The sequence below is a fragment of the Nicotiana attenuata genome, unplaced genomic scaffold, assembly GCF_001879085.1.
Source record: "Nicotiana attenuata strain UT unplaced genomic scaffold, NIATTr2, whole genome shotgun sequence".
Classification (NCBI taxonomy): Eukaryota; Viridiplantae; Streptophyta; class Magnoliopsida; order Solanales; family Solanaceae; genus Nicotiana; species Nicotiana attenuata.
Window position 1 is genome coordinate 509,167 of NW_017670338.1, and position 68,449 is coordinate 577,615.

The window sequence follows — 68,449 nt, forward strand, 5'->3', positions numbered from 1 at the left end:
TTATTTACTCCAGTCTTGACCGTTCCCTTCTGTGATATAGAAGACATGTTATTTTATCATGATCTACGAGTACCCCTAACCCCCCCCCCCCCCAAAATGAAATCCAACATTTCCAATAGCTTTAATTTTACCAGAGCCAATGGGAAAAAAAAAAATTACCAGAGCCATCATTCTGTCAATCTCTGCATTTGAATATATTTGGATATTAAATGTGTTTTTTTATGTGGATATTACGTGTTATAATGTATTAAAAAGTTAAATGCCAAAAACTAGATCTAGAAAGTTATCACTTCAAGTGCTCTCATGTCTTAAAAAATGCCTATATAGCCTTGTGAGGACTGAAGCAGTGTGGCCTACTTATGCACTCCTGATTGAAAGCCACAATGGTTAAGGACAACTTTTATCCCTCATTTAATTTTATCGCTATTATTATTTCCCTTCCACTTAATGATCGAAAGTCCACAAGCTCAACTGGTGTTAAATTCCTCGACAAATAATTCACAATAACCAATCAGTATCGGACAGAAAGGGACACTGTTTGCTACAGCAAGTCCATGCTCTTTCCAAAGCCGAAACAGCATACCTGGTGTCTGGGTTCATTGAAAGGAAAATATCCAGAAAATCTAGTCACCAAAGGGCTCAAAAGAAATGCTTAAAAACAATAAAAATGACATACTTGGAGTCTGGGTTCATTGAAAGGAAAACATCCAGAAACTCTACAGCCTCCAAAGAGCTCAAATGAAATGCCTAAAAACAAGAAAATGAGAAGGATCATATATCCTTTCAGTTATCATGTTAGTCCACATTTTGAAGAAGGAAATTGCTGTAAAGGAACAAAAATCTGCATACAATTAGGTTGTAATATGCTTCAAATATCTTAATAAGCCACTGCATAATTTTGTCACTCAGTACAAGTTTTGGACTGCTTCTTCAGAGAAATGGTAGTTCATTCATGGGAAGAATACCTTTTTTCCTTTGTGTTAATTCAATAATAGAGTACATAATTACACAATTTTATTGTATTTGCAAGCATGGTTGTATGAAATCGAGAAAGGCTAACCAATTATTTCTTGAGTCAGATCTTTTTACCAATTACTACAGGTAATATTAGATTGACGACAACAAATGTCTGGGATACTATGATGTTCTCTGTTTTATATGCACACAAAAGTCAACTCTATCTCCAAAGTTCTCTCTACATCACTCCAATCCCTTGTTCTACCGTTCCCCAACATCAATCTGTATCAACAATCACCATTACATCACACCACAGCGAAGATGCAATTATCCTCAAGAAATAAAGAAAATATCAATACAAGTATCTCTTACATAGAGAAACCAAAGAACTTCATAATGGGCAAATGCTAAAATAGCAGGTCCAAATGTCGTAAACCTAAATACAAAAACTAGATCCGCTCAGACCCAAAGCAATAGCATTTTGTTTAGTAAATGTTCTCATTGGCAGCAAAAAGGGGAAAATCCCAGTATAGAAAATGGATACAATAGTATTGTTCTCCATAAAAGTCATCCAATACCTATATCAATCGCAATCCTCTCTGTACTCTAAGAGTATATAAAAAAACAGCAGAGTATTCTCCACTTGAGCTACTGCTCACTGAACTTCCCCGTAGTATCCGAAGCAACTATAGAAAAGTACCAACAGAGTCTACTTTAAACTTATGGGGTAAAAGTAAAAGTTATATTTGAGCACTAAAACAAATATAAGGGGCAATGAGGCTAAAAGTTTTGCATTTTAGAAAATGACAATGGTACTTGTCCATGCCAAGTTTTGCCTCACAATTAACTGATAAACACATCATGTCTCAAAATTGTCATACTCTAAGCAAACAGCTAAGAAAGATGAATTTGCTTTTCTCAGGAGAAGTAAAGAAAGTCAACTCACCGCTTCAACCGCTGCCATCTCAACCAAATAGAGCGAGGGATTTTCCTGGAGACCGATAAAAAGACATTACTCCAGAGTCCACAGTGATACATTCAACAGAAATCCTTGTACAACAACAACATCAACATATCCAGTGTAATCCCACAAGTGGGACCTGGGGAGGGTAGAGTGTACAAGAAAACTAGAAATCAAATTTGACTAACAAGTACAAAGTATTCATCATTTATTCAGCAAGAAAACTGATTAAAACATATAAAAAACTCCAACGGATTGCACCTATGCTGAATGATTCAACATTGAACACCAGCATGAGAAAGAAGCAGCCTTTTTTAGACTGAACTTAAACTTTTTCTCCACCGTCAAATATGAAATTCCTTGTTAAAATGGGATCGAAATTAAGGCAGTCCACAAGAATTTCCAAATGCGGGGAAAATTGGCACGCTTCCAGGCCATAAGTCCCGTAGTGCTGACAGTAACCCAGAAAATAAAAATATTATTATGCAACTAAGACCAGATATTTAGCAGATTGGCAACATGTGGAGTACTATAAGCGGCGCTGCATGCATCATTGTCTATTTGCTGACAGTGTAATAGCATATGAGGTTTATATTAGTCTCAGACAAGCTATATGTGCTCTTTAGGAAGAAAAGTTTTCGAAAATATTGCTAAGAATAAGGCAGACACCCCCAACCCCCCCCCCAACCCACAAGAGAAGAAAATATTTTTTTTTTTGAGGAGGAAGAAAATAAAATTGATACATCAATATAAGCAACTTGAATGTGATTTAGTTAGCAAATCTCGAAAAGAACCATAAACCTGATTGCACTCCAATGCCTTAGCAAGAAGCAGTACGTCGCCATAAGAATGAGATGTTTGTACAACGTTAAGGGCAGTTGAAACAGCATGGCCAGTCTGTATTGATTAAAAAAATTAGGGATCAAGCTTCCGTAAATAGGATGTATGAAGGATGATAGCTGACAAGCTCACACATTTAGTAACATTTAATTACACATGTTATCAACAAAATGACATTCAACTGCACAAGCACACAAAACTAGTTCTTTTGTTTGTGTGCATGTGTCAAGTCACTACAAGAGTCTCAAATACAACAAACATAATTTATTCATCACTAAAATCTCAACCACACTACAGAAGCTGCAAGGAGAAAATTTAGATGAATTTGGCCTTGTAACTGTAAAAATAAGTCACCCAACTTCAACAAGCATTGTCTCTTGTCCCATGTCACCCCCCAACACCATAAGAACGATGCCGTTGTGTTCTTTTTTTTTTCGACAGTGTGGAAGGAAAGAAAAAGAAGACTACTCCAAACTAGTGAGAGGGACATGAACAGCTTGTAAAGAGATATTGTATATCATTTTTTTTTTGTGTAATGAGAACAGTCCTACTTGTATATATGATTGGTACAACTTGTGAGCTACATGTGGTTAGGCCACTCCTTATTCATTGTACATATTTTTGCCACCCATCTTGGTGTAGCATTTATTGACTTTGAAAGGCTAACGAAGGATCCGTGTAACATAACAAAAAGCACAAATCTATGTCATATCATGAATTCTGCAGCAACTTACCGGGTAGGATTTCTATAATGGAAAGCACAAGCACTTGAAATAAAGCTGGAAAAAAAATCAGAATACTCCATATTTTTGCATTCAAGAAGTTTTTATATGCAACAACACATACAACACGTGAAAAATAAAATCTTGTCCAGTCAGCAGAAGAATAAGTTCTGTTGTTAGAATCGACTCACCCTTTGAGCAAACCGTACAGCATTTTCTTTCTGATTCTCATGAGGTGAAACAACAGGAAGGTACTCAACCTGCACATTACTAAACAAAGTGAGATAATTGTTTCAACAGTAATATCCACACTAGTAAAAGAAAATGGCAAGTATTTCCAGCAACAGCAACAACAGACCCAACAGCGTAATCCCACAAGTGGGGTCTGGTGAAGGTAGTATGTACGCAGACAGCGTAATCCCACAAGTGGGGTCTAGTGAAGGTAGTATGTACGCAGACCTTACCCCTACCTTCAAGAAGGCAAAATCACATATGTCACCATATCCCTTCCCCAGCCCAATAATGACCAATACACAGGAAGCAAAAAAGATGGAGAGGATAATTAAAAGGTTAATGAGAAAAGCCATGGCCAAATTTTGTGTGCAAATTAATTTCATTAATAGATTATGTAATTATGCTTTAGAGAAAAGAGAATAAAACATGAAATTATCCACGGTTGCCAAAATATACTAAGCATATGAAGCCAGAATAGTACTTGAAGCAAAACTCCAAAAGTTTTAGGGGAGTGGAAGTTTTATGGAATCCCAAAGTTTTAGAAGTTAAGACTTCCAGAGTTCCCTGGTAGAACATATTTTGTGAATATATTTATTATTTTAAAGAAGAAAGAATACATTAGCACAGTTCAAATAAGAGAAAGTATGAAACAAGCACACTATTGAAAGCACATAATAACATGATCCCCAGTAAAAAATTAACAACTAATGAATCTAAAACAAACAAGAACACAATGTAAAATATTTAAAGCTAATGAACTCAAGCAGATAGGCCTACAACACAACTGTAGAAAAGCGGCAGGTTTCTCAATTAAGCATAATGAAGATAAAAATTTTCTATCAGACATAGATCTGTATAAAGATAAAACCACATCTAAGACAATATAAAAATATCAGTATACCAAAGTTAAGCAACATTCAACAGATTACTCCACAAAATTTCAAAAGGCCTAAAGAATAGCCACAGTTTCCATGAACAGCTAAATATTGGCAGTCATATACCATCATATTGATAAATCAATCTGCTAACAAACTGAGCCCAAAAGGAACACATATACATGTAAAAGAGCACAGATTTTCAGATGGGAAAGGAGCTGAGTTCTAGACATATGACTCATAGCAGAATAGCAGATAATAGATTTGAAACTTGACATTGGAGGGGCAGTCACACGTCGAAGAGTGCATACACGTCCATGAACACTTAGTCACTTCTTTTCTTACTGCAAGGCATACATACCTCCATGAAATTGTGGAACTGTGTGAACATTCTAAACATCAGCATTCCCAGGGAAACATTCCCCCTGCACGAAAATGAAATCCCACATGAGGGCGATAATAAAAAAAACAAACGTATCATCCCCAAAGAACCTGCTGAGAAGGAAGAGTATACCATGATTGATCAAAGTGAACGTGGGGATAGCGCACAATAACAGGCTGGATAGGATAGCCTGGGATAAATGCACCAAGTTGGAAGGAAATAATAGCTCTTCCATTTGTTGTAGTCCCTTCAGGAAATAAAAGCACTCGGGGAAATTGATTGCAAGAAGCCTTTCTCTGTTTTCAGATCCTTGAAAGCATATTTCTGTATCAAATAGCTATATTGCTAAACACTTTATATTTACACATTCAGGAAAGAGTGTAATCTACTTACTAATTGTGGACCGAGCTGTTCATTATTTCTAATTCTCTTTTGTATAAATTCTGCATATACATGTGGGCACCAAATACTACCCATGAAGGGAGTGTAATAGATGGTGGAAAAATACTTCTTCAGACCTTATTTAACTGATTAAGAGAGTACATGAACTTCATAAAATTTCGGAGATATAAATTTTGCTAACATCTCTTTTCCTTTAGTAGTACCTTCTCATGAGCCAGCTGTACTCTAAATAAATATTTCCTTCATATCAAATGAATAATAGTAAAATAAGTCATTACCCCGATGGCAATCAGGAGACAGAAGAGAAATGGGTAGATTATTATATGCTAATAGGAAGTTTAAGGCTTTAGAAATAGCAAAATGCTTGTTGATGAAAAGGATCAAGAGTCTCTTATGGACCACACACATTAATTTCCCGATCTTCTATAATTCTTTGCACTTGTTGGCAAGCAGTTGAACAAGCAAAATTTGCTTGAAACCCCAGACTTCAACTGAACTGCATCTATATGGAGTATAGAGCTCAACCTAGATCCCCAGACATGAAATTGAAAGAGCAAGCTTTGCCTGGGATGGTGCAAAACATTTCATGTGCTCCAGGGCAAACTTCAACAACATATCTTGAAAAAATATATATAACTATGAATAAGTGATCACGGGCCTACATGTAAGAAGTAGATTTAAATAACCTCAGAATGATATGCACTAACATAATAGCCAAAAAATGTTTATCATCCAAGTACCAATAGAAAAAACAAGAGACCAAAGACAGATACTATTTACCTTTATTTCACTAACAGCATGCTTCCTTGAAGTGGGAGAGAATCTATTAACATATATCACCTGCAAAAAGGGAGAAGGCATAAGCAAGTTTAATGTCTTAATTACAGATATATATATATATACCAGGCATTCTGAGGCAGAATAAACTGGATTCCAGAATTCGAAGCTAGAAGCAAATGAAGTCTGCCAACAAATGACAAAACATAAATTATACGTACTAGCACCAATATGCTAGCAAGTACACATAAAATTTGAGACAATGTTGTTGTGCGCCCATTACCTGCATAGCTCTGATAATAGTTCCGACGAAAGGCATGGAATCATGGGACTCGGAAGCAACAATGGTAGGAAATAACTCATAGAAATAGAAGATAGGGTCTATGTACGAGACATGATTAGATACAACAACCGGAGCTATCTCCCTTGGCGCAGGTTTTCCTTTTCGTCTTATCCATTGGTACCTGGAACAGTAAATAAGAAAGGAGAAAAGGAACAAAAAAAAAGATATTTTGTCAGACACAGTGGTTGGGAAGCAAATCTAATAAAACAAATTCCTTGAACTCTGACAGCAGCTTACATGCTAATATGACTACGACATGACCTCTTTTAACATGGAATGACCTATTTTGTTTTGACAGCACAAAATGCCTGACTTTTCAATTTGCAAGTTACTGTCCACATCGAATTCACAATTAATGGCATGCTCTAAACCCCTCTTATACAAGATGAAACCATTAATCTTGTAAATCCATGTCCACTAAAATATTGCTACAAGATACAAAGGAAAAATAGAAAAACTTCAATACTTGGGAAAGGAATAATAGTAGGATTTGTAAGGGTAGAGTTAACAGCTAAAAAGAAAATACTTGTACCGGTAAAGCTTATATAATAGCGTGAACTAAGCTTATATAATAGCGTGAACTAGGCCAGAGGTCTTCCTTAATAACGTAATTAAGCCACTCAATTTCCCAAGAGCTCCAACACCCCAAGCTACTTTTATCCTCTCCGTCACCCCATCCACCTCTTCGATAGAGAAAAGAGAGAAAAGAACTCTACTGGAAAGAAGGAAAACAAAAAGAGTCTCAAGCTTACTGTGACTGTTGCTTCATTTAATCACTCTCCTGCTAGATGAATTAGTTTCCAATACAGGTGTGTGTAAGTATCCAATGCAAGTACATCTAGCTCTTTGAAACAAATGAAAGTTCAATGCAATATATGTACTACTAACATGAAACAAAAAAGAGAGATGAAGTATAGCACCTCTCATTGAGAAAAAAAAGACGTATAAATTATTATTTTTCGCCTTTAAACACAAGTAACAAAAAAATAAAAATCTCCTTCACTCTTTCACAAGAAACCAACAAGATCACTGTCTATCTTGCTAAAGAAGCAATCTGTATCAACACAAACTCAAGAAATCCTACTCCTTTAATTAAACCAAAGAACTACTAATATTCTTTGACTGGCCAAATTTGCAAGCAAATAGTTGAAAGCCAAAAAAGGTCGTTGTTTAAATACCCGAAAGAGAAGAGGATGGTTCTGGCACTAAACCGGGTAACACACATCAATCTGGACCTCCATTTAGGCATAGGATTGTGCTTATCTTTCCACCCGTACAAAGCAAGACGTGTCGCCACGTAACCGACCATCAAAGACAACCCAAAAAGCAACAACCTCACCAAAGCAAGAGGCAAACACACGACAATCTTGAACCATTCATAGACCCCTTCGATTCTAGGTGTATTGTTCCTGAACGGGTCAACGGTGGTGGATCCAGGCATGTCGAACCGTTTCGCTCCAAGAAACGCATATGGGTTATCATCCACCTCCGAAATATGAGTAACCAATTGATGATCATCGCCGTTGGGTAGCTGGTGGACCCCATCGTCGTCGTCAACAGTAACGATCACGTGCGGCTCAGGGGCCTGATCGTGATCGGAGTCTGAGAGGTGGGTGGAGGTAGGTAAAAGAGGAGCGGATACAGTGTGGTCCGACATTGCCGGGAAACGATTGCCGGTGGCCGGAAGCGGAGCGTACAGAGAGAGAAAGAGAAGAGAAATGGAGAGTGAAAAGGCGAGAGGGGAAAACACTCTCTCCGACAAAATAACGATTTTCTGTGGCTATAAATCTTTCTTTTTTAACCTATCAGACAAAAATTACGCGACAAAGTCGGACAGATGGGTAACTTCATTTGTTCATTTGGATTTTACGGTGGATAAACTAAAAATATATATTTACTTTTACCATTTACTCATTATACAATCAAAAAATAATTTTTTTTTCTATTTTATCCTTATCATTAGTTACTTATTCCCTAAATCATTATCCAAGACTTTTGAAAATATTATCATTATTTTGAGTAAAATTATAAAATATATATTTCATTATTATTTTTTAAAGAAGTCTCTTTGCTTATAGTCTTTTGCCTCCCTCTTCCTTCTTTCCGTCCTCTTTCCTCTCCTTCTTCTCCCCTATTCTTCCTTTCCATCTTTTCTTGAGCCGTCTATCGGAAATAGCCTAAGGTCTGCGTACACACTATTTTCCCCAGACCCCACCCATAGGATTATACAGGATATGTTGTTGTTGTTGTTGTTTTTTTTTTTTTTTAAGAGGCGTGAAAAGTTTAAAGTGGACAGCTAAAAGTGAACGGAGAGAGTATATATCTATCAGAGTCTTGGGTCATAGAGTTGCGTGCTTTTACCTTCAAAATGTGATTTTTTTCTACACGAATTTAAATTTAATCAAATGTCAAAATAGATAACGAAGACGGGGTGAAAAGGAAAAACTAGATAGGGCCATCAAATGGCATGGTTTGTTCTATATTTTAATTTAGAAACTTACTTAATATATGTTTTTTGATATGTAATTATAAAAATGGTTTTCCAAGGCAAATCCAATTCTTTTGGCCACAAATTCTTCTCATAAGAACAAGTATACCTTGTGAATTAGACTAATACGAAATTGCTCAACCCAATTCGATAAAAGAGTGATGATACATAGAATAGGCAAGTATATTGTTATGTGCTTGTGTGTAAGTTTCTTCTAAAAGTAACAAAAAATTACGGAATGTAGGTTTCTTCTAAGACTTAATTAAGAATTATTAGAATATGAAAATTTGTACAGCTTCATATGAAGTTTCCTTTTAATTTCTGATACTATGTTAGTAGATCACCTATTTGGTTCCTTCCTAATAGCTATGTACTATGAAAAAGTTGCATATAGCACCCAGCAGCGGAAGCAGGATTTTCGATAAGGGGTTCAAAAATTTCCTATAAGAGGCTTCAACAAAAAAAGTTAAAAATTAGAAGAGATTGTGGCTAGGGGTAATTGAACTAGTGATATTACAAAGCTTTTGAACCCTCTTGACTACTACTAAGCTATGCTTTTTAGTTGTGTCAAGGGGATTCAAAATATAATATATAAAGGTACATAACAGATTTTGCCCTACATTATTACATATACAGTGTAATTTTGGCGAAAGGGGTTCGGGTGAACCCCTTCCGCCCCCTAAATCCGCCCCTGATAGCACCATAAACTTCATTTTTAGCACCATAAACTTCATTTTTCTTAAAGTGTTTTTTAAAATTTTATCTTCTAGATCATCAACCTTTGTATAATGATTTCTTTCTCCATTTTTTAAAACATATGTTAGATACTAACCTATAGAAATTAGAACAAATCAATATTATGTTGAATAAAAAATAAAGTTTGAGGGTAATCAAGCATATAAGTTCACCGCACAAAACTCTATTATGTAAATAAGAAAGAACGAGAACATTTAAATGTATATTCATTGCACGTAATACCAACAAATACTAATAGTATGAAAAGTAGTGTAGATATCATAATAAAATTCTAAAATAATTCACTATGTATACTTTAAATGAACTTTAGATCACAATTTAAACAATATTTTTCAATAACAATCAAAACTCGAAAATTTATAATAAAAAAGATGGCAAATTTATATACATGTTATTAAAGTAACAGTTTTAACAAATAGTTGCAACTTTAATCACACATTCATGAAATCGACTACTCTAAGTGGGCGTTTGGACATAAGAATTGTAAAATTCTAAAATAGGGGGAAAAATTTTTGTAAGTGAAAATAGTATTTGAATATAATTTCGGTTGTTTTTGAAGTTTTGTGAGTGATTTGAGTGAAAACTCCGTAAAACAGGTTTTTGGAGTTTTTCAAAATTCGAAAATTTTCAAAATGCATCTTCAAGTGAAAATTGAAAAATTTATGAACAAACGCAGATTTCGGAAAAAAGTAAAAAAAATTTGGAAAAAAAGAAAAAAATTCTTATGTCCAAATGGGCTCTAAGTATACTTCAGAAAATACACATATATAGACACATTCTAGGTTACATGGTTCCTCTGTGTGTGTATGATTAGTGTTTTCTCAATTTAATATCAAACTGAATCGGCCTAAAGCACATTTTTGAGAGCTTAGTAATGGCTAAAATTAATAATAATGAGCTTTGGCCTTGATTGTCAAGAATCTTATGCAAGATCTTGAACCTTAAAAAATTAATATATCATGTTGGATCCAATCTGGTGGATATTCAGCACACGCTTTTCAATTAGACGAAAGTGTACCAAAAGCCGTCCTATTTTTAAAACATAACCACATGCGCAGTGACGTGTTTGTAGAGAAAATTTTAAAGGGACTTATAGTGATTGTTTGGACATAAGAATTGTAAAATTCCGGAAAAAAAGTGGGGGAAAAAATCAAGTAAAAATGATATTTGAAAAGTAGAGTTGTGTTTGGACATGAATATAATTTTTCGTTATTTTTAAATTGAGTGATCTGAGTGTTCTTCTGAAGTTTTTCAAATTTTCAAAAAATTTCAAAATTCATCTTCAAGTGAAAAGCGAAAATTTTATGGCCAAACATTGATTTTATTAAAAAAAAAAAAAAAAGAGAAAAAATTTCATTGCCAATCGGCCTCATATTGTACCTGCTTCATCGGCTGTAATTAAATTGATACTATTGTTATAACGTTTGAAGATCCTTTTATATAATAACACTAATAATTAAACTACACGGACCAAGAAAATGTATCGTACCAAAACAAATATCTTGTTAGTTAAAATAAAACACTCTCCAAGAGTAATTATTATCATAGAAAAATTAAATGCGTTAGAAAAACATGATCAGCATACAATCAACTCTGTAATAATTTACATATGAAAGTTGATAGTTTCGGAAAACTAATACAAGTTCATCTGATAAGTCTAGTTCCAAGTGCCAAACTTGATAATTTGAATGCATAATAATTTGACAAATGTTGATTTAAAAAAAGTATAAATATTAAAATGCTTCTATTGTTTGAAATGCCACGGATATCTTTGGTTGTTTTCAATATTTGATCACTGTATGGTATTACATTAACATTAAATTTTACACATATATCTTTTAAAAAGATCATAATATTGAACCTATTCTATATAAATTAAAAAATCCGTTTACGGGAGCTTCTGCAAGTCGGTATCTAGTAGTCTATGATAAAAGGTTGAAATGACACAACAGTGTCCAAAAATAAGGTCGTCGTGCTAGATAAAGGTTAATTATCGTGTTCAACTAAATTTCATTTATGGTAGAGCGGATATATTGAAATAACTAAATGAAAGATACAATATTTGTACGTGTGGCACCCTCAAACGTTAATCAGAAGTTCATAGTGCTATTCCTATCAACATGTCAACGTTAACCAGCTCAGGTAATCTGTTGACCCCTTGGGCGTTACCGTTTTTTGCGTGGCAATTTTTTTAGCAAAGAGAAACCCCACACGTTAAGCAATTGATTTACTTGAATTATTCAAAAACCACACAAATTTATTTGTAAAAGGAAACCTTTTTTCGTTTTTGAAAAAAGACAGTATTCCCATCTCGCAACGAACAAAACAGTTCTTCGGCAATTTTCTTTTCAATATTTTAACTACAAAAAGATGGCCTCTGACACTTGAAAATCAAGTTTTAAATACACCAACCAAGTTATGGCAGAAGCAAGGAAATTTTTCACTTGACTATAGTTGATCCACTATATTCTCACATTCTTTAATCACATTAAGATAATAAGTCAATATAGTTTGATGTAAACATTAGATCCAATCAACATTATTCCTGAAACATGTGGGGAACATCGGGATGCGTGCAAATAAGATAGTGATTTTAGGATCTGATTGCATTGAGATCCACCAAGAACATTTGTCAGGTTAGTATAATACTGCAGGAAAAACTTCCACCTAAGTTGGCAGGAATTGGGATTTAAATAATCACCATAAAGTAGCAAGCAAGTGTGACATTATCAACTCCTGGCAAAACCATGTGCCAGTCAATATATCTACACCTATGCCATGTTGCCAGTCCCTACCTTTTGAGGGATGCAGGGGCTGGTAATTTTCCAAGTTTTAGAAGAGCCAACACTTAAGATGTGTTGCCACACATGAGATTCTCGCCTAACAAAAATACAGGTTATCTATATACAATGAATGACAGCGCAGTGCATTTCTTTTAATCATGCATATCTTGATTCTTCCCTATGCTCTTCAAGTGTTCTCTGTAAATAATACCAAAACGTATAGTCAGATACATCTTTAGACAAGAATATAAAGATGGGCATATATCTAACCATTCCTTATTAAAAAAAGAACATATTAACCATTACCTTGCATTTGGTCGTTGTATTGTATATTGTTACTTCCTTCGGCTTGACTTGCAGTAAATATAACTGCTTGAAGCCAACAACATTTAGCTAATTTATAGATAGAAGATCTAATCACTCTCGCCAGAATCATAATCACTGTCACCAGGAATTCCTTTTCTGCTTTCGTTTTCTTCCTCATGATTATCGGAATCATTATTGGAGTCATCAAAAGGTTCTCTTTCTGTAAGGAAGAACCCATTCTCAGAAGGTTTGTAGTTTTTACCCCTCCATACCACGATTTGCTCTTTATCGAACGTTACGAGTATACAAGGGACCAAATCCTGCCATGACATAAGGTAATCCACTCAAACATAGTCTTAGTAGCAAGCCTATCACTATATCTTCCACATGGATATCAGAACATTCTTTGAACATCAATTAAAATTTGGTCTTAGAAGCATGCCAATCACTATACTTTCCAAATGGATTTCACAGCATTCTTCCAAATATCTGGCCCTTCTAAGTTGAGGTCTTCATTTCAAGTAGCAAAGCAAGTAAACTGAAGGAAGTAGACAACCAAACTAATATGCAATTAACTGCAGTTCCAGGAATATTAACACACCATTACATGTCATGAAGGCAAAGAGCTCTAAAAGTAAACAAGTAGAAGATGAGTGATGACCATGATTGTTTCTTCCGTCTTTCTGATTTGGTAAATTCACCCCTCTAAATCCCTATCCCCAGGGGCCAAGAGTGGTTTACACCACTTTCTTCCTTGGTGATTCAGACTCCTAAAGAACTCTCACCACTAGAGCAACCACCACTGGTCAACGATGAAGATGACAAAATAAGGGCAAAGATCAATTGTTCGATGAGGGAGAAAAATGAAAAGAAACAGAAGAGACATTAATAGCGACATAGCACAGGTACAAAATGAGTATTGTTACCAGCTTGAGTCCGCCAGCAAAATATGGAACTTCTTTTTTTACCAGCATGCAATAAATGTGACTATTCTATAGTTGAAATAAAGTGAATATTTCTTATTAATTCTTGATTTATTTATTTCATTATTGGAAAAGAATTTATCAACCAATTTATTTGTTGATTCAAGAAAATATGGCTGTGGTTCCTGGACTCAAGACTGGATTAGCTAGGTGGACATTCGGTCCACGGATCAAGAACCTGTCTCCATAGCAAGTTCTCAATTTGACCAGACCCCTCATGCTTTGGACATAGCCACTGCAATTGTTCGGTCCCAAAAACTTGAGTACTAAAATGCATACATCTCTTTCTGACAAGCAAAAAAAATTCACAAATAACACAAGTCAGTGTTAAAAGTATAAAGGCATTATATAAACATTCTTTATAATTTTTCATTATGCATTTAAAATCTAAAGAATATTATAAGCAGCATTAATAACTATTGAAAGTAAAGTAAGAAGTAAGAACACACATTTCATCGTCTAAAAATTTCAACTTTATAACTATGGATTGAAGTTATCCGACATCATTCTTATAAATTACCAGATATTATCTGAAAGCATCAGCCAGGAACATACATACATCTTCAAATACAAATAATTAGGTTTTATCAGTTACAAAAGAGACCCAATATCGTCCCTCAGAGAATTCACTGGCCCCAAACATATCAAATTTGGCTCAAAGTACCTGATTTTTGGGTAATTCCGTAATTGTCTCAAAATAAGGATATTTGTACCCTGAAAATTAAAAAGATTTCTGATACCATACCGCTGACCAGGCATATTTTCCGTGTATCGTACTGAATACTTGGTAGGTATTCATAGTCCAAAATAGTTTATGATTGCCGCTTTTCAGCCCATCTTATTATTATGAGATTAAAAGAGGAGTTTTTTCCTTGACAGGCTTTTTCTCAAGAAAAATCCCAAAATAGTCCCTTACGTTTGGGTTCGATCAAAATGATCCATAATATACAAGATAACCACTGATAGTCCTCCAAGTTCTTAAAAGTACTGAAAATTTAGTCCATCCCAAAGGAACCCATATCCTTCCAAGGAAAAATGCCAAAGGTAATCCCTTAAGTTTGGAGCTTCACTCAAAATAGGCTTTAATATAGAAGGTCTACCAAGTCCAGACAACTGTATCTCGAGATGTTTAGTTAGGAGTTTCCCTATAACAGCCCCACCCTCTTTAGATGAAATTGGAAAATCACCATAGAATTGGACAGAAAACAACAACACTTGGATCAGACTCGGTGGTGTTCCTCTTCATATCTGGTCCAGAAATTTCTTGGGGGGACTCACAGCCATTGACCACTGCAAACAGTGACTGAAGCTTTGTTACATGGGCCAGGATCCAAGTTGAATCTCCCCTCATAAAATCCTCAAATTTGTCGATATCGAAATCGGGGGTCCTCTTCATATCTGGTCCAGAAATTTCTTGAGGGGACTCACAGCCATTGACCACTGCAAACAGTGACTGAAGCTTTGTTGCATGTGCCAGGATCCAAGTTGAATCTCCCCTCGTAAAATCCTCAAATTTGTTGATATCGAAATCGGGGGATCTATATGGGCCATCCCTGTTTGGGTGCGGTTTCATGCCCCATATGCTCACATATTCCTTCTAGGTCAGCTTTGCCTATTGCAGCAGCCAGCAATGTCACTGGAAAAGATACAATAAAGCAAATACCTCTGGTTAACCCAAGAAGCACGGGGAAGGCCTCTTTTCATGACTTGCCAATGAAAGAGACCCACATGTTCAGACTATCTCTGGGTGGAGATTTAAAAGTCAAATCTCAGCAGTCGAACCCCAATGGATACTAACCCGGGTTTTCTCTTACTGCAATGATAAATAAGCCCCATACCCCGCCACATAAAACCCAAACCTCAGGCCATCCTCTATTAAACAATTGGGTCAATAAGGTTTGGAGCACCTTTTTGGCAAACCAGGGAGTCTAGATTTCAACAAATAAATTATCATTGAAAATAACTTTTTGTATTTATAAGAATAACAGAAACTGCACCTCTTCTCGTAAATCATAGTACTCCACAAGAAAGATACAAGAAAAACTATAGCATGAGCAAGTAGAAGTCCAACACAAAATAGAAGGGGAAAATTCTTACCCTCAGTTTGCAGCCTATTTTCCTGTAATCGCTCTTTGGGAGGCCTTTACAATCTATCCGAACCAGCTCCTCAGTGAGAAAAGCATCGCGTACCATCGGTACAAGACTGCCATAGTAACCATTTTTGGCTGCATAGTAGCATACATTTCACATACCAAATCCAGATGGCCTCATCAAACACAGTTGACAAGAAAGCATACCAAGTTTTGTTAATGCCGGAACAGCTAATCCTCTTTTTCTCATTTCCTTGGTTTCCTCGATACTCAAGCCATCAATAGTAGTTTTTACAAGCCTAGGATATACAGGCTCATGAGGTTTCCATAGCATTAAGGGGATAACAGGCCTCTTCTTGGGATGATAATTCCTTCCTCTATAGAGCACAAGTAAACCACCATGTCTGTGGATGATTTTACCAAATGTCTTATCCTAGAAGGCATACAAGAATCCACATTACTAATCAAAGACACAGTACAACATAAAAAGAAGATTCTAAGTTGAGAGAACCATAATTTTAGAGAATAAACCCCATAAACAAAGTAAACAGATACCTGTTCAAGCAACATAATTCCGACAAAGAACAATAACATGAAGGATTAAGAAGCAAAGAAAGTGGAAGTCATTGAATTTGAAGGATGGAGATACCTCCAACTGAGTGCAAACATTCTTCATATCAACTGTAGGCACGCCCATACATTTTATTCTTACAGCTTCAGCATGTTTCCAGTTGTTATGAATATCATTCAACATGTTATGTGTTAAGCCATCTCTCCCTGCAGAACAAAGATGGAAAATCAGCAAACAGGTATTCCAATCATGTGCTATCATAATCCCACTATAGAAACTTACGTCCAGTGATATTCAACTTCATTTCACAATAAAGCAGAGAAGGAAAGAAGTGTTTGATGTCATTGCCATTACAAGGTAAGATCCTAATGCCAAATGGAGCACATCACATCACTAAATTTCCCAGTCTATGACAGAAAATATAAATGCAAATAGCAGAAGTCAAGCGTGGTTTGCATTATAAAAGAACACCAAGATGTTATGTGTAGCAAGCAGTTTTTACAAGAGCTTACGACAACTGAGTTACTGATAAGAATATGCATAGTACCTTAATTACTAAATTGTTTCACCAAATTCCCTCTCCAAATATTAGGCAATGCACCACTTTTTCAGAGCCTCAGTGAGTTTTCCCTAAAAGCCATTACTCACAAAATACTTTAGTGATTATTATTTAAAAATCTCCAACCATATAGGATTAAAATTTAGCCCTAATAACACATTTGATTCATCCTATTCTCAAATCTCAACTCCCTTTCTTCAAGATACACGGTGAGTTGATTTCTATGTAAAGCATTTATATGTGCATCTAGATGGCAGCAATACCAAAGCCATCAGAATATCAACATTGATTTCTTTGAATAATCTAATCATGTATGCTTGGCAAACAAGTTTAATGCAGTTTAAATTGTCAAACTTCCCAACAACATTACGAAATGATACTAAGTTTCAAGTCGTACACGTGCAACCATGCCACTGCAATAAAAAGTTAATACCAAACCCAGCTGAGTACCACCTTTAAGTCAGCAAACCACCCCAATCTGTGTGCAGAATTTCACCACTTCCATTTAATGCAATTAGAATATGCAATGATGTAAACCAATACCATAATGGTCTTTGGCATCTATCCCGTGGCATAGCAAGTAAGTGCCAAGGTAAAGTACCTATATTTACCTTCTCAAATCCACTTAAATAATTTTGCAAATAATCAGATATTCCACAATAACAGTAAAAGAAAATAAAACAAAACTCACCTCATCCAACATAGTATCTTATCTTTTGAGTCTAATCACAAAAGAAATGATCAACCCAATCAATATTTTGCTTCAATACCAAATTTGTTCTAGTCAGCTATATGAATTCTCTATAGCCATTCAACTACGTTAGACCCATTTCATTCCAATGCAGGTATTATATAATTTGTCTAATAAAAAAAATGAATTTATAAAAAAGAGTGTACCCAAATTGACTTGGCGCTTGGATTTATGCCTCTGGCATGTTTCCGCAAGAGCTTTTCTCTCAGCATTCGTCAAAGGCTCTCCTTGAATTCTCTCTCTCATAACCCTCCTCTTCTCCTCCACAGTTTTCTCATCTTCAGCAGACCCCACTTTTGGGTCAACCACAGGCGCACAAACTCCAGTCCACACCCTATCCAACTTTCCAGGCCCAAAAGGCGAGTACTTAGGCTCGCGAAGCCCAATCGGCCGCACCTCCGTACTGCTCTCTGTGTAACTGAAACGGAAGTCGAATGGCAAACTGGATTGAACCGGTTTCTCCCCGGTCCGGTCCAGTGATGACGGCGGACGGTACCGGGGTTTGGGCTGCTTTTTGGGTGGTGATTGAGAGTGGGGTTGAGTGGAATTAGGGTTTTGGGGTTTAAGGGAAGGTGGAGGTACGAAGGAGTATTTTGAATAGAGATTTGAAGAAGCGGTGATGGTTGTCGGGACGGCGGCGGCGGTGGAGAAGAGGTGGCGCGTGACGGAGAGTGAGAGAATTTGCTTTTCCTGGCGGGAGAAGAAACGGAGCATTGTGCCGGGGCAGATGCATTCGGGTCAATTCCTCTGCTAATATAGTTCTGGAGATTTGAGCGGTAAAAATGAAAACGGTCCCTTAATTATGTGTAAGATCAAGTTCAATTTTGGTCCCTTATACATTATTGCTAACACAAAAGTCCTTTATGTTTGTAAAGTTTGACGCTTTTGATCCAAGTCAAGACAAAGACGGGATAAGATGGAGGGTCTCCAATGGGACTAGAGTAAATGTGTGGAAAGATTCGGAGTCCAAAACTTAAATAATGTCTTTTTGGGCAAAAAAATACCTTTGTACTGTTAAAAAAAAAAAAAATTACATAACGCATTATAATACTGCGAATTACTTTAACGGAAAGTTAGCCGTTAAAGTGATTCGCAGTATTATACTGCGAATTATTAAAAAAATAATTTTTTTTGATAAAACTGAGTACTATACTGCGATCAACACAATTCGCAGTATAGATTTGGGCCCACCAATAAGTGCTCTGCGGATAACCGACATAACAATAATTCAAATTGATAAAACTCAGTATTGTACTGCGATTTATATTTAAAAATTTTGCATACCAAGCTCGGACTTGCCTTATTTAAAGGCGTTTGAATTTTATGAAAATTCATTCAAAACTCTCCTTCAAACTTCCGTTCATACTTCTCTCTTCTTCTTATCAATCATTTTTTTATAATGTCTGAAGAGCCAAAAATAAGGGTTTCATTATATTAGGTGTGGGGGGGGAGGGGGGGGGTGAAGTTGTGCTGGAGAATAACTTTGTGAGGTATAGCTCACCTCCACAGTGTCATGTTAAATTGCCGGTTACAATGGAGTACGATAAATTGGTATCGTTGTTATGTAAAAAAATGAGTGTGAGGAAACGTTCGGTGAACCTTAAAGTAACCGGTAGATTTCCGTATTCAGTGACTCCGCGGGGGTTTGCTTATTATTCTGAGTTTAACATCGAAGATGATGAAACTCTTATCATTATCGTAAAGAAGCCCGTAGCCTGTAGGCGCGCGACTACGCGGGCATGGAACTGATGCTGCCTCAAGAACTCCCACAAATCGTCAGGTCTCCTGGGGCGGAGAGGCTGATCCGATAGTTGTCCCTCCCATACAAAGGAGGACCTATGGTCGCCCTGCAGCACTAATAGCTGATCATCGGCTGGTCCAAGATGCGCAGGCGGCAAGTCCATGCCGTCTACTATAATTTAAACAAAATTATTTGTCTATGTTAGTTTAATGAATTAAATAATTATTTTTATAATTGGACCGAGTAATTATCTATGGGTTCCATGCTCGATATTTGAGGTCCGGTAGCACCAAGTTATCCTTAATTATTATGTGTGTCAATTTCAACATTTTTAGAATTTTGTTAGTTTAATAAATTAATAATTAGTTTCCCGAGTCTGGACTGAGTAATTATCTATGGGTTTCAGCCTCGATATTTCAGGCCCGATAGCACCAAGTTATCCTTAATTATTATGTGTGTCAATTTCAACATTTTTAGAATTTTGTTAGTTTAATAAATTAAATAATTGTTTCCCCAGCTGGACTGAGTAATTATCTATGGGTTCCAGCCTTGATATTTCAGGCCCGATAGCACCAAGTTATCCTTAATTATTATGTGTGTCAATTTCAATATTTTTAGAATTTTGTTAGTTTAATGAATTAAATAATAATTTTTACAATTGGACTGAGTAATTATCTATGGGTTCCAGGCTCGATATTTGAGGCTCGGTAGCACCAAGTTATCCTTAATTATTATGTGTGTCAATTTCAACATTTTTAGAATTTTGTTACTTTAATGAATTAAATAATTTTTTTATAATTGGACTTGTGAGTACGTGATTTTTGCCCTATATGAATTACTCCCAGAAATTCAAATAAAATGATTTCTTTCATTATTTTACAATTTTATGGATTTTGTGGTAATTGTTTGCCTTTTGTTTGTGCATTTTAATTAGTGAAAAATACAAAAATACTTGGCATTTGCATTTAAGGGTTAATTTCACATTTGTAGGATTAATTAGCAACTAAGTTACTTTAAAGAGAAGAAAATAACAAAAATAATTCATTTTGCATTTTTAACTATTAATTTTTTGAATTTGTCTTAGTTTGCATTTAAATTAGGAATTAGTGTATTTGGAAATTAAGTAGTATAAGTTTAGAGTCAATTTGGGTCTTTATTTTTAATTTTGCATTTAACAAAAATTAGAAAAATCATAAAATAAAGAAGAAAAAAACATAAAATAAAATAAAAGAAAAAGAAGAGAAAATTAAACAAAAACAATTTGCTTTCATAAATTACCCAAGTTTGGGCCAGGTATGTTTCAGCCCAAAATGCCTCAAAACCGGACCAATTCACACCCCCAGTCCGGCCCAAACGTCTCCACCCGGTCCAGTCCCCAGGTTATCAAAACGACGCCGTTTTGGCGTCAAGGAATCTAGACCATCCATCTCCTCAATCTAACGGCCCAGGTTCCATCTCGTTTATTAAATAAAAATGTCCAAATTATTCAGTAAACCTAGAGACCAAACTCGTCTTCATCGTACCCTGTTCCTCCGTCGCCCTTCTCCGCCTTACGCCGCCGCCGGAAATCGCCTCACGGCGGCGGCCGGTCTCCATTCCCGTCCAAAATAACACCCTAGAATCGCCTCGTTCTCCTCTTTCCAAATCCCCAAACCGCTTCCCTCGACTCCCACCCAAACTCGTCAAATCTTGGATCAAAGGATTCCGGCCAAAACCCTAGGTGACCCAATCCCGTCCAAATTAACACCATAGAACCGTCTTGCTCTCCTCTCTCAAACCCCCCAAACCCCATCCCTCGAATCTAAACGGAACTTCTCGAATTTTAAATTGAAGTTTCCGGCCAATACCCTAAGTTCTCCAAACCCCACCAAATTGACACCACGTGACCTCCTCACTTCCCTCATGAGGAATTCGTCATCATTAGCATTCAAATCTCACCGGAGATAGTCGAATTTTGAATCTGAACAGCTATGCGACTTTAGCAGTTATACAGATGAGTTCTCTTCTTTTTTGTGTTTTATTTCTGTGCTTATAAGATTAGGTTAGTTTATAATTAGTGTGTTAGGTTTTGGATTAGGTTTGTATTTACTGGTTCTGAAATCGGATAATTGTTTTGTCTAATTCTCCCCATGTTAATTGTATAGTTTAGTTTTCCTCACCTGATTAGTGTTCCCATGTCAAATGTTATTTTTCGTTTTAATCCTTTATCTGGTTTAATTCTGTTTTGTGATCTCCATTTTGATTGACTGTCAGTTCGACCCTGTGTTTGTTTTGATTAGGGAATGCATGTTTACGACTTAGTTTAATTTCGTTTGAGTCACTTGACATGTTCAGTCGAATTAGTGTAGTTTGAATTGATAAGTCTTGAGTTCTATTCTCCTGTTTAATTACCTGGGTTAATTAGTTAATTTGTAGAATCTGTTTAGTCTTAGTTGAATTTCAGTCCCATTGAGTGATTAACTATGGTTATTCACTGAGTTGAAGGGTTGGGGGTTTGTTTAGTATCAGCTTAGTAATTTCATGGGTAATACAGGGACAATAAGGGTAATTCACTTGAGGAATCTGATAGTAACTGAATTTAGAAGCCACTAGAAGCACCTAGAAGGGGTTGTAATTGATATTTCAAAGTCATAGTATTGTGACTTGAGACACAAGTCAATAACTAAGGGACTATTTGGGTAAAACTGAAATTTAAAAGAGGGACTAATTTGTAAAGTCTGAAATCTGATAGAGCCCTCATTTGTGCCTATAAAAAGGCATGCCATGGCCTTCACTCAGAAGTTTTCAGCTCCAAAAATTCCCCCCAAAAGGTGCTCTCTAGTTTTTAGATCTGATTTTGAAGTTCAACATTTAAAAACCCAAAAACAATAGAAAACCTCTAGAAAAAAACAAAAAAAATCAGAAATACTGTTCCATTGAAAATTTCTAGTTAATTTTGAACTTTAGCTTCTGAATTGCGTCATTTAGTCTATAGTCTGCTTGCTGATACATTCTGGTGGTGCTTGGGTTGATTTCGAGTGAGTTTGGGTTCGTATAAGCTGATTTTGGTTAAGTGTTGGTTTATTGATGCATTTTCGAGTCAGTGTGGTGTTATTCAAGTCATTTGGGTCAACTTCCAGTTTAATTTGGTGTCCTATCATCTGGTGATTTCATTTGAGAATTGCTTCTGGATTGGAATTGGTTGTGACTGTCAATTGCTACTGCTGATCTACTCCTTTCTCATTGTATTGCAATTTCCAGGTACACGTCTCACAGTGTTTCAATGTAGCTATCAAAATTGGAAATGAAATAAAGCATGGCTCACCTTCCCTGTTTCGTGATTGGCACTCATGAATACTGTATATCAATTGTTAGATATTGTTAGCTAATATGTGTTTGTTTGATATAGTTTAGACTCGATTTGTAATAAGATGAACTCTGAACTGTACTAGATCGCTGAGGTTAGATTTGAGTTTGTTCATCCTAGAATAATAGCCTTAGTGTAGAATAATTTGCAAATATCAGTGCGTAAGTTTCTCTTCATGATAGCCTGGGCTTACTAAACGTGCTTCAATAGTTTGATTCAGAAGTCAAATTAGGCGTTTTAACTTGGAGTCTCAACATAATTGTTAGTATTAGTTCATAGCTTAACAACTTCTCATGAGTAAGTGTTTGCAACTTATTATTATGTGAACTCGAAATGTGTTTTCCTCTGTTTTTCAAGTTAATATTAGCGCTTGAGTAAAAATCAGTAAACAAAAATGTTCAAAGCTGTTAAGTCTGGTCAGTGAGTTGGATAATTCAATTTAGATAGCAAGTAAATCCAATTGAAAGTGTTATCACCAATTATTGAACACGTTTAGAATAACTTGAAATAAACCCAACATATCTTTGTCTTTGATTAAGATTAAGTGTTATTTGGTTTAAACGACTGGGCTATCAATAGCCTAGTCTCCGAGTTTGGGCCTTAAGGGACTTGGCGCACAGCTCAGGCCAGTGCTGGCTCCCTTCTTGTTTGGGCCTAGGCCAAAGCCTACGTCTGTCCCGTTTTGGTTGTACATTAAAGTTGCGATTCTTGTACTATGGGTTTATCCTTGAACCCAATGGCATGTTTAATTCAAAACTATCACTTGGCTTGTATTAGGCAATTTTAATTAATTAGGACTCTTTCTTTTATTGTTAGAGAAAATAAAAATAGAAAATCATAGTTGCTTTAGGATTGGCCTTTAAATAATAAATGAGACGAGCCTCGCTAAACAAAACACATAAATTGCGGGGCCCTCTTTAAATGTATATACTAAAATACTTAGATTTCGGGACGGGCCGTTTAGCGAATTTCACGGTCTTCCCCAAAAATAACAACGTGTTAGTCTCTTTAGGCGCGCTTTTAATAAAATTACTTTCATAAACTCGGGTGCACATTTATGTGACCCAAATCCAAATCCCAACGAAGTTAAAATATGTCAAAGACCCCGGTGCATTTATGTGACGTGGTTCGAGACGTGCTTTCACGACGTTGCAATTCTCCTTACAAAATAATAATAAAGTGCGGTTCAAAGTTAAAAAGCACAAAAGTTGAAGCATGTTCTAAAATCAGATATTTAGCCAAATATGACAGTTGAGCGACCGTGCTAGAACCACGGAGCCCGGGAATGCCTAACACCTTCTCCCGGGTTAACAGAATTCCTTACACAGATTTCTGGATCGCGGACTGTTAACAGAGTCATAATTTCCTCGGTTCGGAATTCAACCGGTGACTTGGGACACCATTAATCTCCCAAGTGGCGACTCTGAATTTTAAAAATAAATCCCGTTCCGATTGTCCTTTAAGTGGAAAAACTCCTTTATATCCTTTACGGGGTGTAGTGAAAAAGGAGGTGTGACAGCTCTGGCGACTCTGCTGGGGATAAGAACCTAGAACTTTGGTTCAGGGTTCAGAATTCGAGCTTAGAATAATTGTTATGTTTGGCTTTATCTGATTTTCCTACATGTTTCCTGCTAAATGTGCTAAATGCTTTACCGCTTTGATATTATCTGAACTGTATATAAACTGTGCCGAGACCCTTCTCTTCTCACCTCCGGGGATGTGCTCATTTGTGGAGACTCCCTATTCTGTTAGTGTCATACCTTAAAATAAGAAAGAGGCCGGACAAGTTACTAAGCCGGATGGCCTTTTGGTTCCCGGTACGTAGCCCCCTCCTCGACTCGAGTTGTCCGCTCGGGTGCACAGTCTAGAACATATACCTAGGTTTACCTAGAATAACTTGACCTCATGCCGGATCCCTAGTAGGAACGCTTATTTGCATCACGTGCATATGACTTAGGGGACTCAACACAGGGGTTGGGTCCGTCTAGGACATGTGTACCCGGAATAATGGACCATCCTGATGCATCCTACTTGTGCATTTATCTGTTTTGGACTCGCATGCTGACCGGCTTTGAATATCTGGGAAAAATTGAAAAAAACAAAAAAAGAAAAAGAGAAAATAGCAGTGTGGAGAGTTAATTACTTATATTAGAAAAACCAATGTCCAAGTAGTGCCGAAATTCTGCCGGATTTTTGAGAAAAATGAAAGAAAAAAAAGAAAAGTATTTTTTTTAGTTTGTTTAAAAACAAAAAGAATTTTATTTTCAAATTAGTTTGTTTTATTTGCCACTGAAAAAGAAAATATAAAGAAAAAGTCTTGCTTTCAGAAATAATGTACTTGCCAACAAAAAACAAAGGGAAAAAATCTAGTTTTCGAAATTAGTTAGTTTTATTTGACCGAACTACGCAGGTTTGATTCTCACCGGATGTGAGATACGTAGGCAACCCTCATCGGGTCCAACCTCCCCTTTGCAAAAATAGCCAAAAAATGCCAAAATTTTTAATTTCGTCATGAATAAGTCGGGTGACGCCATTCTTGTCAAAAATAAGCCAAATGTCCCCAAAAAGGCGCCAGAAGGCTGCTTTTGCAAGAACAGCCACCCTGAGTCATTTTAAAACGGTTTGCGAACCTTAAAATTTCCCTTTCGGAAGTGCTGAAAGGTCGTATTTGCAAAACCGGGTCTTTGTTTTCTCAAAATAAATATTGTTGAAAAAATAGCCACTCTTCTTTAAAGTCAAAATAAGTCATTACATGGCTAGCTTTCTTTAAATAGCCTACAGTTGACATTGGAACCTTCTCAGTCTTGCGCAGGCCCGTGGCGATGCCGAGTGATGCCCCGCGGGCCCTAGGGTTTGAAGCTTTGATGTATTCCTAGTTAATCGAGTTGGTATTTTGTTTTTGAGTCTGTTTTTGTAACTCCCCTTTTTGAGAAAAAGAAAAACAAATAGTCTGGTAGTTTTTGTAATTGCAGTTGTTGTTAATGAAACATTGAGAAAAATTCCCCAAAAATTGTTTCCTTACTTTTCGCATTTGTTTGCAAGAAGTACGCTCGGTCTGATTCACGCGGGGTCGTGATACGTAGGCAATCTCCATAGGATTCGACCGTAACTAAATGAAAAAAAAGGAAAAACAAGAAAAGAATGAAAGGAAAGAGGTGAAAAACAAGAAAGGAAAGAAAAACAAAAAAGGGAAAAAGAAAAACAAAAAGAAAATAAGAAACCAAACAAGAGAAGATAAAAAGGGAGCAAATGAAAGAAAAGAGCGGAAAAACAATTTTGAGGAAAGGAGCGAATAGGAACAAGGAAAAACCAAGGCAAAAGAAAAAAAAAAGAAGAAAAGAGGGAAAAATAAGAGAGAAAAGCAAAAGAAAAGAGGGAAAGGCAAGAAACAAACAATGGAAAACACGAGGGAAGAATNAAGTTCCTTGGCCTAAATATTCGAATTTATGGTAGAAATTACATGTAAATTGTAGAAAATTCATCAAAAACGGGTCAAGCTAGGGCTTGGAAAGTTGTGATGTAAAAATGAAATTTGGAGGGTCAAACGAGCTTCGATTTTGGTAAACTTTATATGCACGGACTCGTGGCGAGACGAGGAATCTGTTGGTGTGATTTTCGGAATTTTTCGAGAAGTGGGCCCGGGGCTCGGGTTTTACCAACTTCGTGAATTTTAGTACTTTTCGAGTATTTTTGATTGGGTTATGTTTCTTTAACCCATATTTATGTATTCGTTGTGATTTTGACTAGATTCGACGCGCGAGGAGGTCGATACGAAAGGAAAAGGCATTGCGGACCATTCTACGGCCGGATAGAGGTGAGTAGTTGGTGTATATGATGGCCTGAGGGTTTGAAACCCCGGCTTATCACATCGTGACGCTATTGTAGGGCGTGACTCGCACCCCATGGCAGGTGCGGGATTAGTTATGACTGGGGATTGAGACTTAGTCCATCCCGAACAAGAATATTTCCATATTGGCGACTGATACGCACCATGTATTGAATATATCTGGGCTTATTGCCGTGTTTGGAGCCTTGTGCCGATCTGTAGCATCCTTAGAGGATGAATGTCATTGTGATAGCATGCTTTGTATAATCATTGATCTCAGTCCTGTGTTTAATCACTGTTATGAAACGCTAAGTCACTTTTCCTGAAGTTAAATATCTAAAGTATATTCTTCTTAATAAATTGGAAATTGGGAAATTAATTGAATCTGCTACGTGACTCATATGCATATTGTGGACTGAATATGGATCGGGCTGCACGCCGCAGCGAATCGTATGATTATATTGCGCTTGGGCTGAAGGAGCCCCTCCGGAGTCTGTACACACCCCTAGTGAGCGCCGTCGACGTTAAATGGATCGGGCTACGTGCCGTAGCGGTCATGTGCATTGCATTGCATCTTTACATTATACTTGACTGATATATTTGAAGTTGTTTTGCTGTTAGTTCGTAGTTAGGTGTTGGACTGTTAGTTTTAGCTTTGCTTTGTGGCATTTCGTGGATTTCTTATCTTCAGACATTTTATATGCTTATTACTCACTGAGTCGGTAGTACTCACCCCTACTCCGTGCACCTTGTGTGCAGATTCAGGTACACCGGAGGCTTAGCTGAGCAGTCTTTGTTTCCCAGAGCTTATCAGAGTTGTTGAGGTAGCTGCTTGACGTTCGCAGGACCTGACTACTCTTCCTATTTCAGTTTTATTTATATAAACATTTCCAGACTTGAGTATTTTCATTCAGATAATGTTATTCAAATTGTTTTAGAGGCTCTAGACTCGTGACCCCAGGTCTTTGGGAGTGTTTTATCTGACTTCGTATTTTTCTCAGTATTATTCTATCATAAATATTGGATTATTATTCTAAAACTATTATAATCTCTTTAGGTCGTCGGATTGAGGTTTTACGGTTAATTTGGGAACGATTGTGGTCTGGCTTGCCTAGCAATATTGTTGGGCGCCATCACGACCGGGTTTGGGGTCGTGACACGCATGCAACCAAGCGAAGTCATAACAGAAATGGTTAACTGCTTAGGTGCATTCATTCCCCAAAGGGCGGCTATCTATTTGTTAATGCTCTAACCACTAACAAAGTTGTTGTTGATGATGAGTTCAGGCAGGTGGTTTAGTTGGTTGGCATCCTGGCAACCCATTCCTACAACACCCGATCAAAAAACAAACTGGACATGACAGGCCAAGAATCAGATATCAGTATCATGGACCCGTCAAAAGAGGTAGACGTAGTGGATGTCAAAGCAATGAGGGAAGAGGTGTATAAGTTGAGGCAGCAGATGGCCGAGATGCATCAGGCCTGGGCTAAGGGTCAGCCGGCGCCAGTTTATCCCGCCAATCCAGCATATATCCCACCTTTGGCTCAGTCCCAGGAGCCTCCTACTGTGATTTCCTCGCCAACTTTCCCTTTCTACCAACAGAGTTATGGCACCACCTCCTATCCTCCCCAAGCTCCACTACCCAAACAAAACCCTCCTCCACCAATTACCTCTGTCTTTGTGGCGCCTCCACCTGCCACATTGCAAAGATCTTCCAGTGAGCCACTGTTTCAAGCTCACGACAGTCAGTACTATCCTCCCGAGCCTACCTTTAAAGCTCCTGAGCCATATTCTTACACCCCTCACTTTGAGCTCCCGGTGGAAACTGACAAGCCGCTTAAGAATCCGGAACAGGAAGAGATGTTTCGAAAAGTAAAAAGCCTGGAGCAATCCTTCAGGAACATGCAAGGATTGGGTGGCCAAGTCAGTGTGGCCTACAAGGATTTGTGCTTGTTTCCCGATGTCTAGTTACCTGCTGGATTCAATTTACCCAAGTTTGATATGTATGACGGACACGGTGATCCGGTGGCACATCTAAGGGGATTCTGTAGCAAAATGAGAGGAGCTGGGGAAGGGACGAGTTATTAATGGCATACTTCAGTCAAAGTCTAAGTGGTGCGGCCTTGGAATGGTACACTCGATAGGATCATGCTCGATGGTACACTTGGGATGGTTTGGCCCAGGCATTTGCATGCCACTTTCAGTATAATCTCGAAATTGTCCCGGACCGTCTGTCACTGACTAAAATTGAGAAAAGCCCGAGGAAAGCTTCAGAGAGTACGGTTTCCGATGGAGAGAGCAAGCGGCAAGAGTCGATCCTCCAATGAAAGAAAGCGAGATGGTTGATTACTTCTTGCAGGCTTTGGAGCCCACCTACTATGGTCACTTGGTGTCAGCAGTAGGAAAATCTTTCAACGAGGTAGTAAAAATGGGAAGTATGGTCGAGGAGGGGCTTAAATCCAACAAAATCATAAGCTATTCAGCAGTCAAGGCAACTACCCAGGCTATCCAGAGCGGCATTGGAGGGGTATTGGGAAAGAAAAAGAAAGAAGATGTTACAGTAGTTGAATCAAGAGCTTGGTCCAGGGGCCCATCACCATATTACAACCAACCTCGACCCCAACCCCAAACCTATCCCCGAGCTCCACATAATCCACCTCAGTATTATCCTCCGAACAATGTCCGGTCATATGTCCAACCGTCAGGTCACTCCCTATGGCGAGCACTAGCGCCGCATGATGCCTCCTTGCCTTCACAACATTTTCGAGCACCCAACAACCCTCGAAAACAGGGGCAGGGAAGAGAACAGAGGAAAGGACATAGTTTCACGCCAATTGGGGAATCCTACACGAGCTTGTTTGAAAAGTTAAGGCATTCTGGCCTGATTGAGCCGCTTCTCGGCTATACTCCAGACCCACATGCAAAAGGCTTTGATCCTACTGTACGATGCATGTACCACTCTAATGTCCAAGGGCATAGCATTGAAGATTGTCGTTCTTTGAAAAGGGAAATAGAAAGAATGATTCAAGAAGGGGTAATTGAGATCAATGACAGTGACAGGGAGCATGCGAATCCTCTTGGGAACTTGCTGAATGAAGTTGATGATAATGAAGTTGTTAATATTGATGTGGAACCCAGTGACTAAGATGCCGCGCTTGGTAATTGGAAAGATGCTCCATTTCTTGGCTAGCTGAAGAGGAGTCTTGGTGGCTTAGTTTGGTGTCATTACTGTTGTCCGGGTTATTTCAGGGTTGTAATCCGGATATTGTCTTGTGACTCAAACCCTTCTATCCTTTCATCATGTCTAGTTCCTTTAGTCATTCAGTGTTATCTAGGTTTTTTTTAGGATTGGACCCCAGTTTATGTAGTTTGTTTTGTTATTTAAGCCCTTTCACCGTCTGTGTAATGCAATTCTCTGTTTTCTGCCATTTTTAGTCATTTTTGTTTAATTTTCTTCTCCTTTTACAATTCTTTTCATGGTGGTTCTGGTGACATGACATGCACGCAGAATTCTCAGCCTGGTTTTTAAAAGTCAGTTTAGTAATGAAGCAATGAAATAATGTTGAAGATGTAAGGACATTCGAGGGCAATACGTAAGGGCATTTTGAGATCACTTCAAGCCCAAATTGTGTGAAACTGGGGCAGACGGAACATAAAGAAATACTGTTGAAATGCATCATGCCACATCGGTTTGAAACCAAAGGCGAGTTTGCCCCCAAGTCTACAGGGGCCGTTCGTGGTACCGAGATTGTTGTCCAATGGTGCTGGGTAATTGACAAATGTAGAAGGCAAATGTGTGGATATGGTTAGTAATTCTGGTGCAATCAAAAGATGTTACGTATGTTTTCCTCATGTTTGTTTAATTGTGTAGTTTGTACTTGGCATGTTTTGGAGATTGGAATGACGAAGGCATTTTGTTCTGCTATCCAAACACTTTATCCTTTGTTACCCCTTTGAGCCTCGGTTATTTTCTTGCATACCCCTCTTTCGGAATCAATAATAAAACTCGTAAGCCCGAGCGGGGAAGGAAAGTGGAAAAGCAAGAGAAAACAGTGAAAAGAAAAAAGAAGAGAAAAGAAAAAAAAAGAAAAGAAAAGAAAAGAAAAACAAGAGAAAAGAAAAGAAAAGAAAAGAAAAGAAGAAGAGAAAAGAAAAAGATAAGAAAAGAAAAGAGAAGGAAAAGGAAAGAAAAGGAAAGATCGCAGAAAAGAAAAAACAAGAGAAAAGAAAAAGAAAAGAAAAGAAAAGAAAAGAAAAGAAAAGAAAAAACAAGAGAAAAGAAAAAGAAAAGAAAAGAAAAGAAGAAGAGAAAAGAAAAAGACAAGAAAAGAAAAGAGAAGGAAAAGGAAAGAAATGAAAAGAAAGAAAAGGAAAAGTGGAAGAAAAGGAAAGATTGCAACAATGAAGTAATTCTATGGCCTGAACTACGTTTGACTTGATCCCGAAAGGGTACGTAGGCAGCCTCTCTGTGAGGTTCAGTCACGCCGAAATAAAAGTCCAAAGTCCCCAAGGAAGAAACTGGGGCAGAAGTTGTGTTTGTTGTGGAAAATCTGATTCCGAAAGTTGTAATTTTGAACCCATGTTGAATTGTTTCGAGCCTTTGATACCCTTTCTTTCTAACCCTATCCAAAAGCCCACATTACGGTCCAAAGGAAGACCTTCTGATCAGTTTTCGAGAGATGCCAAGTCAAGCGAGTAGAGGCGAATCATATCTGGGGCAACACTCCGGTCTAAACGAAGGAAATGAAGAATGAGAGTGTCTTGTTGATGAGAACCCTCACGGGTATCCCAAGGCGACGAAAGCTGAGAGAAATCAAAAGTGAGAGAGTCTTATTGGTGAAAACCTTTACGGGCACCATAAGGCGATGGTGAGATGAGAGAACAGACCAAAATGAGAGAGGCTTGATAGTGAAAACCTAAGGGCACCACAAGTCGAAAAAGGATTATGATTCAAATCGGATAAGCAGAGCATTGAAGCCCAGTTTCACGGTGAAAAGGTACAAAAAGAGCTGAACAATCGGATCTACTGAACGGAGCAGGCTGTAGGTACATGGCATGGTCATTAGTATCCACATCCGATAGGTTTCTACTTTCTAGTTTTCTTGTTAGAAATCATCTCTTTCCATTGTCCTCTAATACGTTCCTTCACCCTTGTTTACTTCCTCTTCCTGAGTCTGTGTGGTCAAAACAAGTGAGAAATGACTTCAAAATCTGCCACCAAGCTTTCCAATTGAACAAAACGGGATCTGGTGAACACATCAAAGCGTTAAGTCAGGAATGAACAACAAACGCACTGAGTTGGTAACAGTCAACATGCTTTGAGATTCGTTTAAAATACGAAGGCTTGGTATGTATCAATTCATGGACGATGCAACAGAATGAGGGCTAGGGTGAACGGATCAAAGGTATTTTCTGTGAAAGATTGACGAAAAGGGTGGTAAACCAGTGACAAGCGAGGTAGTCCAAGCGGAAATCAAAGTTATTGTTGGAATATGGCAAGTGAAGGAGCAATAGACCTCGAGGCCAAGGCCAGCGGTTTAAGTCAAGAAAGAACAGTATACACACTGAGTGGGTGGCAACTGACGTGCTTTGGGATTCATGTGAAACACAAAAGTTTGGCAAATGTTCATGAGCAATGCAACAAATAGAGGATATTGGGTCTGAACGGAGAAGAGGTATTTTCTGTGATAAGGGTGACAGAGAAATTGGTTAGTCAATAAGCAAGCAATGTCTTTCAGAGTGAAATCAAAGTTATCATGGCACGTGAAGGAGCAATCGCCCTCAAAGTCAAGTCCACAAACCAACCACCATGTTTAAACTCACAAGTTTTCTTTGTCTGAAACAGGGATGAAAGCTATGTTCATATCAAAGCTTGGAAGCTGGAAATTTTCAGGTGTAATGCGGCAATTCTGCTTACGCAAAGGCTCTTTAGAAGATCACATATCACCTCTAGGAGAAACACTGCCTAGTCTGGGTTTGCAAGTTATATTTTGTTTTAGGAGACGCACTTCCTAAATTGAGATTTCACCCCTAGGAGATGCACTTCGGGGTCTTTCAGAATATACCTGTAGGAGACGCACTTCCTAAATTGAGATTTCACCCCTAGGAGATGCACTTCTTAGTCTGGGTCTTTCAGAATATACCTGTAGGAGACGCACTTCCTAAATTGAGATATCACCCTTAGGAGACGTACTTCCTAAATTGATTTTCACCCATAGGAGACGCACTTCCTAAATTGATAGTTCATTCATAGGAGACGCACTTCCCCGTTTGAGTCATTGAATTTTCACCCATAGGAGACGCACTTCCTGAATTGATAGTTCATTCACAGGAGACGCACTTCCTCGTTTGAGTCATTGAATTTTCACCCATAGGAGACGCACTTCCTAAATTGATAGTTCATTCATAGGAGACGCACTTCCTAGTCTGAATCATTAAAGTTTTACTTGCAGAAGACACACTTCCTAATCAAGGTCTTTCAAGTTATTCTTTTAGGAGACGCACTTCCTAAATTGAGAGTTCATTCATAGGAGACGCACTTCCTAATTTTATGTCACTAAAGTTTTCACCCTAGGAGACGCACTTCATAGTTTAAGTCATTTAAGTTCGGCCACAGGGGACGCACTTCCTAGTCTGGTTTATTGAAGTTACACTTTTAGGAGACGCACTTCCTAAATATTGAGTTCATTCATAGGAGGCACTTCCTAATTTTAGTCACTAAAGTTTTCACCCCTAGGAGACGCATTTCCTAGCCTTGGTCATTTAAATTCACCCTTAGGAGACGTACTTCCTAGTTAGGTTCATTCCGGTTTTATTTTAGCAGACGCATTTGCTAGTCAAAGTTTTGGTTTTACTCGTAGGAGACGCACATCCTAGTCTAGTCTTTAGTTCACTCTCATCATTGCATCAGTAGTATAAGTGGTTTACAGTTTTTCTAACAACTCACAAATCTTCCTAGTCCAAACTGGGGCAGAAATTTTCTTTGTTTGTCTATTCTGTTGCAGTCAGGAGCCCACCTGGAGAACAAGGGAATACGTTTCAAGATCAGCAATCAGGAGCCCGCATGGAGAACAAAGGTATTACAATTCTAGTTTTAGATTTCAAATTCTCATTAATATCTTATAATATGATGCCCAGTCACCAAACTGGGGCAAGAGACTTTCTTTGTTTTTGTCTATTTTGTTGAAGTCAGGAGCCCGCCTGGAGAACAGAGGCATACATTTCAAGTTTCGGCAGTCAAGAGCCTGCCTGGAGAACAGAGGCACACATTTCAAGTTTCAGCAGTCAGGAGCCCGCCTGGAGAACAGAGGTATTACAATTCCAGTTTCAGCAGTCAGGAGCCCGCCTGGAGAACAGAGGTATTACAATTCCAGTTTTAGCTTTCAAATTCTCATTAATATCTGATAATATGATGCCTAGTCACCAAACTGGGGCAAGAGATTTTCTTTGTTTTTGTCTATTTTGTTGAAGTCAGGAGCCCGCCTGGAGAACATAGGAATACATTTTAAGTTTCAGAAGTCAGGAGCCCACCTGGAGAACAGAGGCATACATTTCAAGTTTCAGCAGTCAGGAGCCCGCCTGGAGAATAGAGGAGCCCGCCTGGAGAACAGAGGACTACATTTCGAGTTTCAGCAGTCAGGAGCCCACCTGGAGAACAGAGGACTACATTTCAAGTTTTAGCGGTCAAGCATCACTTGGAGAAAGGGCAAACGCCTCAGATCGCAATTCAAGGCAGCAACAAAGGGATCTCACCAGAAGAATACGAGTCAACAAGGCGACAAGAAACACAAGAGAAAGTTTGAAGATATAGATAGGATCTTTTGTAACTCATAGTTGATAGGCATAGCTAGCTTAGCTTTGATTTTCCTTTTGGTGTAATAAGGAGGTCAGCAAGCAGTAGCAGCAGCAACAGTAGTGAAATCACAGCTCATGGTAGTCCCAGCTACCAAACCTTCCCGAACTACACTGACCTTATTCCTTTTTAGCCCAGGATATGTAGGCAACCTCAGAAGCAGGGTGCGGTCAAATCTTTTAAAAATGCTTCACACGGAGTATTCGAACGGGCAAAAATCGCTCGAGTTCGCTCACTTATCTTTGCACGGAAACTCTTCGTGTTCCCGAGCAAAGAGGGGCAGCTGTGAGTACGTGATTTTTGCCCTATATGAATTACTCCCAGAAATTCAAACAAAATGATTTCTTTCATTATTTTACAATTTTGTGGATTTTGTGATATTTTGTGGTAATTGTTTGCCTTTTGTTTGTGCATTTTAATTAGTAAAAAATACAAAAATACTTGGCATTTGCATTTAAGGGTTAATTTCACATTTTTAGGATTAATTAGCAACTAAGTTACTTTAAAGAGAAGAAAATAACAAAAATAATTCATTTTGCATTTTTAACTATTAATTTTCTGAATTTGTCTTAGCTTGCATTTAAATTAGGAATTAGTGTATTTGGAAATTAAGTAGTATAAGTTTAGAGTCAATTTGGGTCTTTATTTTTAATTTTGCATTTAACAAAAATTAGAAAAATCATAAAACAAAGAAAAAAAACATAAAATAAAATAAAAGAAGAAGAAGAGAAAATTAAACAAAAACAATTTGCTTTCATAAATTACCCAAGTTTGGGCCAGGTATGTTTCAACCCAAAATGCCTCAAAACCGGACCAATTCACACCCCCCAGTCCGGCCCAAACGTCCCCACCCGGTCCAGTCCCCAGGTTATCAAAACGACGCCGTTTTGGCGTCAAGGAATCTAGACCATCCATCTCATCAATCTAACGACCCAGGTTCCATCTCGTTTATTAAATAAAAATGTCCAAATTATTCAGTAAACCTAGAGACCAAACTCGTCTTCATCGTACCCTGTTCCTCCGTCGCCCTTCTCCGCCTTACGTCGCCGCCGAAAATCGCCTCACGGCAGTGGCCGGTCTCCGTTCCCGTCCAAAATAACACCCTAGAATCGCCTCGTTCTCCTCTTTCCAAATCCCTAAGCCGCTTCCCTCGAATCCCACCCAAACTCGTCAAATCTTGGATCAAAGGATTCCGGCCAAAACCCTAGGTGACCCAATCCCGTCCAAATTAACACCATAGAAACGTCTTGTTCTCCTCTCTCAAACCCCCCAAACCCCGTCCCTCGAATCTAAACGGAACTTCTCGAATATTAATTTGAAGTTTTCGGCCAAAACCCTAAGTTCTCCAAACCCCACCAAATTGACACCACGTGACCTCCTCACTTCCCTCATGAGAAATTCGTCATCATTAGCATTCAAATCTCACCGGAGATAGTCGAATTTTGAATCTGAAGAACTATGCGAATTTAGCAGTTATACAGATGAGTTCTCTTCTTTTTTTGTGTTTGATTTCTGTGCTGTTAAGATTAGGTTAGTTTATAATTAGTGTGCTAGGTTTTAGATTAGGTTTGTAATTACTGGTTCTGAAATCGGATAATTGTTTTGTCTAATTCTACCCATGTTAATTGTATAGTTTAGTTCTCCTCACATGATTAGTGTTCCCATGTCAAATGTTTTGTTTCGTTTTAATCCTTTATCTGGTTTAATTCTGTTTTGTGATCTCCATTTTGATTGACTGTCAGTTCGACCCTGTGTTTGTTTTGATTAGGGAATGCATGTTTACGACTTAGTTTAATTTCGTTTGAGTCACTTGACATGTTCAGTCGAATTAGTGTAGTTTGAATTGATAAGTCTTGAGTTCTATTCTCCTGTTTAATTACCTGGGTTAATTAGTTAATTTGTAGAATCTGTTTAGTCTTAGTTGAATTTCAGTCCCATTGAGTGATTAACTATGGTTATTCACTGAGTTGAAGGGTTGGGGGTTTGTTTAGTATCAGCTTAGTAATTTCATGGGTAATACAGGGACAATAAGGGTAATTCACTTGAGGAATCTGATAGTAACTGAATTTAGAAGCCACTAGAAGCACCTAGAAGGGGTTGTAATTGATATTTCAAAGTCATAGTATTGTGACTTGAGACACAAGTCAATAACTAAGGGACTATTTGGGTAAAACTGAAATTTAAAAGAGGGACTAATTTGTAAAGTCTGAAATCTGATAGAGCCCTCATTTGTGCCTATAAAAAGGCATGCCATGGCCTTCACTCAGAAGTTTTCAGCTCCAAAAATTCCCCCCAAAAGGTGCTCTCTAGTTTTTAGATCTGATTTTGAAGTTCAACATTTAAAAACCCAAAAACAATAGAAAACCTCTAGAAAAAAACAAAAAAAATCAGAAATACTGTTCCATTGAAAATTTCTAGTTAATTTTGAACTTTAGCTTCTGAATTGCGTCATTTAGTCTATAGTCTGCTTGCTGATACATTCTGGTGGTGCTTGGGTTGATTTCGAGTGAGTTTGGGTTCGTATAAGCTGATTTTGGTTAAGTGTTGGTTTATTGATGCATTTTCGAGTCAGTGTGGTGTTATTCAAGTCATTTGGGTCAACTTCCAGTTTAATTTGGTGTCCTATCATCTGGTGATTTTCATTTGAGAATTGCTTCTGGATTGGAATTGGTTGTGACTGTCAATTGCTACTGCTGATCTACTCCTTTCTCATTGTATTGCAATTTCCAGGTACACGTCTCACAGTGTTTCAATGTAGCTATCAAAATTGGAAATGAAATAAAGCATGGCTCACCTTCCCTGTTTCGTGATTGGCACTCATGAATACTGTATATCAATTGTTAGATATTGTTAGCTAATATGTGTTTGTTTGATATAGTTTAGACTCGATTTGTAATAAGATGAACTCTGAACTGTACTAGATCGCTGGGGTTAGATTTGAGTTTGTTCATCCTAGAATAATAGCCTTAGTGTAGAATAATTTGCAAATATCAGTGCGTAAGTTTCTCTTCATGATAGCCTGGGCTTACTAAACGTGCTTCAATAGTTTGATTCAGAAGTCAAATTAGGCGTTTTAACTTGGAGTCTCAACATAATTGTTAGTATTAGTTCATAGCTTAACAACTTCTCATGAGTAAGTGTTTGCAACTTATTATTATGTGAACTCGAAATGTGTTTTCCTCTGTTTTCAAGTTAATATTAGCGCTTGAGTAAAAATCAGTAAACAAAAATGTTCAAAGCTGTTAAGTCTGGTCAGTGAGTTGGATAATTCAATTTAGATAGCAAGTAAATCCAATTGAAAGTGTTATCACCAATTATTGAACACGTTTAGAATAACTTGAAATAAACCCAACATATCTTTGTCTTTGATTAAGATTAAGTGTTATTTGGTTTAAACGACTGGGCTATCAATAGCCTAGTCTCCGAGTTTGGGCCTTAAGGGACTTGGCGCACAGCTCAGGCCAGTGCTGGCTCCCTTCTTGTTTGGGCCTAGGCCAAAGCCTACGTCTGTCCCGTTTTGGTTGTAGATTAAAGTTGCGATTCTTGTACTATGGGTTTATCCTTGAACCCAATGGCATGTTTAATTCAAAACTATCACTTGGCTTGTATTAGGCAATTTTAATTAATTANAGTGATGGAGTTTAAAAATGGGGGATTCACCACTGCGAATTGTGTTTATCGTAGTATAGTACGGAGTTTTATCAAAAAAAAATTATTTTTTTAATAATTCGCATTATAATACTGCGAATCACTTTAACGGCTAACTTTCCATTAAAGTAATTCGCAGTATTATACTGCGAATTATGTAGTTATGTAACTTTTTTTTTTTAACAGTAAAAAGGTTTTTTTGTGCCCAAAAAGGCACTATTTAAGTTCCGGACTCGAAAGATTCTTGGATTGCTAATTCAAATGGGTTCCGTCCAGTTTGAATCTTAAATATAAGGTTAATGATGACTCACCCACCTCTATAATAAAGAGAGCAATAAAGATTCATACAGATAATGTTAAATACCATTTCTTCCATTCTGATTTTAACAATTAATATGATTAATAGACTACTTTGATATTATACAAAATCAAAGTGATACGAGGTTAACAATCTCATAGAGGCACTGCTAATAGATAACAACAAAAGAGTCAATAATGCTCAATCTAATTGCCTCTCTTTTCCTATATCATTTGGGATTTTATGTGGACTCTGGGGATTGAAAATGTAACACCCCACACTTTAGACAGAGTCCCACATCGACAAAATACAAGAGAGATGCTGGATATATAAGTTAACAAACCTTAGACCCTAGTGACGCATTTTAAACCCGTGAGGGTCCAGGCCCAGAGCGGACAATATCACTAGTGGGTTGGACTGTTACAAATAGTATCAGAGTCACTCTAACACAAGAGAGATGCTGGGTAGTGACGGGTTTTAAACCCGTGACACAAAATAAGCTTAAGCACTCTGTGAGAAAATGCGTCTTGAATATTTTGCCACGATATCATATGATAGCTAAAAGGAGGAAACACATTTGTGAGGTTTGTGCTGGTGGGACTGGAATATGCTTTGAAAAACTTATATAGGCAAAGTTAAACTTCTAGTCGGACAGCTTATGATAGTAATATTATTCACATATAAATTGACCACAACCAATTTGAGATTGAGACCTAGATATTAATATCAATATATTTGTCTTTTCAAAATTACTTGTCAGCTAACGATTTGATTAGGAGATAGTGAGTAATATTGCTTCAAGGAAAGTTAAGAAAGGGTGTAAAGTTAAGGGAAGTAGTGAGTAGTCCTTTTCTTGAATGCAAAAGCCAAAAATTCTTCCGAACTTTTTGTTACAAAACCGTAATTCTAAAGGCTATTTTTTGGACATGAAAAAACTTTGAACTGGTCAGATGAGGATTAATCAATCTTTTGAAAATAAAATTCACGCGTGATAGATATTAAACATTTATGACTTTGAATTGAATATGTTTAACTGCATAATGTTGATCATATAACTGGTTACTCAAACATTTTTTTATATGTAAATGCAACTGTCAAAGACGCGGCCCTTGGATAATGGCCTAATGGGATTTCCCTCTTTTTTTTTTTTTTTTTTTTTTTTTTTTTTTTACTCGGTGTCCGGCGCCCTCATTGGGGCCAGACCAGTGGCGAAGCTAGAAATTTCGTCAAGGGTGTTCAAACTTGAAAGAAGTGAAAAAAATTCACTGAGAAAGAGTGTTTCATATATGTTATATAACTCTAAAACCTAATATTTTACTTATAAATACAGTGTAATTTTTCGAAGAAGGGTGGTCAGTTGAACACCCTTTAAGACTAAATTCGGATTCGCAGCGGGAAGTCCTACATTAGGGGTAAAGTGTTCCCTAACAAAGGCGACTCTATACCTAGTGCTCGAACCCGTGACTTCTAATTAAAGATGAAGGAGTACTTATCACTCCATCACAACCCTTGTCGGTTTCCTAACGAGATATTACCACAAAGAAATTTAGAAGTTAAATGAAAATATTTAAACTTTAATTTTTTAACTTTGCTACTAATGGAAACAAAGTAAAAGACTTGCATTTAAATCCAAGCAAGGGGCCTCCTGATGTAATGGCTTTTTGGGTATCAGCCACATCTTTCCATGCAATACAATATATTCTCTCTCATACATAATATTCTTCTATAGAATTGCTTCATGATTTCAAATATTCAATTAATTAAAAATATCTACTAACCTTCTGAAAAGCCAACCTACCCCCTCCCCTCCACCCCACAACCCAAAAAAGAAAAAAAGAACAATGTGATAACTTAGTGCTATTCAAACTACTCTGACCAGTTGATTTATTCTATAGGTGTGTTTAATTTACTACCATTGCAGTTGCTTCCATTAATCATTGAACATATATATATATATATAGGCAAATTCAAGATTTAGAGCCAGTAATTTTAAATTGAATTTTTGAGTTAAAAATAATGGTTTAATTAAACCCGTAGAATCCGCTCTATATTCAACTATGATTATAGAGGTGCTCATATTGTGGCATGCAGATGTTAGGCATAATATATCTCTAACTGCACTCAGCTCTACTCAGTCCTTTTACAAAGTAACTAACAAATAGAATCAGTAACTAGAAAGAAAAAAAGGAAATAAAAAAGTAAGAACAAAATATTACCTTTCTTTCACAAAAAGTTGCACATAATAATCTACCAGTCTTTATCCATCTTTCTTCTAAGACAACCAATCAAAATCCTCAACATGAAGTTAAGTTAAAGTATCCATCAGATCATCTTTCTTCTCATTAATTGCTAGTACCATTGTACCTAATTCTTTGTATGATCCTGGAGTTTCTTTCTACTTTTGCATGTCACCTAATCTTCCAACATTGTTGACACAAAGACAATGTTGAGGAACAATCACTTCTGTTGGTTTCTGTCTTATCATCTTCTTCTAATCTTGATCTTGACTGGCATTGAAGCTGCTGAAGTAGATAGAAAAGAAGTAACTTTCTATACTACTATGTATTTTCATAATCATGTTTTTGGTTGTGCTGAGCTGCATTGTATTGGTGATCATTTCCATTGCAGGATGACCTTTACATTGTTTTCTTGAAAGATCAACCGGGGAACGAAGAATCACTATTTCAGAGACATATTAATGTCCTATCATCTTTAAAGGGAAGGTTAGTTAAATCTTCTGATCATTCTCTCATGTGATCCAAGAGTAATGCAGTTTCAGTAAGGAATTTTCTTGACTTCTTTCTGTTGTAAATTGTAATACATAACAGTGATGGGGATGCAACAGAATCTCATGTTTATAGCTATACAAAAATCTTCAATGCATTTGCAGCAAAGCTATCTCAACAAGAAGTTCACAAGTTATCCAGTAAGTAGGATTCCTCTGCTATAACTTTAGTCTTTGGCATTTGTTTGATACTAATAATTGAGTTCTTCTCTCCAGGCATGGATGAAGTGGTTTCTGTCATACTAAATAGATACAGGAAGCTACATACTACAAGATCATGGGAATTTATTGGTTTGCCTGCAACTGCAAAAAGAAGATTGAAAAGGGAGAGCAACATTATCGTGGGTGTTTTCGATACAGGTTAAGTATCATTCAGATATACTACTCAGGTTCTTCATTTTGCCAACAAAACAGAAGGCTGAAAATCAATTTTCATGAAAATACTTTGACAGGGATAACTCCTCAATCAAAAAGCTTCAAGGATGATGGTCTTGGTCCTCCTCCAGCAAAATGGAAAGGAAGTTGTGGCCATTTTGCAAATTTTTCTGGATGCAACAAGTAAATTATTCCCTTGTCATTAGTACTTTTGTATTGTACATCAGTGACATGACATCCATATTGGAGTCTATTATTTATCCACAAGCGTAATTAAGTGAAATTAATGTCACGAAAAGACAAATCAATGAACATAAATAAGGAGTAGGTAGTTCTGAGTCATGTACACAACCAACCAGCAGCAGCTCAAATAGAATAATAATTAGTAAAGTTTGCACAAAAGTATGTCAGCATTTTAAAGTTAATAACTTAATGTTTGAAAATAAGGAGCCATATTGTGTGCTGTCCACATGATACACTAGTCCCCGCATTTGTTCCTCCAATAATATCGAACATATTAAACTGTTATTGTTTGTTTTTACTAGGGTTCAAAACATACGCTTCTGCCATTGACTTATTCTCATTTCTAATTATTATGCATGCCTTTATTTGTGATTATCAAGCAAACTTATAGGGGCAAGATACTTCAAGCTGGACAAAGTTCCTGATCCAAATGACATATTGTCACCAATTGATGTGCACGGCCATGGAACGCATACATCATCCACCCTAGCGGGAAGTCTGGTGCCTGATGCTAGCTTGTTTGGTCTTGCCCGAGGGACTGCACGTGGAGCGGTTCCTTCTGCTAGAGTGGCTATGTACAAAGTCTGTTGGGCGACCTCAGGTTGTGCAGATATTGACATTCTAGCTGCATTTGAAGCTGCAATTAGTGATGGTGTGGACTTAATATCCATCTCAATTGGTGGTCTCAGTGGTAGTTATACAACTGATGTGATAGCCGTTGGGTCATTTCATGCCATGAAAAAAGGGATTCTTACTGTGGCTTCTGCTGGAAATGATGGACCTAACCTCAACACTGTCGCGAACCATGCACCATGGATGCTAACTGTAGCAGCTAGTGGCATTGATAGGGAGTTCAGGAGTAAGGTGGAGTTGGGAAATGGGAGAATAGTCTCAGTAAGTCTTTCTTATTGATGCAACAAAAGCTCAAATACGCGAAAGAGCAAATGCTATTCTATTTGATCACCTTTTTGTTGAAGCATTTACTCATAGCAGCATTATGCAGGGGATTGGAGTTAGCACGTTTGATCCAAAGAAAAAGTTGTATCCTCTTACGGCGGGAGTGGATATGGCCAAGAGCTCTGACACTCGAGACAGTTCAAGGTACTAATTAGGTTGTTACTAGACATTTTTTTCTTGTAATACTAGCCTTGCATATAATATGACACTGTCACAGGTACTGTGGTGAAGGATCAATGGACCCGAGAAAGGTAAAGGGAAAGCTTGTTTATTGCCAGTTGGGTACTTGGGGTGCTGATTCTGTTATAAAAGAACTTGGAGGGATCGGCACTATCATTGAAAGCGATCAGTTTCTTGATTCCGCCCCAATTTTCATGGCTCCTGCAACAATAGTTAATTCCAGCATAGGGAAAAGCATTAATAACTATATGCATTCAGAGAGGTAAAAATGTTATAACCTGTTTAGTCCATTTCAGAACAGAAATTACTGATTTTTATACTCCACTTAGCTGTGTGATGGTTTTGAAAATTGCAGATTACCTTCAGCAGTAATATATAAATCACAGGAAGTTAAGATCAAAGCTCCATTCATTGCATCATTTTCATCAAGAGGTCCAAATCCGGGAACAAAATGCCTTCTGAAGGTAAATTTAGATGGAAATCAGAGTTCATTGTTAGTGTTAATTTCCAAAATAGCTTTCTGATGCAAGCATCGTACAGCCTGATATTGCAGCACCGGGAATTGACATTCTGGCTTCTTACACCCCCCTGAAATCACTCACTGGTTTGAAAGGCGACACTCAATATTCAGAATTCACCCTCATGTCTGGCACTTCCATGGCATGCCCTCATGTTGGCGGCGCAGCTGCTTATGTAAAGTCATACCATCCATATTGGTCTCCTTCTGCTATTAAGTCTGCCCTCATGACTACTGGTAAATCAACAAAATCTTGTTTTCCACTTTCATTTGGTCTAGAAACTCAATACCCCTAGAGCAAATAGATTTTGTAGCAAATATATTAGTCCACGTGAGCACTACATAATCTAAATCTGTACAACAACGACAACAACAACAAATTCACTTCGATTCCAAGCAAGTTGGATTCAGACTGTAATTTTTGAAATTTTATCTTTTTCCTTAAAAACTTGAAGCAAGACCTATGAGCTCAAAGGTGGACAGGGAAGCAGAGTTCGCGTATGGTGCTGGACAAGTTAATCCGACGAAAGCAAGAAGCCCTGGATTAATTTATGATATGGATGATATGTCATATATCCAATTCTTATGCCATGAAGGTTACAATTCATCATCAGTATCCAGTTTACTTCGACAACGGGTAAATTGCTCCATGTTGATTCCTGCAAACGGGGAAGATGCTATCAACTATCCCACAATGCAGCTTGGCCTAAAGAGTAATCAAGAACCAACCATTGGCATTTTCAGGAGGAAAGTTACCAATGTTGGACAAGCTATATCTGTTTATAATGCCACTATCAGAGCTCCTAAGGGAGTTGATATCACAGTAAAACCAACGACTCTCTCATTCACGCGTGCAATGCAGACAAGAAGTTTCAAGGTTGTTGTGAAGGCAAAACCAATGTCAAATGCTGTAATATTGTCAGGTTCACTCATTTGGAAGAGCTCTCGCCATCTTGTAAGAAGTCCTATTGTCATATATGATCCAAAGGTTTTTGATTAAGTTGTAATGCTATAGTTTGCAAGGAAAATGATACAGAAGAATGCAAAAAAAAATAAATCAAGAAACAGAGATGATTGATGAATTAATTTCTGAAAAGGTGGGGGCAGGGTAAGTGCACAAGAATGATTTTGAAGAGCAGTAGATGCAACATCTGTGAATAAAAATCTACATGTATATTCATTTCACATAATTACTTTTGTTTTCATTTTTGCAAACAAGTCCGAATTAGTTGAATACTTGTGTCAGAAAATTCTTGGATTGATGTGCCATTTCCATAGAGGAGATAATTGACAATACGAAGTTCATTGATCATTTCCTGCCGTAGATACGACAGTTGCAAGCATTATCTAGAATGATTGCGCGTAATTATTTTACTATCAAATTTGAACCAATGACTTAAATAGGTCATTATCATCCCAAAAATAACCAAATGAATGATTTATCAACCCTTGTTTACATATAAAAGCCATCCAACAAATCTCTATAAAATCATTTTCTACGCGAATGTATAGCCGATGCTAGACTTGAAAAGCTAGTCTAATTATAGAAATCCAATGTGTACTTATACATGTTGAATGATATAAAGATTTATATATATAGTCGACTTCACGGACATATTGAGAATTAGTTTATTGATTATCCAACTAATTAAATCAATTACGCCCTTATACTCAACTTTTCACATACCCCTCTTCCCAACAGTCTCCACCAAAATAAATTGACAGACTAAAAAAAAGGATGAAAAAGCAACTGCACAGCCAACACGAGTCAGACAGAGAAATGATAGGCCACCACAACCAATAGTGATTTCTTGAACACTTCCAATTCTATACTTTTCTTTGTTCAGCACATCTTTGAGTGCAACAAAGCTTTGTGTGGCTTCTTTTCAGCATAAAAGAAATGGCATATCGCTAAGTGGACAGAACAGAAGATTCCAATGATTGTCGCCATATGCGCAGCACTAACCAAACCCACTATTGTGTCTAGTGTTAGGTATTATCTATAGCTATATCACAGTAGAGTATAGCTCATATACATCCATACACTCTCAGATCACCTAAAACATATATACTTACAAGTAACGATATATGATAAATAATTACAAGATATATAAAATATGCATCTATTACAAGTTACGACAAGTAAAATCACGCTTATCATAATGTAAAAAATTGTTACACTAGTGTATATAAGTTAATTAATCATTCACGGTATATGTTCCATATATATCATGAGCTATAATTTTGGTCCCGAGAAAAGGCCGAAATGGTGTCATGCTTTACCACCCGTGTAGTGCAAGAAAAGTGCCAAAGATAGCATGCAAATGATGAAAACAAAAGAAGGGGTTAGGTTTAGGGGCACAAACAAAATTATGGTCCAAAAATCAAGAGCCTTCTTTATTTTGGCAGCACTCAAATTTTCCAACTATAGAGTAACCGAACAAGCATGCGTTAATTTTGTACTTTATCCTTCTAGCTTTTTTCGGCGCCAAAGGCCAATCATACCAAGCCATGGGAGTTTATTTATTAGCATAAGGCATTAATTAGAATAATCAACATGGTTATAAGCAACTAATTTCTATCTTTGTTTTATGGTATATATCTCCTAATCACAGCTAGTAAGTGTTAGGAGGCTAAAACCTCTAATTATCTAAGAACAGCAGTCCTAACGTGTTCACAAGATCTCTACACTAAGAGTCCTTGAAAACTTTAAGTATATGATTGTTAGTGTGTGCGAGAGAGAGAGAGTTCTAAACTTATAATTTGCTTTTGTGACTCTCTTCACATAAAACTCATGGTAGAAAGTTTCACTAAACATCCATTCAATCATTTATATAGAGTAACTACAACTTTATATTAAGGTTAATTGTTGGGAATATATCTTAATTAGTAGCTCAGTTGATTGGTTATCTAAATTTTCACTTGGTGAGAGTTTGTTTTTCTACCTTGTAATTTCCTTTCCTATCTCCTCTTCCAAAAATTAATAATAAAATAATAATATTGACGTTAATCGCGGTTGGTATTGCACAAATCCGTTTATCAGCGCGAAAGTGCGTATATAAAATATCAAGTAGATCTTGAAATTTATATACGCGATCGAATCATATATATATTTGTCGAAACAATATTTTCAAGCATGCATGAATTACAATTAAAGCATCACAATAATTTTTTAGCAAAACCAAAGAGGCAACACGGTTTGTTGCTTGCTGTCCAAATAATTGAAATCTTGAAAGTACCATTCAACACAAAAGTAATAAAATACAATTTAAGCAACAAAGGTCAACTATGATTATACAGATTTTCAGCCTGATAATTGGTACAAGTAAGAATGCAAGGTATTGGAGCTGACCAAAACCTAAAACCTGCCGAGCAACATTAAATGTTTTTGCCACCCCCATGATTATTCTCACATTTTGGTTGGTTACAAACACAAGGAAAAACAAAGAAAAAAGAAGCCACACCTCTAAGTCAAACACATACAGTTACGAAACAGCAATTAGATTGCCACATTTATGAGGGCCGTCACCGAATGTTTTCTGGCATCAAATCATAAAGACAAAAGATTAACCCATGTTAAAAAATATTACTACATCTGATCTTAAATATATTATAGTCATTTTATAGAATTGAATTTGTTTCAAGGTAGCTAACGTTTTTTCTTAACCTCAGGAAAATCCGCAGCCACTACAGCCTCTGCTCTTCGGGTGAGCACTCTGTGCACACTGGGTAAAACCCCCACTGTGTAATAACCTGCAAATCACACATGGGATGTAAACCGCGCTGGCAAGCCCTGTACGACATGCTCAGGCCCAGAAGGCATTGAGGGTGGATCAATCCCAGGTCATCGTAGATAACCCCCTCCAAACCAACTGGGTCATCCCCGAAGGGATAGGTAGCTAACGTTTTACATAAAGAAAAAGTCATTCAAATTAGTGGAGTGTTAATAAAATGAGACGTTTATGAGATAGATGAATGATAATCTAGACAAACACTGTTATGATTAAAACTCTATTAAATGTCTTTTTAAAAAATAATGCAAAAAAAAAAAAAAAAAGAATCTTAAAAGATAATTATACGAACAAAGATGAAGTAACATCTTTTTAGGTGGGGTCTAATTAATTATGTTTGAATCGCCATTTTTAAGTGACCCAATTAATAAGAAATACAACATCTTTGAACAATGATTGCACGAAAGGTCCAAATTCCAAAACAATCTCCATTGCATTATATAGCACTATAGCAAGTTCCTAAAAGCCAGCATTACTCCATCTCTCTTTGTTTTCAATTGTTTAATCAGATTTTCATCTTTTTTTTTTTTTAATAAAAATATACTGTCCTTCTTTTATATAGGAGGCGTGCATTCTTGAAAAAAAAGGGAATTAGTTAAAAGTGGGAATGGGAAGATTGCTTTTCTTTTTTTCCCTTTTGTTGCTAGCACAATGAAGTGACATAAGTTGTCAATGTTATCACACTCTTTCCCTTGGCCTATTTAAAATTTCCATCAACCTTCAGCTATTCCACAGTATTCCTTCAATTATCCTGAATCCTAAAACAAAGGTATGTCTTCTCCTTGTATTCTTTCTTCCTCTCTGTGCATTTTGACAACACCATGCACAAACTAAGGTGGATTATGAAGCATCTACCAACCTCATGCATATATTTAAGGACTAGTTCAATTTTGGTTCTGTAAGTCATGGCCTAAAATATACTATGTTCTATGCATGTTAGCATTATAGCAATCCAACATATATACACAACTCGTGGCAGATTCAGAATTTAAAATTAGTAGGTTCTGCTATTTATATATGCCTATTTTTATATTTCCGTACATATATAAGGTTTAGACACAGTGGATTTAACCGAACTTGTTCTGTCTAGTGGCAGAGTAGAATGAAATGAGCTGACTTGTTCAATCCACCCTTATTTCACCTGTTGCGGCGCGCAAACCGATCCCACCATATCAATATGAATCCTCCCTTATTTCACTATATATATCAATCCACCCTTGTTCCACCTGTTGCGTATAGGTCAGATACTATTTTTATAGGTCTCATCAGTTGACACCCTTTCGCCGAAAAATTATATATATTGTGTATATAGGTCAGATATTATTTTTATACATATATACAATATTACATTTTGAACACTTTTAGCGAAATTCTTGACTTCACCAGTATTGGTTGTGAACTTGTGTGTAATCTTGATTCGCCACTGACACAACTTAGGTAGACCTTTGTAAAGATGCCCTGTGTTTAAGGGCTGTCAAGAACCTTTTAGGTAGTAACAAGTTCACCAGTTTCCTTTCAATTATGAAACACGAGTTGTATCATATGATTCGTGCTATATAGTTAGTACAACTAGGTAGCTTTAATGGCTTCACATTTCCAACCTCAGATGTGAGCTCTAACAAGAAGTCTGCTGTAGTGGTTTGTGGTTGGCTCAATACCATGGTTGTATTTATTACTTCACGAGTATGGCTTCATCAGTTCTCTTTCTTGAACAACTTTTAGATGAATAGTTGATGGTCCATAATAAGTAATATCTCTCATTTATATTACAAGAAACTCCTTCATTGACAGTTCAAAACACTCCCTTTTCAAAGAGTACTAACAAATTGATTGTTTATCTTAGTTACAATAGTATTCTCACTTTAATATCCTTTTTCTTCTTTTGTTTTAAGGTAGATCACATCATTCCTTGTATTAAAATGTGTTACTGATATTTAAATGGTGTCATTGTCTTGTCCCTATTAGAGTGCACAGTTTTAGCTTTTGGTCACAGGAAGTAGTAACTGCAATTCACAGTAACTCAGTTCATGTAAATCCTTCAAATATTGAATGCTTTCGTACGGAGTATTTAATTTTCCTGTCTGCCAACCTTTGATCAGTAAAATCGCCACTAGAATCCACTATTGTTATAAATAAGAGGTGTATCTAAGCCCTTTGCTTATATTTCTTTACTTTTCTTCCCAGTTTTGGCAGTGAAGATGAAGTTCAGGAACTGCATATTGTTGTTAGCATTTATAGCTGCAGTGGTTTCAACTGCTTTAGCAGAACAAGATGTATATTTGGTTCATATGGATAAGACCAGGATCACATCATTCGACAGTTATGTTGGAACTTCCAAAATATGGTATGATAATATTATTGGTTCTATAACTGAACTCTCTACTGATGGTGAAGAGGAACAAGAAGAGAAACCTCCTCAACTTCTTTACGTATATGAAAAAGCCATTTCAGGTTTTTCAGCAAAACTATCCAAGAAACAACTTGAATTACTAAAACAAGTTGATGGATTCCTTACAGCAATGCCAGATGAAATGTTAAGCCTACACACCACTCATTCACCTCAGTTTCTTGGGCTGAAAAGTGGCAGTGGACTTTGGAGTGCTTCTAATTTGACTTCTGATGTGATCGTTGGCGTGATCGATACTGGAATTTGGCCTGAACATGTAAGTTTCCGCGATTCTGGCATGCCACCGGTGCCTTCTCGTTGGAAAGGCAAATGTGAGGCTGGAACGCGGTTTTCGCCATCAAATTGTAATAAGAAGATTATTGGTGCAAGGATTTTCTCTAAAGGGTATGAAGCTGCTGCAGGGAAAATCAATGAAACAGAAGATTATAGATCACCGCGTGACTCACAAGGCCATGGAACGCATACTGCTTCAACAGCAGCTGGAAATCTTGTCATGGGTGCAAATCTTTTTGGTTTGGGTAAAGGCTTAGCTGGTGGTATGAGCTATGGATCAAGAATTGCAGTTTACAAAGCATGTTACATACAAGGCTGCTCAAGTGCTGACATTTTAGCAGCTATTGATCAAGCTGTTATTGATGGGGTGGATGTATTGTCACTTTCTTTAGGAGGTTTCCCAAAGCCATTTTATGCCGATAATATAGCTATTGCTGCATTTGGTGCAGTCCAACATGGGGTCTTTGTTTCATGCTCAGCAGGAAACTCAGGGCCTTTGAATTCAAGTGTTGGCAATGCAGCACCTTGGATTATGACTGTTGCCGCGAGCTCTCTGGACCGTAGCTTTCCAACTATTGTCAAGCTTGGAGATGGACATGTTTTTAAAGGAGCTTCATTGTACCAAGGTAAGCCTACAAAACAATTGCAACTTGTTTATGGCAGAACAGCAGGGGGAGAAGGTGCTGAATTTTGCACCAATGGGACTCTATCTTCAAGATTAGTCAAAGGCAAGATTGTTGTCTGTGACAAAGGACTCAATGCCAGAGCTGAAAAGGGAGAGCAAGTGAAAATAGCTGGTGGAGCTGGAATGATTATGGTAAATAGAGATGAAGAAGGTGAAGAACTTTATGCCGATCCTCATGTGTTGCCCGGCACATCTTTAGGAGCTTCAGCTGGGATTGCTATCAAAAGTTACATTAACTCGACGAAAACTGCCACAGCTTCAATCAAATTTGAGGGTACAGTTTATGGCAACCGTGCACCAATAGTGGCTGCATTTTCCTCTAGAGGACCTAGTGCAGCTGGACCGGACATTATCAAGCCGGATGTTACCGCTCCAGGAGTGGACATACTAGCTGCTTGGCCTCCAAATATCAGCCCATCAATGCTAAAGAGCGATAAGAGAAGCGTGCAATTCAACATTCTTTCAGGCACTTCCATGTCTTGCCCTCATGTCAGTGGACTAGCTGCATTACTTAAGTCTGTCCATAGAGATTGGTCACCAGCAGCAATCAAGTCGGCTTTAATGACAACTGCTTATACCCTTGACAAAAAAAGAACTCCAATTGCAGATGCTGTTTCTGAGACTTCAATATCAGCTACCCCTTTTGCCATTGGCTCAGGACATGTTGATCCTGAAAAGGCTTCTAATCCAGGCCTTATATACGATATCTCAACCGAGGATTACCTGCAATATATCTGTAGCCTAAACTACAACTCTTCTCAAATAGCCCTTTTATTGAGAAAGAATTATACTTGTCCTACTCATGCCTCAAAATCACCTGGTGATCTAAACTACCCTTCTTTTGCTGTACTTTTCGACAGCAAGAGGCGAAATCTGATCCAAACATTTAAAAGAAGTGTGACAAATGTTGGGAACCCTATGAGTACTTATGTTGTACAAGTGAATGCACCTAGTGGAGTATCAGTTACAGTGAAGCCAAAAATTCTAAAATTTCAGAAGAAGGGTCAGAAGCTGAGATATAAAATGAGAGTTGTTGCAAGGGGAAAAAGGAGTGCTGGTGATTCAACATTTGGATCACTGGTTTGGTTTTCAAGAACACATATAGTTAGAAGTCCCATTGCTATCACATGGCAGTAACTTAAAGAGGGTAATTTGATGACAATATCCAATTCTTGAAATTATCTACGAGAATGTGTTTCTTTTGAATAAACTAACTAGTTCAATTAGATATATCTGCATATTACTTTTGAGTTCATTGTTTACCTCGAAAAATATGAGTAACAATTAAACTTGATTTGTGGTTTTAAAGATATGTAGTTTAATTCAATACCAATTAATAATCAAGAAACATGAAGTAGAAATAAAAGATAGAAATGAGTCAAACCAACGTTAGTTATCAGCAGTGACCTCGAGACGGTGACCTCGAGGTGGCTTAAGGCAGTAAGAACAATGAGGTAAGAAAATCAAAGTAAGAATAATCAAGCTAAGGGACAATTCTGATGAACAGTAGGCAAAAAGGTAGAGAGTATATTCTTTTCTCAGAAAAAGATGGTCTCACAAATGATTGAGGTCCCCCTTATATAATGGGGGAACCCTAAATAAGGAATATTTCTATTTATAGCAGGGAATATTCTTGCTACAGCTGTCTAATCGTCTAGTACGAAATTGTACGATCCTACTCCGTAATTTGCGCCATGATTTTGGGGACGTGGCAGGAATCTAGTTCGCTCTGGTACAAATCCATAGCGATACTATTTCGGGGTAGAACACACCCGACCTCGGTATCCATCGTGCGTCGCCTTCGAACTCCGGTCTGGTCCCTCGAGCTCGAACCTGGCCTTACCCGGACTCGGACTTTGGATGGCCTCCCAAGTGTATTGATTGAAGGCATTCGATCTTGACCGTACACAGATAGTCCCCGCGTTTCTTAGAATAAGATGATAAGAAACGATTTGCATCTCGACCTCCCCGAGCTTCTCATGATGATGTCACGCCCGTGACGTAGGCGCTTGAAATGACCGGAGATGTCACGTCGGGGCTCTTCCCTAAAACATCAAATGTGTGCCAATGTTGGTTGGCCATTAGCCCCGCCGATCCGTCACCGCCTTCCTATAAATAGGAGGTTATTCTGTTACTAAGAACTATACTTTACTCATCTTTATCTACTTTTGATCTTTTTCCTTCTTTGCTTCTTCTTTAATCGTCTATTTTCATGGTTCGAACCTGTGAACACAAGGTCACATGACAGCAATTTTACCAGTTATGCCAAGGTTCTCTTTCTCAAAGCTTCGATTTGAAACAACGTGAGAAGGACGCCGAATCCTTCTCGCATTAGAAAATACGCGAACTTTTCGCTGCTGCTCATCTCTCTTAACTTCAACCTGGTGTAGCACTTCATTCCTTTTGCTCTCCATGGAATGGGGTGGCACTATCGTCTACTAACTTTTGCATCCTATACCGGCGCAACGTCCCAAGGATGAACATTCTTGGATCGTTGCTCGTACATCTTGCAACCCTTTTGATTTTTCTTGTGATAGAAGGTGAATCTACATCTTCCGGTGCTACTCCCTTTTTAGCGGATTATATCCCAAAGTTTCAACGGAATGCTCAATCCTTGTTGCTGGTAATATAGTTATATTCATCGAGGTTTTTCTTCCCTAAATCTCTTCGGGCGTACAAACATTTTTCAAAGATCAGAAGTGGAGTCCCCGGGGAGGAGGTTCCCGAAGATGGTGCTCTCGAGGACGCGGCCTTAAGAGTAGATTAGGTTGTTGGCCTTTGTTTCTTGTTTCTTTATTCCTGTGTGAATACCCTTCATGGATATTATAGTTATATTTTGTAACCATCTCTTGGAAATATAAAAGGATACTTTGTTTTACTTTTGGCTCGTGTTGAATTTTTCATTCCATCTTTATCTACGAAAAAATTCAATGGCATAACTTTGGTGACTGGCTCGATCAATGGACTCAGAACATAATATACCCTTAGGTTTTAATTGATCAATATAATACCCCTTTGGGTTTTTGTTAACCCTCGAGCCAGGCTTAAGTTGATTTGATGCGAGCTCGAGACACCGATGCTTGAGTTCGAGCTGAGTGAGAGCAAGGTTTCGAATTTGAATTAAAGTTAGCCCTTAGGCTTTGTAGACAGTCCCCGAGTGAGAATTTTCTCAAAATCTGGTAGCCCGTCTGCTCAGTAGTCGAGCTAGCACTTGCTCGAACTCGAAATAGGTTGATAAAAATGGATTAATCTTCTACGCCTCGATCCTGACGCCAATCTCGTGACATCAGCGACTGAAGTGACTGAAAAGTTACTTTTTGTGCGGTTCCCAAAGTCATTAATTGGAGGCGGCTGACGGTCGGCCTTTTGGCTTCCAAAGTACGGTTATAAGACCCCTATAAACAGATAACATCACACCTTTGCAAACTTTATTCTCATATTGTTCTCAAAGTCTCGTTAGCTCTTTCAATTTCCCTGAATTCTTCCTTTTCTTCTATTTTTCTATCAACATTCTCCTTTTTCTTCAATTTCCGTATTGTGATGGCTAAAACCTCTAATCCGGTTCCCCAAAAAGAAAGAGCTTCTTCATCTTCTCGACCGACCAAGGGCAAACCGGTGGTGCCTCCTCGTATTGAGGAGTGCATCCCCCCGCCGTGTGAAATAACATCCGATTTCAAAATCGAAAAACCTGTGTCGACACCAGGCCGATGTGAGCCCATGTCTCGGTACGTTTGTTTGATAACCAAGGATGAGCTTGCGCAAGTAAGGGAAGACTGAAAGTGGGAGAAAAAGGAAGTAGTGATTCCTTCCTCCGAGGAGGACATCACTACATAGGTACTTAAGCGTATATACCTACCCATTCACACTAGGTCCTGCAATTCTGGCTCAGGGTCCCATAGATCCAGTTATCCTTGACTTTTTCCAACGATACCGAGTGACGCTTGGTCAGATCTACCCCTCATTCTGGCAAATCATTTACCCGATCAGGTTCTTTTTGAGCCATGTCGAGGGAATGTCTTTTACCCTTGACCATCTGATCAGACTGAGTCCTCGACTTTATCGTGGTGGCCTGATAAAATTGCAACGCCGATCCTCGAAATCTCTCTTCCGTAGCATCGACGAGGACAAAGACCGAGGGTGGATGAGCCGGTTTGTCCGAGTCAGGACCTCCGACCTGATTCCTGCTGATTGGATGTCGTTCCCCGAGGAGTGGAACATGAAGCGTAAGTACATAGCAGGTTTATACCCTGTTTTCTTTTCTTTTCTCAGTTTTATCCTTCTCTTTGATCTAACCCCTTTCCGATGGCGGAGCCACTAGTTAGTTTCCTGGTGGGGTCCCGGACCTTGCAGGCTGCGTCCGAAAGCTGACTTCCGCTTCCTCTTATTCGCAGCGTTGCTGGCGAGATTTGGCCAAGGGTCGATGGGAGGCCAAAAACCATGGTGAGTTCCCTTGCTTGCTTTCTTGTACTTCCTTTATGGTATATATACTTCGGTTTTGTATAGGTCTTGGAGATGCCGTTGCTATGCGGCCGGCTCCGGATGATGAAGAAGAAGTTCTGAAGTCTTCTAAAGAAAGAAAGAGAAAAAGAGAGTCGCCCACAAATCCCCCGAAGCCTAAGAAGAGCGTGGCTCGAAGATCCAGGGTCGATACGGCGGCCTTATATCCAGAAACGGCCCAACACCTTCGGGATCAGGAGGAAGAAGAAGATGACGACTGCCTGTTGGTAGCCCGTGAAAGAAAAAATGTCGGTGCTTCGAAGTCCGTCGAGCCGGTGAAGATCGATGTGGCTCATTCCAGAGTCGAAGAAATCTCCGAGGGGAGTTCAAATAAAGTCCTCGAGCTGTCGTGCAGAAAAAGTTACCTTGCCTAGGAGGCCATTTGGAGGGTGAGGCCGAACGGCCCAGTCCCGAGCCTCTTCAAAATAAAGATAACGCCCCGAGTGTATCATTTGGGGTAATCAATGTAGATGATTCACCTCCTGGCCTAGAGTTCTCCTAGGGGCAAATTTGAGACGCTCAGAATATGAGGTCTTCTGAAGTGGAAGCAAGCCATGAAGGACATGACATCTTTCGAGAATGCCTTGCAGGTCTTGAAGATGGCCCCGACCCAGATGCTTCTTTCATTTTTGATGAGGCTCGCAGACTCTTCAAACAAGTGAGTTTTCTGTTTGTTATGCCTGCCCTATGTTTTTGTTGTTCTAAATCAATCTTTCCTCCTTTTTTATTAAGGCTGTGGTGCTTCACAAAAAGGCATTTTCCAAGTATTGAACTGATCTTGCTCGATGTGAGGCTGAGCTTAAAAAGATTTCGAAAGAAAGGGGCGATCTTAAAACCCTCTATGTTAAGAAAGAGGTGGAGATCAACGATCTTCGAGTTGAATTGATCCAGGCTTACCAAGGACGGGCCGAGTATGTTGAGAAGGTAATATAGCCTTCGAGGGCCTGTTATGAACTTGCTTGTTTTGATGTCTAATACCTTTAATTTTGCAGTTTTATCAGGAGGCCGACTTGGTGGCGCAGCTTCAGGAGGAGCTTAAGATGAAAGAGGCCGAGACCTTGGGGTGGAGTCAAAGCATAGACAATCTCACCTCTGATAAAGAAACTCTTCGAGAAGTGTTGGCTTCCCTCGAACGTCAGTTTCAAAGTGTGAAGGAGGAGAGCCTAGCTCGAGGCCGCGACATCGAGGAGCTTAGAGCTAAATCCGCTACTGAGTTGGCTAAGGCCAGATCTGATGTTGAGGCAATTATATCTTCGTACCGAGCCGATGCTAAAGCGGCTAATGCTCGGGCAAAGGAGATCTCTTCTACAGCAGAAGTTAAGTTATCGAGTGCACTTGATCATGCTAGGCATCAATCTCGGAGGGCTACCCTCGAGGAGGTACACGCTCGCAGCTTCGGTCTCTCCGCCGATATTGAAAGGGCAAAGATTTTGGAAGAAGAGGCTGCCGCTTTACTTTCCGATGAGGGTGATTCAGCCAGTGGCTCCGAGAGTGGAGGAGACGAGGGTGAAGTCTCCAAGGATGAGGCTTTCGAAGATGCGGCTCCCGAGGATGCGACAGCCGAAAATGTGACTCCGAAGTAGTTTTAGGTTTCCTTATTTTGTTTTTGTGCAAGTATCCCTTGTGAAAACATCCCCTGTAATCATCTTTTGGAAATATAATAGGAATTCTTTATCTCATTTCCGACTTGTGCTGGATTTCATATTGTTTTGATTTATGGGATCCCTCTTTCATATAACTTGAATGATTGGTCCTGGAATTGGCTTGGGCTCGGGATATAGTAAACCCTTAGATCCTTATTGACAGAAATAGTAATCCTTGAGCCAATTTTAAATCGATCCCACTCAAGCTCGGGATACCGTGACACTTGAGTCCGGGTCGAGTGAGAACGGAGTCTCATATAATATGTTTTTGGCCCTTAAGCCTTTCGAAGTTGGCCCTTAGGCCCTTATATATCGGCCCTTAGGCTCTTTAAGTTGTCCCTTGGGATCTTGTATATCGGCCCTTAGGCTCTTTAAGTTGGGCCGATTCGGCCCCTTAGAATGGCTATATAATTTTTTCCTCATTTTGTCTTAAAAGACTTTGTGAAAATTTAATTATGCCTTAGCATGTGTTTTTTGCACCCGTAGGTTTTTTCGAAGTTCGACATATCGGAACCTTATTAGTGATTTGTTTGTGTAAACATAATTCAATACCTCTTGAGGTATCTCCGAAGGCCGATGTTATCGAAACTCTTGGATGTTACGAGGGCCGATATCGAGGCCCTCAGATTTTTCGGGGGCTGAATTTATCGAAGCCCTTCATAGTTTGCTTTTGCTGAGGGTAGCCCGATTTAACCGGTTTTTCAATGTTTGAAGGCCTTTGATTTATAGCGGAAGTTGGACGTCTCCGAGCTGCATTATTTTGGCTGTAGCTTTCATATGACCATAGTCTCTAGTATGGTCGTATCCTTCAGGTATATCACTTGGATTTGTTCCCCGACAAATTCCCGAACTTGTCCGAAAATTTAGTCCCCAAGCATATTGGCCTTGGCCTTTGTTTCGAGGGGTTGCCTCTTTGAGGTCTCATAAGTCCGAATTTTTGATGACTCGGATGTACTGACTTGCTTTTATGCTTTGGCTCTTGAGTCGTTTCCCGTAGGATTATGAGTGTAGAGTTCGTGTAATAGTAGACTTCTTTGAGACACAAAGTGTTTTTTATATTAATAGAATTGATACATGCGTACATGCTTTGCTGTCGGGGCTTGATTACTATATGGACACGGTTCAACTGACCGTTTGGCCTATTACAAAATTTTCCTATCGAGGTTCTCTTAGGCATGAAGTATTTTCCTTGACAATATAACCTCCGAGGGTGATGCCCCCCAGTATTCGAGGTTGATTAAAAAGAAACCTTGGATACTGTTGAGTTCTTCTTAGGCGGCACATAGTTGTTGCCTCGTTAAAAACCTTGCCAGTAAAACCCATTTGGGACAAAATCTGAGCCAAGGGAAAAAGAGTGCAACGCATGCTTTAAAACCTAAGGCCTTCGTGTAAAAAGGGTGTCTTCGAGATCACGAGCCTTTGAGAGCTTCCATCGTGTCGAGCTTGTAAGATCCTTTACCAGCGACTCTGAGGGCTCAATGAGCCTTTGCTATCCGTGATCGTGATGTCTTCGAAAGCCTCGACCTGGTCAGGGATGATTCTGATGCCCCGATTTGACACCATGAAGCCAAGAAACTTACCCGTGCCAACTGAAGGCACGTTTCTCTGGGTTGAGCTTCGTGTCTCATCGCCCTGAAACGTTGACCGTTTCCTGCAAATGAATTAAAATGGTCCTCTGCGCACAGGGACTTAACCAATCATATCATCAATATAGGCTTTCGTTATTTTACCTGTTTGTTCTTTGAACATCCGATCGACTGGATGTTGGTACGAGGCTTCTCGAACTGAGGGCCTCTCTTTTTGTTTCACTGGTTTAAACCTGGGACTATTGCGCAGCCTATGTATGGTGATCTCCGACGGAATCCTTGTCATATCTAAAAGGGACCAAGCAATGCAATTCATATTATCAATAAGAAACTAAGCGAGTTTTTTCCTGAGTTCGAGGGTTAATCTCGTTCCTAGGTGTACCTTTCTCTTGAGTGGTTGACTTGGCAGCATCGAGCTTCTCGGGAACAACGAAGGTTCGAGGAGCTGGGGAGTTCCCTTCTCGCCTTCGGTTACCTGTTAATCTTCTTCCGTCGAGGCTTGGAGTTGTGATTGCTACTTAGCCACCTGCTTACCTTTGGAGCTCGACTTCTCCGAGGCCAAGGGTTCCAGCATCGGCACCACTTTCTCGATTGCAAATATCTCTTTTGCAGCATGCTGTTCTCCATGGACTGTTTTCAATCCTTCCTCTATCGGGAGTTTAATCATCTAATGGAGAGTCGAAGGCACTGCCCTCATGTTGTGTATCCATGGTCTCCCAAGGAGTGCGTTATACCTCATGTCACCTTCGATGACTTGGAACCTGGTGTCTTGTATGGTCCCGACTACGTTTACTAGCAAGATAATTTCTCCCTTTGTTGTTTCTCTTGCCATGTTGAAGCCATTTAGCACCTGGGACGCAGGTACAATCTGATCTTGCAGGCCGAATTGTTTCACGACCCTCGATCTGATTATGTTCGCTGAGCTACCTGGATCCACTAAAACACATTTAACTTGAACTTTATTTAAAATGATAGAGATTACCAGGGTGTCGTTGTGAGGCCGGTATACGTCCTATGCTTCCTCGTCACAGAATGGTAGGGCGTCCTCGAGCACATAGCTCCGAGTCCGTTTCTCTTTTGCGATTGATACTTTGGTGTGCTTGAATATAGGTCGTTGAGGTACTCGACTCCGCCAATGATCATGTGGATTACATGCTGTGGTTCTTCTTGCTCATTTTTCTTTGTTCTTAGCCCGATCACTTAGATATTCTCGAAGGTGACCCTCGTTAAACAAGAGAGCCACTTCTTCCCTTAGCTGTCTGCAATCTTCTATCTGATGACCATGTGTACCATGGTACTTGCACATCAAGTTCGGATTTCTTTGAGAATGATAGGTCTGTATGGGCCTGAGCCACTTGGTGTCTTTAATTCTCCCAATAGCGGAGACAATCCCTGATGCATCGATGTTGAAGTTGTATTCTGATAATTGAGGAGCTTCTGTGGGGTCGGAGTGCTTGTCAGATCCGCTTTTGATCACGAGTCCCCGAGAGCTTTGACCTCGATCGTTTCATCGATCACTTTGGGGAGTGTTATGACTCGGGCCGTTGTTCCTTTGATCGGCATGCGGCTGATACTGCTCTTTGTTGAATCTCGATTTTAGGTCTTTGTCCCTAGGGGGCTTGGTCGCGAGTCTGTTAGGATACACTGAACCCGAGGGGGCTCCCAACCGGTCTTCCTCGACCCTGATTTTTGAATGATAACGATTGTGCACATCCGACCATGTCATAGCTGGATATTCAATCAAGTTCTGTTTCAACTACCAAGAAGCGATCAAACTCCTTTCATTCAGACCTTGCATAAAGGCCTGTACCGCCCAGTCATGGGAGACCGGAGGTAATTCCGTTCTTTCTATCTGAAACCGGGACACGAACTCCTTTAGTATCTCGTCGTCCCTTTGCTTAATTTTGAAGACGTCTGATTTCCTCGTGGCCACCTTTATGGCCCCGGCGTGGGCATTAACGAAGGCGTCCGCTAACATAGCAAATGAGTCAATAGAGTTAGGAGCTAAGTTGTGATACCAAATCATAGCTCCTTTTGAGAGTGTTTCCCCAAACTTTTTCAACAACACTGACTCGATTTCATCATCATTCAAATCATTTCCTTTGATCCCACAGGTGTGTGAAGTAATATGTTCGTTAGGGTCTGTTGTTCCGTTGTATTTGGGTATGTCGGGCATGCGAAACTTTTTGGGAATGGGCATCGGTGCCGCACTCTGAGGGAATGGTTTCTGTATGAATTTCTTGGCGTCTAAACCTTTCAAAATTGGAGGTGCCCCCCGGTATCTGGTCTACTCAGGAGTTATAGGTCTCCACTTTTTTATCATTGTCTTCAATTTTCTTTTCCCCGGACTCAATCCTCTTAGTGAGCTTTTCGAGCATTTTCATAATCTTGGGGTCAGTCCCCGAGTCGTTTTCATTTGATCTCTCTGCGTTGGCTCAGCACGTTGATTGTTTTCATGTTCAGCTACGCTCAGGGTTTTATTTTGACTTTGAAGTTGAGCGATGGCGATTTGCTGAGCCTCCAACATCTCGAATATCACTTGGAGACTGACTCCCCCATCTCCTACTCCTGGCGTTCCTTGGTCCTTTGGTCGAGCTTCCTTGCGTGCATTCCCTATGGGGTCCGTGCCTGCATCCGTGTCTAGAGCGTTATGCGAACCGATATCAACTAGCTCCATATTTGGCACTCCCTCAGGGTTTACGGGTGGTACACCGACCCCTATACCGTTGTTTTCTCCAAGAGACTCACTGTCATGAACATGTGCATTTTGTGTGCTAGACATGTTCAAGCCTGAAAATCAAAAAATCTCGACAAGAAAAAGTGTAAAGACAACGTGTGTAACGAGAATCGGTAAAGAAATAATCACTATTTTCTTTAGCCCCACGGTGGGCACCAAACTGTTTACCTCAAAAAATACGAGCAACAATTAAACTTGATTTGTGGTTTTAAGGATATGTGATTTAATTCAATACCAATTCATAATCAATAAATATAAAGTAGAAATGAAAGATAGAAGTGAGTCAAACCAACATTAGTTATCAGCAGTGACCTCGAGACGGTGACCTCGAGGTGGCTTAAGGCAGTAAGAACAATGAGGTAAGAAAATCAAAGTAAGAATAATCAAGCTAAGGGACAATTCTGATGAACAACAGGCAAAAAGGTAAAGAGTATATTCTTTTCTCAGAAAAAGATGGTCTCACAAATGATTGAGGTCCCCCTTATATAATAGGGGAACCCTAAATAAGGAATATTTTTATTAACAGCAGGGAATATTCTTGGTACAGCTGTCTAACCGTCTAGTACGGAATTGTACGATCCTACTCCGTAATTTGCGCCATGATTTTGGGGATGTGGCAGGAATCTAGCTCGCTCCGGTACAAATCCATAATGTTACTATTTTGGGGTAGAACACACCCGACCTCGGTATCCATCGTGCGTCGCCTTCGAACTCGAGTCTGGTCCCTCGAGCTCAAACCTGGCCTTACTCGGACTCGGACTTCGGACGGTCTCCCAAGTGTATAGATCGAAGGCATTCGATCTCGACCGTACACATTCATAAACCTCATTACTAGTTTTTCTCTCGTTTTCCCTTGATTCTCACTGACCACGTCCTATAGGGATCATCGAATCAATAGCATTTGAAGAGGCCCATATATGGATGTCACGACCCTAAAACTGATCCGGTCGTGATGGCGCCTATCGTGAAACTAGGCAAGCCGACACTATTCCCGAATCAAATCATTATTCAATAAAAGTCATTTTTTTAAGCCATTAATTAACAAGGAGTCTCATAATATTAGTCTAAACAACCAGTGCGGAATAAATACACAAGCCCAACATCGGGGTGTCACAAGTCACGAGCAACTACAACTCTGTCTCAAAACAATAATGTCTAAACAAGACTGGAAAACCATAGTATATAAAGCTAGGGAAGATATGAGGGAGAAGAACAGGGTTGCGAATGCCATGCAGCTACCTTGTCGACTCCAAAATCCTGATGAATGGACAATCAATGTTCACTATCGCGACCCGCAACTCCCGGATCTGCACACAAGGTGCAGGGAGTAATGTGAGTACGCCAACCCAGTAAGTAATAAAAGTAAAAGCAGCTGAGCAGTTGTAAAACAGATAATCTCACGTCATAACATTACAACAAAAATAGTACATTTCCAAAACAGTCCAGAAATCAACTATCTCATAAAAACTCAGTTTCAGTAAAACTCTTTCTCTTTTAAAAACATCTTTCAATAGCTTCAAACAAGTGAATAAAACAATGAGTAAAATGATAGAAACGTAAACAACCCATCGGGCAAAACATGTACTATAAACCGCCCCTCGGGCAAAAATATCAACAGAACTAGCCCCTCGGGCTATCTCACAATCGCTCGTAATCAGCCCATCGGGCAACAACACGAAACAACAACAGCCCCTCGGGCAATATCATATCACTCACACTGGGTACCCGCGCTCACTGGGGGTGTTCAGACTCCGGAGGGGCTCTTACAGCCCAAGCGCTATCACAAGCCATCTCGTGGCATAACAAATCAGGCCCTCGGCCTCTCATATATCACAAATCAGTACAACATGCTGCGGCGTGCAGCCCCATCCCCTAATATCCTCAGAACACAGGCCCTTGCCCTCTCTCAGTCAGAAACCTCTCAAGCCACTCGGGCAACAGAAAAACCGGATACTCTGCCCAAAATATCATTTAGAGTATCAAACGGAGTAAATACAGCTAAGTTATAAAATCAGTAAAATACAGCATGACTGAGTACAGATATTAAGTCAAAACAGTGAGGAATAGTAGAAAAAGCCCCTAAGGGTCTAAACAGTTGGCACGAGGCCCAAATATGACATTCAACCCAAAACATGATAATACTTTCCAAAATACAATAATATCAATCAGTTTCCAATTAAATACGTGACTTAATAGTCGTACGGGATGGACCAAGTCAAAATCCTCAACGTGCACGACCCCACGCTCGTCATCTAGCGTGTGCATCACCTCAAAGTAGCACAACAATGTGAAATTCGGGGTTTCATACCGTCAGGACAATATTTACAATCATTACTTAGCTCAAACCGGTCCAAACTCTAGCCCGCGAAGCCCTTGCCTCTCGACTCGGCCTCCGAATGCTCCAAATCTATCCAAAATCAGTATCATACCATTAATACGCGCTAAAGGAACAAGGCCCAAGCGAAAACAATCTAATTAACTCAAGAATCCCGAAATTGGCCAAACCCGACCCCCGAGCCCACGTCCCGGGATTCGACAAAAATCACACCACTAGAATCCTTATCCTCCCACGAGTCTATACATATCAAAAACATCAAAATCGGACCCCAAATGGCACCTCAAATCCCCAATGGAAACTCTCCAATACCAAGCCCTAATTCTCCAATTTTAACCCTTAATTTCCAATAATTTCATGCCTAATCAGTGAGATAATGCCAAAGAGTCAAGTATTGGGTTCAAAAATCTTACCTCCAAGCGTTATCCCTTGAATTCCTCTTTAAATCCCCTCAAAAAGCTCTCAACCCGTCTAAAAAATGGTGGAACAAAGCTGAAATTTGCGAAGGCAGGTTTATATAGTTTCTGCCCAGGCATTTCCGCACCTGCAGACAAATTATCGCACATGCGGTCAACATAACCGCATCTACGGTTTTTCGTTAAATCCTCAGACGCCGCACCTACGACCCAGGTCTCGCACCTGCGGGATCGCAGATGCGGTCCCGACCCCCGCTCTTGCGCCCAAATCCGCTCCTGTGCATAGCTCCACGCACCTGCGGTCCCCAATTCGCAGGTGCGGAAACAACAGAAGTAGAAAAATTTCTGCATCTCCATTCAAGTTCCAAATCTTCCGTCAACCCTCGGAATTCATCCCGAGGCCCCCGGGACCTCAACCAAACATACGAACAAGTCATATACCACCATTCAAATTTATACCAACCCTCGGAACACTCAAACAACGCCGAAACACTAAATCACCCTCGGATTCAAGCCTAAGGATTCCAAAACTTCCAAATTTTGCAAACGATCAGAAAGTCCATCAAACCACATCCGAATGACCTGAAATTTCGCACACATGTCACAAATGACACAACGGACCTACTCCAATTTCCGAAATTCTATTCCGACCCCAATATCAAAATTTCCACTACCAACCGAAAAACGCCAAAATTCCAATTTCGCCAATTCAAGCCTAAATCTACCACGGACCTCCAAAATACATTCCGATCACGCTCCTGAGTCCCAAATCACCTAACGAAGCTATCCGAACAATAAAAACCAAATTCCGAGATCATTCACTCACAATTTAACTTCCGATTGACTTTTCCAACCAAGGCTTCCAAATAAGAGACTAAGTGTCTCATACCACTCCAAAACCAATCCGAACCCAAACTAACCAACACGACGCGATGAAATACAACAGAACAACACATAAAGAAGCAGAAATGGGAGAAACAGAGCGGTAACTCATGAAACGACCGGTCGGGTCGTTATAATGGAACGTCGCGAAATAATACCCAAGGCGGAGATTCAATTAATCATAATTCAGAAGCGGAAATTTCATCCTACCCTCAATAGGTTTAGCCGGGGCATTTATAACACGACCCAAATAAGCCTCACTAGCAATTCTTTCCTTTGCTTTTACAGAACTTCCTTCTTGTATCAACAACACCAACATTATTTGATTCCAGATTCAGAGCAATGTCTATTGTACCCTCTTCAAATTCCACTAATGTACCCGCCAATACTTCATCAAGAGTCAAGACCATGAATAACAGCACAAATATTGAATTATCTCCCTAGAGAGATGTTTGAGCTGTTCAAACAAATATTATATTGCAGCAAGAAAGAAAAAAGCTATTCTTATAGGCCAAAGAAGGAATCTAACCTCTACAAAATTCAAGGGAATTTCTTTTTTTCTTTATGTTGGCATTTGCAGCTGCTAATATTTCACTGTTGTTTGTACCAAACCAGCGTAGTTCCGGCAAATAAATCTAACTATTTTGAAACCACCCTAATTTGAAAATAAAACCCCTTTTTTTTTTGCTTTTGTTGGCAAATTCACTTTTCTGAAAGCAAGACTCTTTTTATATTTTCTTTTAGCGGTAAATAAACTAAACTAATTGAAAATAAAACTCTTTCTACTTTTCCATTGGCAAACAAAACAAACTAAAAAAAAAAACTGCTTTTCTTCTTTTTCTTTCATTTTCTCAAAAATCCGGCAGCATTTCGGCACTACTTGGCCATTGGTTTTTTTTCTAGCATAGGTAATTAATTCTCCACACTGCTATTTCTCTTTTTCTCTCTCTTTTTTTTCAATATAGCCCAGATATTCAAAGCCGGTCAGCATGCAAGTCCAAAACAGATAAATGCACAAGTAGGATGCATCAGNCCAAATAAATTTGTAAAAATGTATAAAAATTACCCTAGCTACATTGTGGTATAAATATGAGAATAAAATAAGTTATTCACCAAAAAAAAAGAAATAATTTTGGGAATAATTATTGGTTTTTGTACTGCTAAAATGGGCAATAAATTGATTTTAAAAATCTTTTAGAAATTAGGAAAAATACTAAAACACTTTTGCATGCTTATATATGCATGCATATGTTATTTTGAAAATATATATATATAGGGAAAAATTGGGTATCAACAGTTGTTTATGCAAAACGGCCACAGCATAAATGCCATTACATAAATGGCCATTTACTCAACAATAAAGAGGGAAAATAAAGAGGGTAAATTGAAGAGGGTAGTTACTTTTCTGTTACCGAAACAGAAAAACGGATTGGATTTAATATTAATATTCTGTTATTAAAACAAATATTTAATAACATTTCTGTTAATATTTTACAATTAACAAATAAATTTGGTCCAAAAAGTTAATCAATCAATCGATCATTTGACCGAATCCGAATCCGAAGCCGAAGCCGAAGCCGAGCCGAGGGACGACGACGACGGCGCGAAGCTTGCCTTCTTCTCAACTCTTTAAGAGCTAGAAGAAGAGCAATTACTTATATACCCATAAAAAACCTCTTCCTCTTCCAATATGGGACAATGTCCATTTACCAAGGGGGTGAAACTTAAAATTTCACTCAAAATTTTATTTCCCTCCATTTCACATTCACCCTCTTTTAAGTATTTAATATATTAATTAAATACATAAAAAACCCAACAATATATCTAAAGTTTTTCTTTCTTTTTATATGAAAAGTGTCACACCTCCTTTTTTACACACCTACCCCGAAGGATAAATGTATAAGGGAGTTTTTCCATTTAAAGTGACATTATTCGAAATGGGATCATTTATCTATTTTTAGAGTCGCCACTTGGGAAAGGATTGGCTTTTGGTGTCCCAAGTCACCGGTTTAATTTAAATCCCAAATCGAGGAAAAATTCGACTTCCCAATTGGAGTCTGCGAGCCAGAGATTCTGTGTAAGGAATTCTGTTGACCCGAGGGAAGGTGTTAGGCACCCCCGAATCCCGTGGTTCTAGCACGGTCGCTTAAATTATTATACATGGCTGAAATTCTAGTTTTAAATACATGCTCGGACCTATAGTGCAGTTTTAATATTATTTACCGCTTATAATTTATTTTTACGAAAGTAAACGCCGTTTAAGAGCGTGCTTTTGGATCACGTCACATGAAATGCACCCGGATCCTCAATACCTCTTATTCAACGTTTTGGGATTTGGATTTGGGTCACATGAAATGCACACCTGACTTTAAGAGGGTAATATTATTAGAGAACGCTCCTAAAGCGACTAACGTGTTATTAACTTTGCGGGGGGCCATGGAAATTTGTTAACTGGTATGTCCCGACTTTCTAAATTATTTTAATAAAGTATTTAATGAGGGCCACGCAATTTATGAATTTTGTTTGGCGCGGCACGCCGTGTTTTACTTCTTTTTAAAGGTCATCCTAAAAGGGACTATTATTTTCTATTGAATTAGTCTCTAAAGGGCCTAATTAATTAGTAATTTAGGCTCCCAGCTCAAGTCCACATTTGAACAAGAGGAAGACCTCTTAATTCAAATGTGCTACTTAACTTGGACAGCCCAAAACCCGGTACTTTTTCAATTAAGAATTAATCTCAAAACCCATTCCAAAACGATAAAGCCCAACAGGATGTGAGTCTGGATTTAGACTCAACGAAATGAGCTGCTTGTGCGATTGGGCTCACCATTGAAGGGCCTTAAGCCCACAAAGAATATCTCGTACAAAGTTCAGCTACAAAGCTGAACACTAATTGCTTGGGCCTTGTGTTTGAGCCCAGAAACAGAATTCAAATTGGTGCAAGGTCTAGTATTAATCCGAGATCGGATATTGACTGCCGATGCTACAACTATTTTATATTGTTTGTTAAGACTTCCAGTTTGCTAATTTAACTTTCGAATCTGTTCAAGGGTGAACATATGGATCAAACGTTTTTAAGGCCAACATTATATGCTAATATATAAGCTCACAAACGAAACTGGTTCTCCATTGTGATTCAACAACAGACTTAGGCATATACCACCTAATTAAATGTAAAGATTTAAACAACCTATTATCATGGAACACTGCTGATCCCTTCTATCAAACTTCACAACGATTCAAAACAAGCTCAGAACAGTCCAACAGTCCTATTTATACAAATTGTCCTAGTTAATCCAGTAAATACTAGTTCACATGAGTTTGCATCTAAATATTGAATACAATCAGATGAAGCACCAAATTCTTTTGATTTCACAAGTAGCTTATACACATTGCTCTAAATTTCCAGCTCAAAGTTACACTGATGCGAGTTCAAGGCTGTGTACCTGAAGTGTGAATCAAGTAAAAGGAGGAGAAGTTAGCTACAGCAAAGCAATCAGCAGCAGTTGAAAATCAAACAGCAACCACTCAGACAGTTTCAACCCAGAAATGAGTGCAGAAATGCTTCAATTCGAGTAGGATGGATAGACCACCCAGAACAGTATCAAATTTACCCACTAGACTCAAAATTGACAACAAACTCCTTTAA

General features: G+C 38.6%; 4 protein-coding genes across 11 annotated transcripts in view; 2 read left to right on the forward strand and 2 right to left on the reverse strand.

Moving 5' to 3' along the window:
* LOC109238071 (lysophospholipid acyltransferase LPEAT2) overlaps positions 1–8,260 on the reverse strand; it is a 13,717-nt gene extending 5,457 nt beyond the window's left edge. Inside the window, exons 1-9 of one of the 2 annotated variants that reach the window (XR_002069697.1) lie at positions 7,672–8,260; positions 6,434–6,614; positions 6,154–6,213; positions 5,104–5,267; positions 4,951–5,014; positions 3,672–3,740; positions 2,720–2,815; positions 1,904–1,948; positions 677–747 (exon numbers count right to left, since the gene is read on the reverse strand). Coding sequence is in view for 1 of the 2 variants with exons in the window: in XM_019404497.1 (XP_019260042.1) it covers positions 677–747; positions 1,904–1,948; positions 2,720–2,815; positions 3,672–3,740; positions 4,951–5,014; positions 5,104–5,267; positions 6,154–6,213; positions 6,434–6,614; positions 7,672–8,150 (1,229 nt within the window). In the remaining variant the exon portion in view is untranslated. The remainder of the gene's footprint in view (positions 1–676; positions 748–1,903; positions 1,949–2,719; positions 2,816–3,671; positions 3,741–4,950; positions 5,015–5,103; positions 5,268–6,153; positions 6,214–6,433; positions 6,615–7,671) is intronic. The other variant, XM_019404497.1, reaches the window with a different exon arrangement.
* Positions 8,261–12,386: 4,126 nt separating this feature from the next.
* Positions 12,387–18,573, reverse strand: LOC109238072 (CRS2-associated factor 1, mitochondrial). Of its 7 annotated transcripts, none has more exons than XM_019404498.1 (6): positions 17,927–18,571; positions 16,549–16,676; positions 16,107–16,332; positions 15,907–16,034; positions 12,827–13,146; positions 12,387–12,718 (listed from the first exon to the last, which is right to left on the reverse strand). In XM_019404498.1, the coding sequence occupies exons 1-5, from the start codon at positions 18,492–18,494 to the stop codon at positions 12,934–12,936; spliced, it is 1,263 nt and encodes a 420-aa protein (XP_019260043.1). In that variant the 5' UTR covers positions 18,495–18,571; the 3' UTR covers positions 12,387–12,718; positions 12,827–12,933. The 7 variants fall into 7 exon arrangements, with proteins under 7 accessions (XP_019260043.1, XP_019260047.1, XP_019260046.1 ...); XM_019404502.1 differs by lacking the exon at positions 12,387–12,718 and adding an exon at positions 13,988–14,096 and having other exon boundaries at positions 13,054–13,628; positions 17,927–18,573; XM_019404501.1 differs by lacking the exon at positions 12,387–12,718 and adding an exon at positions 13,488–14,096 and having other exon boundaries at positions 13,054–13,401; positions 17,927–18,573.
* Positions 18,574–40,667: 22,094 nt separating this feature from the next.
* On the forward strand, positions 40,668–44,782 carry LOC109238073 (subtilisin-like protease SBT4.14). Its single transcript, XM_019404506.1, has 11 exons — positions 40,668–41,033; positions 41,120–41,214; positions 41,320–41,417; positions 41,493–41,636; positions 41,729–41,834; positions 42,275–42,788; positions 42,898–42,995; positions 43,069–43,293; positions 43,387–43,495; positions 43,572–43,785; positions 44,004–44,782. Exons 1-11 carry the CDS (start codon positions 40,935–40,937, stop codon positions 44,546–44,548), a joined length of 2,247 nt encoding a protein of 748 aa, XP_019260051.1. The 5' UTR covers positions 40,668–40,934; the 3' UTR covers positions 44,549–44,782.
* Positions 44,783–47,815: 3,033 nt separating this feature from the next.
* LOC109238074 (subtilisin-like protease SBT1.1) lies at positions 47,816–51,934 on the forward strand. Its single transcript, XM_019404507.1, has 2 exons — positions 47,816–48,108; positions 49,524–51,934. Exon 2 carries the CDS (start codon positions 49,538–49,540, stop codon positions 51,839–51,841), a length of 2,304 nt encoding a protein of 767 aa, XP_019260052.1. The 5' UTR covers positions 47,816–48,108; positions 49,524–49,537; the 3' UTR covers positions 51,842–51,934.
* Positions 51,935–68,449: the final 16,515 nt, after the last annotated feature.

Bases quoted from the DNA above. Each gene is read 5' to 3' on its own strand.
- LOC109238073 (XM_019404506.1), top strand. From the start codon at position 40,935: ATGTTGAGGAACAATCACTTCTGTTGGTTTCTGTCTTATCATCTTCTT. The intron at 41,034-41,119 runs GTAACTTTCTAT...TTTCCATTGCAG, and splicing joins CTGAAGTAGATAGAAAAGAA to GATGACCTTTACATTGTTTT. The intron at 41,835-42,274 runs GTAAATTATTCC...GTGATTATCAAG, and splicing joins AATTTTTCTGGATGCAACAA to CAAACTTATAGGGGCAAGAT.
- LOC109238074 (XM_019404507.1), top strand. From the start codon at position 49,538: ATGAAGTTCAGGAACTGCATATTGTTGTTAGCATTTATAGCTGCAGTG.
- LOC109238072 (XM_019404498.1), bottom strand. From the start codon at position 18,494: ATGCTCCGTTTCTTCTCCCGCCAGGAAAAGCAAATTCTCTCACTCTCC. The intron at 16,677-17,926 runs GTACACTCTTTT...TTTGTTCTGCAG, and splicing joins CAAGCGCCAAGTCAATTTGG to GGAGAGATGGCTTAACACAT. The intron at 16,333-16,548 runs GTATCTCCATCC...TATGCCTTCTAG, and splicing joins ATGTTTGCACTCAGTTGGAG to GATAAGACATTTGGTAAAAT.